This window comes from Henckelia pumila, chromosome 1 (genome assembly GCF_033568475.1).
Source record: "Henckelia pumila isolate YLH828 chromosome 1, ASM3356847v2, whole genome shotgun sequence".
Lineage (NCBI taxonomy): Eukaryota > Viridiplantae > Streptophyta > Magnoliopsida > Lamiales > Gesneriaceae > Henckelia > Henckelia pumila.
In genome coordinates, this window is record NC_133120.1 from 154824432 (window position 1) to 154895994 (window position 71563).

Below are 71563 nucleotides of genomic sequence, written 5' to 3' on the forward strand. Positions count from 1 at the left end.
GGTTCCACCGCACTTTTCATTGTCTAGCTTCCTTTTTTTTTTTGGAAGCATATGCGAGCAGATGTATGCTCTTTTGTGGCTCAATTCCTTATTTGCCAACAAGTTAAGACAGGTAATCTGGCTCCGGCTGGTCTCTTACAACCATTGCCCATTCCAGATCGAATCTGGGAAGATATTTATTTGGATTTCATTGTGGGGATTCCAATATCAGGCGGTAAATCCGTCATTCTGGTGTTTGTTGATAAGCTGTCCAAGTATGCACACTTCCTTCCTCTAGTCACGCATTTTACTAGTTGGATGGTGGCTAGGTTTTTGTGAATGAAATTATTAGACTTCATGGACTTCTGCGTTCGATAGTTAGTGATAGAGATTGCACTTTTATCAGTTCCTTTTGGAAGGAAATATTTTGGTTGCAGGACACTAAATTATCTATGAGCACAACTTAGCACCTAAAACCGATGAACAAACTAAGGTAGTGAATCGGAGACTAGAAATGTATTTAAAAAGTTTTACTATGGAGCAACCTCAAACTTGGACTCGATTTTTGGCATGGGCCGAGTTTTGGTATAATTCAGCCTTTCACACTTCTACCGGGATGACACCCTTTGAAATAGTGTATGGTCAACCTCCACCAACTATATCACGTTATATTTCTGACTCCACTTCCAATGTTGCGGTAGATCAAAAACTTCATCGGCGGGATAAGATTTTACAGCTGCTACGTTTAAATTTGGAAAGAACTTGTAATCAAATGAAGAATCTAGCTAACAAACATCGCACTGATGTGGTGTTTAAAGTTGGAGATTTGGTTTGGGTGTGTTTGAAACCTCACAAGAAAGTATCTTCCCAAGCTTCTCTATCACATAAGCTAAGAAAAAGATTTTATGGGCCTTTCCCGATAGTTGAGCGAATTGGTTCAATAGCCTACAAGTTGCGGCTCCTTTAAAATGCCAAAATCCATCTGGTGTTCCATGTTTCTTTACTCAAGAGATTTGTAGGGGATTCCAATATCCCTTCACAACCTCTGCCTACTCTTTTTGATGCTTCAAATCTAGTCCTCATTCCTCAACAAGTTTTGGGCTCACGTGAAATTGTGAAGAATGGTCACCCAACTACACAACTGTTAATCCAATGGGAAGGATTACCAAGGGAAGATGCTACTTGGGAGGACTTGGATTCACTACCAGCAGATATCATGAACCTTGAGGTCAAGGTTCCTATTGTAGGTGGGAGTAATGATAGGAATTTTCTAGAAGATGCACGTACAACAAACTCGCACACGCGCCTCATTCACATGCACAAGTAACCGTATTAAGGGACCACCCAAGTATCTAGATGATTTTGTGCGCTAAGCTAATGGGATTTGAGTGCATATAACCGTGAGAAAGGGACATGCTACACAGAGGAGAATTTGTTATTTTTTTCTTTGTTATTTTCTTTGTTCAATTTTTGATTTAACTACAAAAAAAACTCAAAACAACAACACTCAAAAGACAACAGTTTTTCATGAAACTGTTGTTTTTTCTCATTTAACAACAGTTTTTACTAAAACGGTTGTCTTTTTTGGCATTTTTTTTCTCATCAAAGACAATACTTTTTTAAAAAATGTTGTCTATGAGGTTTTTTTTTGGGAGCTACGACAACACTATTGTCTTTAATTTTTTTTAAAATAAATTATTCTGAAAATAAAAATATATACGCTTGTTTGCGCTAAAGAAATATCACTCTCCCTCTCTCTCGATCCGATCGATCCCCAATATCTTCCCAACCCTAACCGCCACTCCGTCTGTAAGGACCCAAAAATATTAAGTTATTAATTACGAAATTAGAGATTTAAATTCCGAATTTGGGGAATTATTAATTGAAGAAATTATGGAAATTAGAGATTTAATTTCCGAGATGAAAATATTTAATTTGATAATTTACGGAGTTTGAGAATTAAATTCCGGGATTCTTAAATTAAAATAGGAAAATATTTGATTGAATATTTTTGGAATTTAAGAATTAAATTCCGCGTTCTGAGAATGAAAGAATATTTAATTCAACGATGAAATACGAGCAGGGGTCAATTTGCAAATATAGAGAAGTTCACGGACTAGACTGCGATAATGTCTGAAATTATTTAATTTTGATCCAAGATTATTTAATTTGAGAATATTTAGAGTTTTGAATTAAATTCTTATATTCTTAAATTATTTAGGATTGAATTGAATTAAATCGCTTGTCCGGGGACTAGTTGCAAATAATGAAGAGTTGAGGGACTAAAGTGCAAATTGACTTGAATATATCTGATTTCCTTGCTTAGTCATCAACTTGGTGTAGTGGCAAATTTCATTCAAAAAGTTTAGAGGAAAAGCCGAGACCCTCCATTTTCTTCTTTGATATTGTTTTCAAACCTTAATATCTTGTGGCCCGGTTATCCGATTTCAATTTCGAAAATAGGTCTGCGATCCTTGAGACGAGAGTTTCGATTTGATGTAAGTTTTATATTCTTTCCAGAATGTTTTGAAAGTTGGAAGTTGGAGAAAATCAGAGTTGATTATGAATATGTATTCTAGAGTTATATTCCTTACGATATCGAAGCCGGAATGAAGAACGAATAACGTATGCAATTGTTATGATTTTCAGAATATATTTCGAACCCTTGAACCTTTTGATATGCTGGTTTAAGTTGATATTCTTGCTGTATGTGATGTATTTGAAGTAAACGTGGTGGTTAGAATTGATAGATTTTAGTTTCGGGTACCGAATTTGTACCGTTACGCCGTCATTTTACGTCTAATAAATTTTGGAGATATATGCTGATGGATTTCAAAATTTAGTGATGAAATGATATTGATATGAGTTATATATAAATGTTTAGATGATGTTTAAGTTGTTAGAATTATCGGTTTCGGATCGTTTTGTCGCCGGTTTGAATTACGGTCAAATTAGCAAGCCTTGAGTTGTTGAGCTTTGAAATGAGTTGAATGCAATATTGAATGATTTGATATGAATTTCGGATTGTTCAAGAGTATATCGAGTTCGAGTTCGCACCGATTCGAATCAATTGAAGATTGGTTAAGGTTTGAGTTCTAGCCTTGAGATTGCTACCATTCTAGCTAGTGAATGATACAAACTTTCTTGCTTGTAGCTTGAGGAGTTGAAGCTATTCAGAATCAAGAGGTGAAAGGTATGATTCGACGATGACCAAAGCAGGGAATGAGCATCGAGATTTGTTTGATCTCTCGATCCCTTAAATCACACAATAGTTTCTATTTTATGTGTTTTGCTATTCTTTATTGGAGTTATGAGCTTGTGGATTACTTGTTAGGCTATATTATGAGGTGATTGTGTATTGAGTCATCTCGTTGCGTTTCTTGCGCCTAACCTTTCTCTCCGATTTGTCCTGATATCGTTGATGAGTTTTAAACATCGATATCGTGTATCAGTGATGAGATTCGAGCATTGATACTTAAAGCCGGGTTTATAACATCAATGAGGAGTTTTAGCATTGATGATGAGTGATGTGTTCTAGCATCTAAACCGGTGTTGCCTTTGAGCCTTATTTCTTCTTATGGTTGAGGTCGTTGCCGCTGCAAAATCTAAAATTGACCACTGATTTGGGTAGTATTTGGTCTAATCTACCTATGGATATTAACATCTCGAAGAAATTTGGACCTAAGCCTGTTTCTTTCTCGGACGCTCATTGTGGCCATCATGGCTCTGTTGCTTTGGGAGAAGAATTCTACTTGGGAGGGGATTTCTTCTGTTCCTTGAGCATCGCATCACCGTACAGCGTTGGAAAGATGTTCGCCTCCCTTCATCTATCTAAGACCAAAAGCCCTAAATCCAATCTCTGAAATTGTAAGTCTTGAGCATGAAATCACAGGCGTACACATCTATGACACAGACAAAGCCGGGGCTGGATTATTTCTTGTCGTGTCCTACACATGTGAGAAACTGTAGCTACCTGAGGTTTTTTTGTGTGATTGAGTTGATTTCTTATTTTCTGGTTGGTTTGTGGCATGTGGGTGTGTGTGTGTGTGTGTTTCCATTTGGCTTTAGGATCTATTATGTTTTGGTGAGTCTTGAGACGTGGTCAGTTTTTATGAATGGTGTGTATTGCAGATCCCTTTGGCCTGCTCTTGGTTTGACCATAGAAAATAAACTTTGGTGGGTTCAGGAAAGTAGGATTTCGAGAAAGGAATCCTGGTAGTTTATGCAATTTTCTAAATCCTGACATGGTTTTTTTGGTTTTTTCATTTTGTTAATGTTTGAATCACTGAATGTTGATTACGATTGTTCTTGGTGTGGCTTCCTCTGCTTTAACAATGTTTTTTGGTAGAATATGAATTTATTAGTTTGTTGTTACTATTTCGATTCCTCTTCACCTAGATGTATATGCAGAATACTTACTCTTCTGCCCTTTTTTCTGATTGTCATGAATTATATACTTTATATTCATGAATAATTTTGGAATTAGGTAATTCTGATCAGAAGCCTAAATTATTAGTATAAATCAAAATTATTGTTATGATGGCCGGAGTATATGCTTAATGGAGTGTTTTCACTCGCATCATTGTTGTCAATCATGCTCTAACTCTGACGAAAACAAACCGGAGACCATATTGGAATGTAAGTTGTTGAATTAATTAAATGTGAATAAAAGAGGAGTTGTGAGATTTAGTTTGGAACGAAATGCTGGCTTTTTTAGTTTGTTTTCGCCCGAGATTTCAGCCGAGTTTCAGAGATACAAATAGAACGTTGCGACGGGACTCTCCGATTCTCGGTGGTTGGAGATTGGGGGAGAAATGGAAGTTTCAAACAATCTGAAGTTTCTTTCCAGGTCTAAGTTTCATGTCATTTTTTTAAATTTAATATGATCAAAATACAATTTCTTTTTCATATGTTTTTAAGAGACTTGGATCGATATATTTTTGGACGACCCATTTTGTATTTTTATTGGATGATTGTGCAGATGGGGAGAATTGGAGAAGAATTAGAAATAGATTTTGTGGTGTCAAAGGGCAACAATTTCTACAATGATAGGCTGAAAGGGGACGATGATCCAAAAATTTTAAATTCTTTTGCGAATATTTACACAACAATGAGCCTCCAAAAACAATGGTTTAGTGGTAAATGATTTATTATTTAGTTTAAAATATGAAAAGAATATTAATTCCTTGATAATCTTTACCTTAAGCATAAATATAATCTTATTTGAATTTTGCCTTCTAGAAAAAAAGATTTGATATGATAGGTTAAATATTTATTTTATTATCGAAAATCTTGAGATAGGTATTTACCTAGATTAATTATTATGTTGATAAGGAATTGTTGTGTATCATATATTATCAAGATATTATCAAGATTCTTATTCCTAACAAAGACTTATTTCCTTATTTGTGTAGGAATATACAAGGAAATCTTTTCCATGCTTGGACTTTCATCTATAAGTAAAGGATTTCTGCGCACAAACAAACGTGAACTTCATAGGATAATACAGAGAGCTTTCAGAGAAAATCACGCAGAAGAATTCTAAGATTCTGAAGAAGTTTTGCAGTCATCGTTGTTGTTGTCCCCATGTTGTCGTTGGTGTTAAAGACATCGGAGACAACACTTAGTGCATAGTGTTGTTTGACGATTTTTTATGTTCTTCAATTTAGGCTTACGGAGTTGCATCTGATTTTTTTTATACTCTGATTATTTAGGATGCAAGTTTGATTTCTCAACTTATTGAGAAATTTAGTATTTAATGTTTTTTCATACAATCACTAATATTACTTTGTAATACTGATCTACACTTTTCTAGTGATATTTAGCCCTAAGGCACCCGCACGAGTTTTTACTTGTGTTATTTATTTTGTTAATTATTCGTGTTTTATTAATTATGTTGCATGTTGTATCTGGTGTTGTAACATCGTGAACAACATGATCTCTACACAAATTTAAGATAAACTGCAACTATCAAGTGGCATCAAAGCCAACTCTTTACTCTTACTAAGAGATAATTTGGTTTTTTTTTTTTTTTTGCAGGTTTATCATGGACTTGACGGTTGCTGACGTCACATTCTGACCACCGGAAGTCAGAAAGTCAGATTTATGTGAAGATTCAATTTTCTTGATCACCCAGAATTTTGAAAATTATTTGAAGAGAAGAAACAAATAGAAAGTTAGACAACAATCTAAGCACCCTAATTTTTCTGCTCTTGAAAATCTGTTGAGGGTTTCACCTACTTGAGGACTGACTCAAACAAGGTATGTTGTTAATAATCAATTCAGTACCAAGAATTTTGATTATGTACAATACAGGGAATGCAATGGATATGGACTCCATGCAATTGAATGTGCAAATCGACTCCACAGAGGTATGCTTGTTTTCTTGAGTGATGATGACTCTGACAGAGATCAAGAACAGAATGATGAAGAAGATCATACCTCCTTTACTGCATTATTGAAAGAAAAGAGGTGTTTTCAAGTAAACCCAATGGGTGTTGCCCCCGATATTGCAACACCAGGCCGCAACACCAGTGAAAAATCAGTTTTTTTGAATACATCTACTCTTGGTAATTCTGGTTATCAGAAATCTATCAATGATGATATAACTATGGAGTGTGTGCAGAAACTTTATGAGGATTTTATGCTGATTGTATCAAATGGAAAAGGTTGAACACAACTCTCTCTAAAGAAAATTCTAATTTGAAGTCGGCCATGGCCAAGTTTGAAGTGATTCTAGGTAAGAAAAATCTTGAATTCTGCAATGATAAGGGGGAGCTTGAAAAAGCAACTCTAACACTTGTTGAATTTAATTCAAGTACATCCAAGCTTGATTTTATAATGGGTAAAGATGGTAAGGCTGGTCTAGAGTTAGAAAAAAAAGTGTTTGAAGTTGGAGAATCATCAAAACCCACTGTAGATCCAAGGATCAAGAATTCTCTATCAAAAGAGCGGGTTCTTACTCAAAAGCCAAAGCAATGGAAGCGCTCATTTGTGTGTCATTACTGTTTCAAACCTGGTCACATCAGGTCTCGGGGCAATAGGCTAACAGATCGAAGAACTTTTGCTGATACTCCTCGATATTCATCGATCTCTGTCGCAAACTCAGAAGCTCGCCCGCCTTCGTCTGACGGAGTGCATGAGGAAAATACAGCTTCTGAAAAGCTGTGCGGAACTCGGCCCAGGTGGCCACTCCTCTCGCCGCAACAAAAGGTATAGAAGTAAACCTCCACCACCTACGGGCTCTCCCATCCAGAAGATAACCAAGGGTCTCCATCTTCTGCTCCTCAGTACAGTGGAATGTCTGAAAATTCGTCTCCATGCAATCAAGCCAGTTCTCCACATCCTCTGGAGACTCGCCTCCAATCAAGGGCTTAGGACCCATAGATAAGAATCGGCGCACACTGAAACGCTGGTCATCATTGTTGGAAAACTGTGTTCAGATCAATTAAGAATTGATACACGGTGCAGCGAAAGTTTAAAAATTTTATTTTATTATATGGAACGATTCCATATATGGGTATCAAAACTTTTACGATTAAATTTGTTCAAGTAAAAATAAAATCACAATTAAATTTTTACCTCGTCAAGCAAAGGCTTGATCGTGGACTCCAACAGAATTTAATCTGCTCTTCTTGTAAATCCCGGGAACCGATGACAGTCACGATCTAACTCCGGAATTAGGTCCATGAATGAAAAATAGAAACCCTCTGATTGACTGCACTAGAAATCAATCAGAAGTTTTACGTAGAGAATAAACAGATATGATCTGTTAATTCGATTTATAATTTTTCACAAAAATCACAAGCCGAATTTTCTCCAAAGGGACAGAGGAATTTTCAAAAAATCCTCTTGAATAGTATAGAGTGAATTTCAAAAATTGCAATATTCAATGTCTCTAATTTTCGAACCCAACACCTTTATTTATAGATAATTTCTCGTTATAATTGTATCAGGACTCTAACTTCTTAAAGCCCACAATCCATAACTTAAGCCCAACAAGCCAAGTCTGTTGTTATAAAAATTAATATAAAATTCATCGTGACTCCGATTGATAAACTGATTTTACCAATGTGTACAGAAACCATTTCTGCATCTTTTAAAGTCAAGATAATTTTTCTGAATTCGAATTCAGTGATTTCCAAAAATGCTCATCCCTATGTCATTTTAGAAAATCCCACTCCCTTTTAATTAAGAAGTCCAACTTCTCTTTCATTAAATTTAACTCTTTAAATTTAACTATCTCTACGGGGTTTTAGTAATCCATTACTTGTGTAACCCTCAATGGTTCAGGAATACAGCTAGCCGTGGGCTCAAAACTCCTTGTGACTCGGAACAACAATTTCCGACTTACCCATCGAATCATGGTAAGAGCGCCTAGCAACATCGCCCCATGATTCCCTAGGTATTACTGATAGTGCCTTCAAGAACCAGTAGATTTTGGTTAGCGTACAGTACGGTCCCTTCATCCATATATCCCGATCAAATCAACAACCATTGGTATATCGAGAGTCGTTCGAGATTCGATAACTATGCATTACATCTTGGAGATCAAATAGTGACATCGCATGTGTTACTAGGAAAACCCATTAACCTAAAACACATCATGTACTCTGGCCAGAGATTCGTCACACTAATATCTCCTCAGATCGCATAGGATATCCACACTCGCAAGTATGTGGTGAATCCTTGACAACAAAGCATCGACTCCTATATGTGTCGTAACTGTACCCAATCCCGACACCTGATGACCCCAATAGAGTCGGTAAACGAGTCAAAGTACAGTACTAGCATATAGAGTCTCAATGATGTTTCAAGTAATAAGGACTAATGGTGTACAACCAAAACCGCGGACTTTATCCACTCGATAAGTGATAACCACTTGAAAAGTCCGAATAGGGTAGTTCGATCATTCATCATATGAATATCCATTTGCATGCTTTGAACATCTCTATGTTCCATACCAATGAAACGTGGTACTCGGCATCGCAAATGCTAGTCTCAATATCGAGCGATCCTTATCCTTATTTGCGGACGGCTCAATTGACTAGGAACATTTTAGAATATACAGTGACTATAAGATGTGTTTCATGATAGCCATCCCCATGTGCTACCACATCTTACATACACTATAGTATATTCAAGGTCTTTATCAAAACAACAATAGTATATCATAATATAACAATATGAAGAAAGATAAAGTCAATGTCATTATAAAAGTGTAAATTATATTAAACAAAAGATTGTTTTACATAGAGTCATAAAAGCCCTTAGCCACAAGTTGGCTAACCGGGCACCCATGTGCTGCTCATCGCGATCCGCCATCTACAAAATTACCTCACAGTTATCTTATGCAGAATCTAAAATCCCAAGAATACTTTGCATGCTCTGATACCATAAATGTAGTGACCCTTACCCGGATCACCTACTAAACAAAAACTTAGGCATGCAATTAACTTAAACAAACAGTAAATCAGAAAAATTGCGGAAACCATAAATATACAATCCCAAAGCAAGGAATCTGCAATATTCAAATTGTTATACAACCAAATTGAATAGTGTATAAACCCAATACAATATAAATAAACCCTAGACGAAGCTCCAGCTGGCCATACACTGCTTATCCCCTCCTGGATCCACTCGCCTCGTCCAATCGCAAACCTGTCCCATGGAATAGGGTGTCCAGAAATACAAAGTACGAGACGTGAGCATAAGACGCGCAACATGAAAGTATGAGTATACATGAATGCAAGTGAACCGCCTACTGACTAGAGGTCAAGAAATGAATAATAAATACAGACCGGGCTCTGGTATGTAGCACGCTGTATCGTCTCTTCAGGAGGTGGCTCCCATACCGAAATACCAGTGGATATGTCGGACGCAATTCGATGGAAGTCCAACCACTAACAGGATAGGGCAAAACCCTACTAACAGACATCTCAAAAGAGATAGCTCAAGATGCAAATGTATGCAGTATAAAATCATGACATATATATCATGTAGTCACATAATACATGAATACTCAGTCAGGATATCTCTAACAGTACTATCGTACCTCAAATACTAGGCAGACTCTACCAGCTCTAAGTCCACGCCTATAATCCGCACTACACTATCAAATGATACTAATATCATTATAGTGCTCTAAAAGTCTTAACTAAGTTATTGCATACTCCTAAATAGTTTTAGGAAGCAAGAGCTATACCTGCGTCCGTCGTCAGCCCTTTGCTGTCGATAGCCTCAAAACTAGGCTCCGCTACGACGCCTAGACCGCTACGCCACTTTTGGATTCCCAAAAGGACGCCTAGAATGCCCTAGATCTAAGCTGGAAGGCTGAGGAATCGAGAGAAAAGAGGTGAATGGTGTGCTTTGAAATGAATCTAGGCACCTCTATTTATATACTACGAACGGAACGTCCGTTCCTCATCGTTGCATGCGTTCCGCCTGACGAACGTTGCTTCCGTTCACCATCGTTGCTTCCGAAGCTACCGATGTCCCATCAAGTGCATAAGCAGTGATGCATGCGAACGTTGTGTCCGATCCATGAACGTTGCGTCAGATCCTCCTAACCCACCGGACCATTTTTGATCATTCTGGGTCTATTTTTGGACTCCGTTAACCCATTAAGAGTTTCCTTAATCACGTTTAACTGAATTGATTAACTTTAATCACTAATTTCGGGTACGGGCTACTACAGAAACGAACCGAACCGAACCGAAAATTTGGTTAACTGACCCGGATTTCACCGAAAATTTGGTTCGTTTTTTGTTTTTTATATTTATTTTATTTTATTAATTTACATTTATTTATTAATAAAAACAAATTAAAAATGAATTAAAATATTTAAAAACAATTTAAAAAATAAAAATAAATTGGTTTTCGGCTCGGTTCGGTGAACCGAAGTAAAAAAAACCGAACTGAAAACCGAAAATCCAAAAATCCAAAAATTGAAAACCGAACTGAATGTTCGATTTGGTTTTCAGTTCAAACCAAATTTTCGGTTTTGGCTCGATTCGAGCGGTTAACCAAACCGTGAACACTCCTACTTGGAACCTAGGTCCTACTGGACTCGAACTAGCTTAGAGGTATGCACACATTAATTAAGATTGCCATTGAGTATATATGTTTATAAGTTGCATTATGTGGCATTATTATGTGGCATGATGTATGGTTTACCGCTTTTCATATTCATATGTCATGTGCACATACACGTTGAGCATATTCTTTTGTTATACATGTATTTAGTCTAGAGTCGTATGCACCTCTATAGCGGGGGGTTATAGGAGATATTCTAGAACAGGATGTACCGTTATAGTGGGGGGGTTCTAGGGGAGTGTGGTTGTACCAAGAGGTTTGATCCGAGCGATCACAGTACTCATTGACACCGATTATTAGCATGACTTTTAGATGACCTATTGGCAGTCATCACGATTGCATGCATCATATTTATATGTCTACTCATGTTTATGTACTGGGTGTTAGGCACTCACGTTCTAGTTATTATCATGGATACCTCATTCTACGGGGCAGGTCGCAGTATGAACGGAGTAGGGAGTTCGAGGCAGGACTAGGGAGAAGGAGTTATCAGTAAACATTTTATACAACATGATTCGATATAGCTGTATAATTTCATATGACAGTTTATTTCAGTTATTTCTATATTATTGTATCACTACTAAATTAAGGCTTTGAACAGTTGTATTAAGTTGTTATGTAAATTATGGGTTATGTTTTCGCATGTGTTACTCTGTTAAGTGCTTATATTTTAATTAAGATTAATTCATGCAATAGTTGTCAGTTACTAGGTGATTCAATGCTGGGTCACTACATGTATTTTCCTCCAGCCCTTCACCAAATGAAGGCCATTGAGCTGCTTAATCTGAAGCAGGGATCTTTGTCTGTGGATGAGTATCAGCAGAAGTTTATTTATCTCCTTCCGTATTGTACCCATATTGATGCTAGTTTTGAGGCGAAGTACGATAACTTTCTATAGGGACTGAACCAGGAGATTTTTGGCCGAGTCACGGTGTGTGATGATCCCACTTCCTATGAAAGTTTGGTGAACCGGTGTCGGCAAGCAGAGATCAGTGTGAATCGTGCTAGAGCGCTTCAGTCTTCTCGACCCGCGAGTTTGGGTCCCCGTGCTCAGTCTTTTAAGAAGTATGCTTCTTCTACTTCGTCCTCTGGATATGGTGGTGTGATGTGTTTTGGGAAGAAAAGCAAGTGTGACTACTGTGGTAAGAATCATCCGACGGACAGATGCCGCAAAGCCTCGAGAGCTTTTTTTCGTTGCAAAAATATTGGTCATCTTTAAAAAATATTGTCCACGGGCGGGGAGAGCGGGAAGCTCAGGCTCCTGTTCACAGACTACCGTCAGCAGAGGCCATCAGGGCAATCATCGGGAGGATCTAATCTATGATCGTGTGCTGCTAGTCAGGTGTTTGCATTGAGTCATGACCAGGCAGTGGAGGAGATTGAGAGGATTATTGCGGGTACGTTTATTTTATGTGGTATACCTGCTTTTGTATTTATTGATACTGGTGCATCTCATTCCTTCATATCCGCACATTTTGTCAAGCGTCACAAGTTACCTTATATTGCCCTAAACTTAGTGCTTTTTGTTTCTACCCCGATTGGTCAGTCAGCATTGGCTAAACGCCTAGTTCTTGGTTTTCCCTTATAGTTTGAGGGTAATGTTCTGAAAGCGAATCTCATGATATTAGAGATGGGGGATTTCGATTGCATTTTGGGCATTGATATATTGACCACGTACCGAGCTTCAGTGGATTGTTACCAGAGACTTGTACAGTTTCACCCGGTCAGTGGTGATATTTGGTTTTTTTATGGTGAGAGAGTGCAACCTCAGATGTCTTTGGTATCCGCTTTGAGAGCCTGTAGAGCTCTGGAATCTGGCGGAGAAAGCTACCTCATCTATGCAATTGATTTGTCCATTAAGAGCGTTGGTATATGGAGTTTGCATATTTCACGGGCACCATATCGTCTGGCTCCGTCAAAGATGCATGATTTGGATAATCAGTTGCAGGATCTCTTGGATAAGGGATACATTCGGCCTAGTGTATCTCCATGGGGAGCTCCTGTTCTCTTTTTGAAGAAAAAGAACGAGTCTATGCGATTGTGTATCGATTATCGTTATTTGAACCGCGTGACCATCAAAAATAGAATTCATTTACCATGACAGCTAGGACTCTTGAGTCGACTTAATAATCTAACTGAATCTCATATTTGTTGGAACTTATCTTTATCCGTTAGAGATTCTCAAAATGTTCCAGATGTACAAGATTTTATATATTGGGCCCGGGTCTGGCATTTATACTACCCCGATTGGTCAGTCAGCATTGGCTAAACGCCTAGTTCTTGGTTTTCCCTTAGAGTTTGAGGGTAATGTTCTAAAAGCGAATCTCATGATATTAGCGATGGAGGATTTCGATTACATTTTGGGCATTGATATATTGACCACGTACCGAGCTTCAGTGGATTGTTACCAGAGACTTGTACAGTTTCACCCGGTCAGTGGTGATAGTTGGTTTATTTATGGTGAGAGAGTGGGACCTCAGATGTCTTTGGTATCCGCTTTGAGAGCTTGTCGAGCTCTGGAATCTGGCGGAGAAAGCTACCTCATCTATGCAATTGATTTGTCCACTGAGAGCGTTGGTATATGGAGTTTTCCTGTTGTTAATGAATTCCCTGATATTTTTTCTGACGAGATTCCGGGTTTCTCTCATGTTCAGGAAGTTGAGTTTGGCATTGAGTTAATGCCCGGGACGTCGCCTATTTCACGGGCACCATATCGTCTGGCTCCGTCAAAGATGCGTGAGTTGAATAATCAGTTGCAGGATCTCTTGGATAAGAGATACATTCGACCTAGTGTATCTCCGTGGGGAGCTCCTGTTCTCTTTGTGAATAAAAAGGATGAGTCTATGCGATTGTGTATCGATTATCGTCAGTTGAACCGCGTGACCATCAAAAATAAGAATTCATTTAACATGACAGCTAGGACTCTTGAGCCGACTTAATAATCTAACTGAATCTCGGATTTGTTGGAACTTATCTTTATCCGTTAGAGATCCTCAAAATATTCCTGATGTCCAAGCTTCTATATATTGGGCCCGGGTCTGGTATTTATACTACCCAATCATAGCTCAGCCTAATGAGCTCGGCAGTTAGTGCTTGGACCATGAATATTATTTTTTTGTATTGGTTGGGCTTTTATCCAGCTTGGGCCTTGACATATGATGAAATTTGTTGAACTTTGGATTATCTTTCTCAGACATGGGTGATTGGGTTCGGGTCGGACCAAACCCAAATGTTTTTGGAGGCATCAAAAACATTTTTGAAATATATTTTTACAAAAATGTTATCCAAGAATAGTTTTTAAATAACAATTGAACGATGTTTATATATATATATATATATATATATATATATATATATTCAGAATAAAAAAAACGCCGATTAAGTGATAATTAAAATATTTTTATATAACAGATGTCCAAAAAGCTTCTTAATTATTTTTAACTATAAAATCGTATTTTTCAATAGTTGTTCAAATATATTTTCAATTTAAAAAATGTTATATAGAATAGTTGTCCATATACATATTTATTTTTAAAACAAATTTTAAAAGATTTTATAAAATTTTTCCATAGTCGGATTTCCATGCTCTAGTGCAATGCCCAATGGCTCGAGGTGTTTGGCAGCTCACTACCATCGGTAGCTTTGTGGGTTCAGCTTATTCGTTCATAGATTGGTGGAATACTATGGTTAAGTGCCGAGACCATGAAGATATTGAGATTGTGGCAGTGGTCCTTTGGAGTATTTGGAAGAATCAAAACGAAGTGGTCTGGAATGGGAGTCCGAAGACACCGATTCTTATATTCCAATCAGCTATGGACCTTCGCTCTCAATGGCTTAATTCTCACCCAAGCTCTGCCCATCATCCTGCTTTGGTGCAGAAACAAGCTATCGTCCCTTGGATTAATCCACCGCGCGCGCCTAGTTGTTTTAAATGTAATGTTGATGCAGCGATTTTCAAGGATCCTCCTCGTGTAGGGTTTGGCTACTTAGTCCGGAATGAATCTGGCTCGGTTCTAGCGGCTGTTCATGGATGCTTTCCAGGTGGTTTCAACTCGATTTCTGCAGAAGCTTTGTCCATAAGAGAAGCACTAAGCTGGCTTAAAGAGCTTCATCTTCCAAATATTATTTTTGAGTCGGATTCAAAGGTGGTTGTCGATGCTTTGAAGAAACCAAAATTTGATGTCTCGAGTTTGGGTTTGATCGTGAATGATTGTTTATCTTTTGTAGCAGAACTTTCCTTTTGTTCCTTTGCTTTTGTTCGTAGATCAGCGAATTATGCGGCTCATAGTCTCGCTAAGGCAGCTGGTTCTATGACTGGTCAGAAAGGTCGAGTTATTCCCTCACCTTCGTTAATTTCTGTTGTAAACGTGATGATTAATTTTGAATATTTTGCTTCGAAAAAAAATTAAAATTAAATTTAAGAAGTTAGGTTTTAGTTTCATGGGGCATGTTCACGCTTAACATTAATACATAAAGTCATCTCCAAAGGTTCATTTTAAGCTCCATAATGGAGATTGAAATTAATCCAATTGAAAAAAAAAATGTATATGCATGTACACCGATTAAAATTAAGGTCAAGCTGAACGTCAATGCATAAAATAAAAATAAAAATAAAAATAAAGTTTTAGTCACCTCAACAAAAACTAATTTGAGATAGATAATTAGCCATTGAAATTGGTCCAAATGGAAAAGACTGTAGATGGGTCAGTTAACCAACCAAACCCAACAAACACAAATTTAAAAACAAACTTGAAAATAAGGGGTGTAAGAATCAAAACAAGCACCTCTAAAAGTCTAGCATAAAATTTAACCTTACTAATTAAGCTACATACTTATTTATTAAATTTCTTTGAGTACCAGTTTATTAATATATACATCGTGATCAACAAAAAATTGATATATAATACTAAGATTTTCTAAAAACTTTTATGAGTAACTGGAGATTGAACAACATATATTCATTGTGTTATGTAACAATCGAATATTGTATATTTGTGTAAGCATCAAGTGTTCCACGAACAATCAAAACATATCGAAATAAAGATGCATTGTGTAAGAGAAGTGATTAAAAAAGGTGTACTTGTAAGAAAAACAAGCACATACTAGTACTTCGGTGTATTCTTTGTGTGGTTGTACAATTCGTTTTTTAGTGAAAAAAATGGTAAAAAAATTTTAAAAATGCTAAAAATGTATCATTTTTATAAACGAATAGTTATCAAAGTTTAATAAATACATCAATTTTACAGAAGTGAGTGTCATTTCCCTTAAGAAAAAAATACTAATGACCCCAAAGTAAATGTTATTTTGGTAAAAAAAAATATTTAACGGCTTAAAAAATGTCGCATAAAATGACTAATTTGCCAAATAATTTTGGTTGATTGGAAATTAAGTTAGAATATATAATCATAATTTCATCTCAAACTTCACAAATTAATTCAAAAACAGTTAATTAAAAGACATCTACTGCAATAAGATAATAAGATTACAACGTAACTGATATTGTCTTGGAGTTATAATTAATATGTAAGAATGACAACGGGTGGGCTTATCCAAACCATAGACTTGCCCCGCCTCCTTTTAGACTCGTCCGCCCGATGAACTTGATGTGTCCAATTTGGTTTGGACCGTTGGACCGCATAAATATATATAATATTAGATTTATTCAAATAAAAAAAATTAAAGATTAAATTTTAAAAATCATTAATTTTTCCACCTCTATTTTAATAATATTTAGGACAAATAAAATATATGACAAGTTAAAATCCATCAAATATTTAGGACAAATAAAATATATGACAAGTTAAAATCCATCAACTTATACTTAATTAATAATTAATAACAAAAAATGTAATAATATAATTTCACATTGAACATATAATAATAAAATAAAATTATTTTAAATCCATAAATATTATATAAACTAAAATTGTGAATAAGATATTAATTTTTAATATAAAATATAATCATATCATTAATAATATATATACATTTATAGAATATTTTTTTATATATATAGACATATTTTTTGGGGTGGGTTGGTCAAACTCGAGACCTGTCCCGGATTCGTTTGTGGATGTGTTTGATGTAATATAGATATATAGATATATATATATGTGTCTATATACTCAATGATTATATAAATTTTAATTGAATATATTTAAATTTAAATTTAAAAAATTAAAATCTTCGAATAAAGTTTATTTTATTTTATTGGTGTGCGTCTTGAAACTTGATAATCATACATTATACAACTTTATGAGGATAATTTGGTAAAAATGAAAACGAATTAAAAGCACGATTTCAATTCAAACCCAACTAACACATTACCTGCAAAATGAAATCAATATCGTGGCAAGCCAGAGGCCAAGGCCGCAAGAAATTATGAGTCGGTGGCGCCAAACCCAGATCTATCAACTATAATTTCTCAGAAAATTCGAGGTGGAAGAAGCAAATATGGCGGAGGAAGAACAATCCCACGTCGTACAAGTCGAGGGGATGCAGTTTTCATACGACACTCAACACCCCTTGTTCTTCGAATTCAGCCTCAAAATATCCCCAGGAGCCAGATGCCTTCTCGTCGGTGCCAATGGATCTGGTACACTTTATTTTATTCGATCTTCATTTTCGGTATTTTTACGTGTTCGTGATGCTGGAGAAGATTGTTCTACATAGGGAAGACGACCCTGCTGAGGATATTGGCTGGGAAGCATATGGTGGGCGGCAGAGATGTGGTGAGGGTGCTGGATTGTTCGGCTTTTCATGATACTAATCTTGTCTGCAGTGGTGATTTGGCTTATTTGGGGGAATCTTGGAATAAAACAGTCGGCTGTGTTGTGAGTTTTTTCCCTCATTTAATCTTCTCCCGATTTCTATGAGTTTACCTTGCATGCTAATGGATTTGTTGCTTTGGTTGTAATTGTAATCTGTGAATTTAATGGGGTTGATCGCTCTTGATGGCTCGCACCTGATTATATCTTATCTGGGATCAAAGAATTTCGTGGAATGAAGTTAGCTGATGATTTTTTATTTTATTTTTTTGTTCTTTTTGCGTTAGCTCTTGAATGTCAGATATTTTTATGTCAAAGTTTTGAAGCTAATACGCCATCACTTTAAAGTCATTTCAGTTGCTTTTGAACTGCGTCATTGGCTAAATCTAGAACTGGTATGTCTGTCACTTGTCTAACTAGTAAAGAGTGCTTGGGCATGAAATTTTGAAATCTTATGATTAAGGGATGAAAGAAAATAGTTATCCACTCTATTGTTCTCTCCTTTCCCCAGCTCCCCAAGATTGTCAAGCCTACAACTGCCTTGGATCATATGGTTTATTTACTACTGATGCTCATTGTGAGAAATGTAAGGGAAGGCTTAAAATTTCTCCCTTGGGCGTTTTAGAGGCTATAAGACGGTGTCTAGTGTCTACATTATCCAGGGAATTAAGATGCCTGCGCACCTAATGGGTTAAAACCCTCAGAGTGAAACTTGAGCTTTAGATCATTCTGGGGGCGAGCAAAGTACAAGATCCAAATCTGTGTCACCAGAAATTGTGGAGTCATATTTCATCCAGTTACCAGACTATCATTTTTGTTGGATTTGAATCATAACTTTTTTCCATTATTATGAGATGTTGTATGCTACTTTTCAATTCTGGATGTTTTGAAATTTATTGTATATGAATCTTCTCTTTTTTGTTGACCAAATTTTAGGGAGAATTGCCTCTCCAAGGAGATTTTTCTGCTGAACATATGATATTTGGAGGTATGCGAACCCTTTACTTTTATGGCTTGGAGATCATGGATGTTACTTATTGATTTAGGATCATCTGCAATCAGTTTCCATGATCAATGGTCGAAACATCTATTTTATTCTGTTTTTGTTGGAATTTCACTATTATTGGGAGGTTTTGGCTAACGTTCTTCATGTCGAAATGATGATAGTTATGTTGCAATGTTCCTGTGTTACAAATGTACTCACATATTTAGCTGAATTTTGAATCTGTTGCGGATTAAGTTATAACTGGTTTTATTTTGTTTTCCCATTTTTATGGTCCAGTTGAAGGGGTTGACCCCATTAGGCGAGAGAAGCTGATTGAACTACTTGATATTGATCTTCGTTGGAGGATGCACAAAGTTTCTGATGGCCAACGTCGAAGAGTCCAAATTTGCATGGGTCTCCTTCATCCTTTCAAGGTAAATTCGTTGTCTGCCTAGCTTTTATGGTTCAAAAGAGAATTGTGCGTTTATGATGCCTCAAATTTGCTTACTGTCATATGTAAGTGGCCCTTCCTTTTTCAACATTTTGAACCATTAGTTGAAAGTGTCTGGTCTTCCTTTTAAGATAAATTGGGATGAGATAAGATATTGTTAACATTTGTTCAGAATTGTCGCCTTCATTGTGGCTAATCAAAGCTTGAATTATCCAGGTTCTTTTGTTAGATGAAGTCACTGTTGATTTAGATGTTGTGGCCAGGATGGATTTACTGGATTTTTTTAAGGAAGAATGTGAGCAGGTGATATTAATCATCATTCGATCTTTTCTATATTCATGCCTATGAAACACAGCAACCCCAGAGATGATTTTCTTATTCCTTTTATTTACGAGTTCTTGATTTCTAAAGAACGTATATATATGCAATGCCAGATTCATAAACCCTTTTGTCATATTTTCAGAGAGGAGCTACAATTGTTTACGCGACACACATATTTGATGGGCTGGAAACTTGGGCCACCGATCTTGTTTATGTTCAAGATGGTGTGTTGAAGAGATCAGAGAAGGTACCTGGTCTTAAAGAGTTCGATTATTGTCCTAATTTGCTATCTGTGATCGAGTCTTGGCTTCGATCTGAAACTAAGATAGAGAAGAAACCCATTACCCCAACGCCCCAGCATCAAACATCTTCTCCTTTCAATAATTCCCCTTTTAGATCATCGAGGCATATGGCATACTATCGTTGATCTGGACAGTTTGCTACCTCCCGGCTGGAATTCGACCCAGGAAATACTCGGAGAGACCGAACCTCATGTCTTATAGAGCAATATACTTTCATATTATAAATCTACGAAATGCCGGTTGTTCGAATCTTCTGTTTTTAGCAGCCTCTTGTATCAAAAATGTGTTATTTACTCCCTAACAAAACAGAAATGAACACACTTATATGCATGCTAAACCATTGTCAAAAGAACAGCCTCCTTTGTCACCAACATCGACTCCTTGCAACGGGGTTCGTATTCTTTTATCATGACCTTTTTTTTTATGTATATTTTAATTGAGTTTCGTGGCGATTTTGGAGTGGAAAAATCCATTTTAGAGGTGTTTAAACCTCAAATCAAAGCACGAAAGACGGTTTGAATTTGATAACTTGTGGATAAGGTTTGGTCAACTAATTAACCTGTAAAACCATGGTAGACTCTCGAATATTAGTGGACACTTTAGTCTTCGGTCATCAATTTGATTTTTTTTTTTTATTAACTAATGATTATAATTCAAGATAATCTTTGACAAAATAAACTGCCAGCTAGTAAAGTAGAAACGAATTCAAAGTCTAATACGGCCATTTTTTAAACCAGAAAATTGTTGGGGTCAGTTTTATGTTTTCCTATAAAAATCGTCGTCTTTGAAAAGCTTTTTTTTTTTTTTTGACAAGTGAAAAGCTATTTTTTTAAATAATTAAATAAATAAATAATTCAGAAGTGCTTTTATAATTGGAAATATATATATTTCAGAAAAAAATTGAGAAGACACTGAATCAGAAGTTTTAAAATCATATTAATTTGTTTTTTTATTTATATATTTTTTAAAAAATATAGGACACGTAGTGACTAAATCTTAGTTACCACGAGAACCCCAATAAAGAGTATCCTGCAAAAAAAAAAAAAAAAAAAAAAGAGTATCCTGAAAACTTATGTCTAAATTCTAATTAGTTTGGTCCCTATGTTGAAACTTAATATTATTATTAGTTTGGTCTCCTTATTATTATTATTATTATTATTATTATTATTATCATTTGTACTATTAATAAAGCAAGAGAGGTGAATAGTAACTACTTTTTTGGTGAAACCTTTTTTCCTTAATTTCAAGTCTACCCTTTCATACATTAACTCCTAAACATATTTAATTTTGTAGAGATGCTTAATTTCTCATATTTTATATAAAGAATTATCTTAATAAATTTTATATCATATTTATTTTTGTACAATATGGTAATTAAATTGAAATTTTTAAAAAATAAATATGTAAACATATTATGTTTCACACACAAAGTGTGTGCCCAGTTGCTAGTTATTATTAAGAATCAATCATCCTTCTTTTTTGGGTTGGTTTTAACAACATGATCGTACTTTATATCGAAATTAAATGAATTTTATACGAACCCAATATTATATCATTATTAATGCATCATTAACCTAATTTTTTATATCAAGATTTTTCTCATAATAACAAACTTTTATCTTAGCTACTTATTTCCATTTTGGGCAATCATCTTTGAATTAATCGTATATATACAATTATCTTAGATTCGACGTTATATTAAATTCATTGAATCATTTAAAAAATTCAATAAGAAGTTGAGGCACACATCATTGTGTGTTCCATTTATAAATGAGACCGTTATCTGCATTTTTTTTTTTTTTATTTACAAATTAAAATCTATTTTATGGATAATTTATAATTTATTTATCCCAAAAAAAAAAATCTCAAATGTGAGACAAAATCTTAGTTTGAAACTCAATTTAAACAAGAATATGTTTTTAATAAGATTAATCAATTCTACGTACATTTACGTAAAAAATAATATTTTTCATGAATTATTATTTATCTCACAAAATTATACGTAAAACCATTTTATGAGTTTTTATATTTGAACAAATCTTTCCACCAACTCAAAAAAAAAAAAATAAAATAAAATAAAGCACAAAATAAGAATAAAAAATATTTAGTTTCAATTGTTTTTTAAAAAAATGTTAAAAATATTGGAAAATGGAATATTCCATAAAATAAAATAGATATAAGTGTACTTTCCTTATTGTAATCGGAAATTGCATCCACTTTGCCCTCCCAAAATCCGCACCACTCAAACCCTAAATTCTCTCCCTGTCTCCCCGATTTCTTTTTTCCTCCCTGATTCATCTTCCCCTCTCTCTTCTCATCGTTGCGAACCCCTCAATTTTCGCTAATCCCCTCACCCCCGTGTTGTTCTGTATGATCATTTGTTGATTCATCATTTTTTTTGATTGAGATTGGGCGAAATGCAGCCTACTTCTCATATATCAATGCACCTTTTAGCTGTTGATATCATCGGGAACTAGGGTTCCGTATAGGGTGTTTCATATTTCCGAGGCTTTTTGACCGGTACCTTTTGTGGATATATTGGATCTGCAGCTAGGAGCTTAAATTTTTATTTTTTATTTTATTTATGTCTTGTTCGGAATCCTCCAATGACAATCGATGACGGGTTCGTATATTGGGGTTTCGATTTAGGGTCTGTCTTCTTTCCTGGGGCGTGATTCAGTAAAATAGCGAGTTCCCTTGTATCGGTGTTTTTTTGGTCGATATTTTGGATCTGCAGCTGGGAGCGGAAATTTTTGGTTTCGTTTTTTTAAACAAAAAATCCTATGAGGTTTGACTGCATTTATCGGGCAGACTTTCATTTGTAATTCGGGTCTTTTGGAATTCCGGATCAAGGTTGGATTTTTGGATTTATTGAGTTGAATTGGTTGCCATGGATCATGTCGTGGGTGGAAAATTTAAGCTCGGGAGAAAAATTGGTAGTGGTTCTTTTGGCGAGCTCTACCTAGGTATTTTATTATTTTTTTAATCATAGGAGACTTATATTGATGATCTTTTTTTTTTTTTTTATTGCGTTCTGTTGAGGTTTTCGGTTCATTTAATTCTAATACAGACTGTCGAATCCGTTTGATTCCTTGATGCAGGTGTGAACATACAAAATGGCGAAGAAGTTGCCATTAAGCTGGTATTCTTGTTTGTTTCAATTTTCGTTTGCTAGTTCTTTTTGACATCTGTAGTAATTTTATTTCAAAGCGCAACCTTTACATTGCAGTAGAGTAAGCTTAGTTATTTTTACTAAAATAAGCAAGTCTTACCTTTTTAATATTACTTAAAACTTCCACTGGAAGTTAATGTTTTCTATTTTTTTATATCTTCGTACCATATCTTTCTATATGACTACTTAGGCCGTGAATGCTTGTGTCAGGAAGCTGAAAGTTAGTTGTAAGTCAGGAGGTGATAATATTTGTTTTTGATATTATTTTATCAGCTAACGAATCTATTTGGTTCTGCCATGATTATTAGGAATCTGTGAAGACCAAGCACCCTCAACTACACTATGAGTCAAAAATTTATATGCTTCTGCAAGGAGGAAGTAAGTTGCTCTCTCTCAAACACCACTATATTTCTCACACATAGACACAATCATTCTCTTTCTCTCACACACAATCCCTCTATATCAATGAGACATCAAACAAGTAAAGCAAACTGAGATTCAACCTAGTATTTGGTCTTAGATTTTGCTTATCGATAGAGTGGTGTGCAGTCGTTTTTTTCATTCCTTTGTCTGAATACCTGACCGTAGGAATGTTAACTGTCCTTTGATCAATGTTAATTTGTGTTTGAGTTGATGCATCTTAGCTGCACTCAAATGTGAAAATAGGTTAGATTATAACTCATAAAAACTGTTTCATGAATGCATCTAATTATATTATGTTATATTATGATGCAGCGGGCATTCCTAACCTGAAATGGTTTGGAGTTGAGGCTGAGTATAATGTCATGGTGATAGACCTTCTGGGGCCTAGTTTGGAAGATCTATTCAATTATTGCAATAGGAAGTTGTCCTTGAAAACAGTTTTAATGCTTGCAGATCAATTAGTAAGTTGTCGGAATTTTCATTATTTGTTGTAGATTATGTTTTTAGTTAATCACTTAATCTGGAAGTATGCAATAAGATAATATATGCACTATTTTCAGATCAATAGGGTTGAATATATGCATTCAAGAGGATTTCTTCACCGGGATATAAAGCCTGACAATTTTTTGATGGGCCTGGGACGCAAAGCAAATCAGGTACGCCTTTTATCTTCTTAGGTAATATCCTGATGTTTGTATGGTATGAATATTATGTTTGTGATTATTTAGTTTTATTTTCTTCTAACAATTATTGTCGACACTGCCAATAGGATTTCTCAACGTTGTTTTGCTTTTTATGTAATTGGTTTAGGATGGGTAGAGAGTACCGAGCGTACTGGTCATGAATATAAATTTGCAAATGGTTGCATAAACGTTTCTTATGGTTAAGTTCTATTTGCAAGATGGTGATATCTGTTTTAAATTTTTAATACACTAATGGTACTTATTACAGGTATATGCTATCGATTTTGGTCTTGCCAAAAAATATAGGGATCTGCAGACTCATAAGCACATACCATACAGGTACCTCCCCTTTGCATTTGATTTGGCATAAGTTAGTATCTCTCATTTATCCCCAACTTTGGTCCAGGATTTAGTTGATCTTTCTGGTCTCTACTAAGTGCAGTTAATTGAAAGCTTAGCTAATGGTTTATTTTGGCCTGTGATGTGTAAATAGAGTAGGCATGGAAGAAAAGTGAGATGATAGTCAAATAAATTTAGCGTTATGCATAGAGTGTTAGCTTTCATCTTGATTTTGTTTGCTTCCTGATTTGATTTATGTAAACACAAAAAAACAAGTGAGAGAGGATTCTCATGTTTGTATGTAGTTTCTGACCTGGAGTGAGCAGGAGATTTCTTAAACATGGGGTTTGGCTTAAAAAGCATGCTTGACTTGTACAGAGTGGTTGAGAGTTCATGATAACAGTAGAGTTGAGCTACTAGCCAAAAACCTGAAGTGCGCTTATTTTTTCTTTCAAACATTCTATACTTTCAATCAAGAACTCCTTGTGACTTGCAACTTATGGTGCATCAGAGTTTTAATCTACCTGTTTTAGAATGACTGATAAATATTTTTTGGTGCAAGTTTTACTGAACTGCGACTTTTGATGTTCGATTTGTTTATTGAACTCTTTTTGGCAGAGCGGACGTGCAATTCTCGAATTTAATAACTACTACTTTCATGATCACAGTGGTTTTGAACTACTTCTTGGTCTTCCTAAAACCTATTGCATGCACTGTTTATGCCGTAGTTTCCTGGTCCAACAGTTATATGGTGAGACAAATAGACGGAGCGCACATTTATTGATATTGAGTATCGTGGACTTATGGTTAACTAAAATGGGGGATTACATGAACAACTGGCGAAGGGCAGAAACTGGAATATGGCTTTTGTTTTCTTTTCTCTTGGAAATTTATTTATTTTCTGAGTCTGGATATGATTTAGGATATGGGGCTTTTTACTTCGAATATTTCTGACAATTTTTTACAGTCCTGTTTTTGTCTTCTATGCACTGATTGAGTACACTATGCATTTCATTCAAGGGAAAACAAGAATCTTACAGGGACTGCTCGCTATGCCAGTGTTAATACACACCTTGGAGTTGGTGAGTGATATGCATCATCATAAGTTGTTTCTTATCTGGTAATTTTAAGTTCAGTTTCATTTAATCATTTTATGGTTTCCTGCTGCTGGCAGAGCAAAGCAGAAGGGACGATTTGGAATCTCTTGGTTATGTCCTTATGTATTTTCTGAGAGGAAGGTTGGTTGATATTTGAACTCCCCACCCTTTATACTAGTTAATCTTTTTTGGTACCTTGTTTGTGATCTTTGTTATGTCCTTATGTATTTTCTGAGAGGAAGGTTGGTTGATATCTGAACTCCCCACCCTTTATACTAGTTAATCTTTTTTGGTACCTTGTTTGTGATCTTTGTTAACATTTGTTTTCATAATTTTGTATTTCCTAACTTATTTAACGTGTTTTATATACCAGCCTTCCCTGGCAAGGACTTAAAGCTGGTACCAAAAAGCAGAAATATGACAAGATCAGCGAGAAGAAGATGTTAACACCAATAGAGGTTTGTGTCCTGTTCCTCATCCATGCTTACATTTTTCACATGGGCAGATGATTGTTTTGCAACCTGTTTGAAAGTAGGGGTGTCAAAACTCAACTCAACCCGTCAACCCGAGTACCCGACACGACCCAACCCGAAAAATATCAGGTTAGGGTTGGGGGTTTGTGGGTTTGGGTTGAATCGGGTTGACCCGAAAGCTAACCCGAAAAAATTAATCGGGTTTGGGTTGGGTTAGGGTCAACCCGGGTTGACCCGAAATGACCCAAAACTTTTAATTATTATTATTTATATAAAATTAAGATAGATTTACTACATTTTTATACGTTGTATGTTTGAAAAAAATTATTATATATTGATATAATAGATTTTCTTCATTTAATGTTTATTTTGTACAATTTTTTATTTTTTAAAATATTTTTTTTTTATTTTTCTAATAAGTATATTTTAAATTTTCTATAACTAAAAGTTCAAATTTCAATTATATATAAGCTTAGATTTTGTTATTATGTGATTAAATTAAATATTATTATTATTATTGTGTGTTTTGAATTTTTATTTAATAATTTTTTAAAAATAAAAAAATAAAATCGGATTGGTTCGGGTTGATTGGGTTAGCCGGGTTCGGGTTCGAGTTGAGCATTTTCGGGTTGATTCGGGTTCGGGTTGGAAAAAAATTTATACTTATTTTCGTCAACCCAACCAGAACCCACCCGACCACCCGAATTGACACCCCTATTTGAAAGAATAGGTTTTTGTTCAATCAAATATTATTTCTCTGTATTTGATCATTTACTTTGTTAGTTGTCATACTGGTGGTCAGAGAATGTTACATGATTTAGAATATTTGCAGGTTCTGTGCAAATCATATCCGTCAGAATTCATATCTTATTTTCACTACTGTCGATCTTTGAGATTTGAAGACAAACCAGACTATTCTTACTTGAAGAGGCTTTTTCGGGACTTGTTTATTCGAGAAGGTATAAATTTTTTTTTTTTTTTACTTCAGGCACATGCTTTTACTTCAACTCTCTCTGTGCTTCATGGATTTTCTTCCCTGGTTTTGTGGTTGTCTTTGCCAAGTACCTTCTTGCATGTCTTGTATTTAATCATGCCTATGTTGCAATATGACGCAGGTTACCAATTTGACTACGTGTTTGATTGGACTATATTAAAGTATCCTCAGATAGGTGCCAGTTCCAAAGCAAGAGTAAGTGCTGACTAATTCCTTTTTCCCTTGGATCTTCTTTCAATGCAAGTTTATTAATTGATGTACTTGCTTTTAGAATCCCACTGGCAATGCAGTGGCTGGAACTTCTGGTGAAAGAACTGGAAGAACATCAGGTAGCCTCTCTCACCTCTAAATATGAGTGGCAAACTACTTGGAGTTTGCATTCATCCGATTTGTTAATTGATTATTGATTAGCTCATTAGCTGAATATTATGCAAATGCATGGGTGACTTTCAATCTTATGATTTTTATGTGATGATGATCAAATTAACCATAAAAAGCATAGTTATGAACTGCAAAGAATACTAAAGAAAATCTCTAAAACAGATTATCTGTGCTTAAATGTCTGCCTTGCATAAGAAAATGTTAAGGGCCTTTGGTTTTTGGTTTGTTTTCTTGACATTTTCAAATTTAAAACATAATATTGAAAATTATGAAAATTTCTATGTGTGGAAGAAGAAATTTTATCTGGGCTGTGCACATTGAAATGATATGACAATGTAGAAAATAAACCACCTTTGGATCTACTTGTTTTAATCTTGAGTTTCTGAAATGAAGTCAAGACTGTGAATGTGTGCTGGCTGTGTTTTATATTAAATAAAGCCTCAAGTTCCCTTGAACAATTTTGATTGGGTGCATCAGATCAATCATATTTCTCGTATGGATTTTTCTGTCCAGTGGGACGAGATATTCGAGACAAATTTTCAGGTGCAGTTGAAGCTTTCTCTAGGAGGAATGCTTCTGGTCCTGCTCGGCAAGGTGAGCATTCAAGACAACGGACATCATCAGAAGATGTACCTTCATCCAAGGATGTGGTAATATTCCTTTTTTTCACTTCCCATTTGGAATTAGGTCGCTCAGATTGTATTTATTTGGCTTTCTTTCTTTCAATTGAAGCCTGAAAACTCTCTCGCCCTCTAGCACCAAGGCCATAAATTGACCCTGGCTTTGGTCCTACATGATGTGTATTACACAATCTGACCTGATATTTTCGGTTTCCTTGTGTCGGGTCCTGCATGGGGGGAGGGGTAGGAGGCTAGATGTTATTATTGTAACATAAAATAAGCACTCCATTTACATCTTCACGTTAGCATGCTCTTTGATAAAGCTATTGCAGCTTAGTTACATTTATACATGCTAAGTTTATGTTTAGTACTTAAAATGATAATCGTTATGGTTTACACCAAGATCTGTGATGTTGAGATTCTATGGTTTGCTTGTATGCAGCAACCTGATTCAGAAAGAGGCCGTACGTCTCGAAATGGCAGCTCCTCAAAGAGAGCAGCAGCTGTTTCGAATAGCCGGCCAAGCTCCTCTGGTGAGGTTACTGATGGTCGTTCTAGCAGATTGGTCTCAAGCACTGGTCGTATATCCACCGCACACAGAATTCAACCTGGCCTCGAGCCCAAGCCGTCATCTTTCTCTCGTGCTCCAATTACTAAAGGTTCTCGAGACGACCCTCTTCGCAGCTTCGACTTTCTCTCTATCAGGAAGTAACTGGGTATAGCCTCCACAGATTTAAAAAATGATTTGTACATGAGAAATGTGGCTGCACCATACACTATTGTATCAGTCGTTAAAGGAATCCATGAATTTTGTGTCCTGCAATTTTTCTATTTTTCGAGATGACAGTAGTAGTTGTATTAATAATTGTTGTTTTATGTATCCACGCATCTTTTGTATGACTTTTCATGGACAAATGATCATACAAATGACACTAAAAATTGTGTATTCGTCATCATTCTCTCAAGCTAAGGGAGTTCGATAGTCAAAATTATTTTAACTCCGTGTTGATTTATTTATTTGTCTCCGGATTTTAATCATGCGTCCAAAATCTTGCCGTTTCATTAAAAATCTACCTCTTTGATTTCAAATTAATTTGATGAATCTTTATAAATTTTAAATAATTGCTTTCAAACCTTCTTTTTCTTTGAATCTGTCATTAATATTATTGTTTATAATACTTTATCTACTATTTAGAATTTTTAAATTACTAAATTTGTGTTTTAATGAGTCATGTCGATCCTAAAATAATATGAAAATTAACATAAATTTCTATGTATTCAAAATTATTTGATGTAGTATTAGTTGAAATGCAGTTATACATGTTTGCTTTTTGTTGCAGAATACATTCTCGTAGTCTAGGGACTGGATGTCAACTCACATTTTTTTGTTAGGGACTTATCATCAATTTCCCAAATAAATGTTTTACACTATCGCATGATGGATTGATTATGAAACATTATAATAAAATATTTTTTAAAAGTTTTTAATGATGGATTGATTATGAAACATTATAATAAAATGACACACCTGTTAATAATATGACAGGCCAAACCAACTAGGTCTGACTGATCCATTTTACTGGTTCAAAAGATATCAACGCAGCCCAATTATTTTAATTGGACGGTCTAGCTCGATTTGAAAGATGGGCCTAAACGAGAACCTCTTCAGCCCATATTTTAGCGCCTAAAAGCCCAAAGGAGGTCCACTAAGTTAGGTTTAACTCCACCGAATGGATGTATTATCAGGCATGGTAGCTGCTGCAAATGGCTATGTACAATCCTTTGTTGAACTTGTTAATTTTTGAAATGGTTCGATTCTCTCTGTTGATTTTTGTTTGCGGGCTTGTATTAGTTATGTCTTCTCTGTAAGGTACTCCTATTTCCTAGTTGATGAAAGCTGTTTTTGGGTTCCCATTTTAAAATTTAATTACGAATGAAGTTTCAACATCAGAAGACAGCATTTATTACGCATCTGTTTTGTATGATTCAAGAGACTGTGGAACGAGGCAGTGATTAGAATGCTGTAAGTTTTTTTTTTTAAAACATTTTAGTGTCTTGTTTTGTTGTGGTATTGTGAATTAAATTATGTAGATGAGCTCTTCCTTGTTAATCATTTTGATTGATTGTATCTTTGGATTCATTTACTTCTAATAGCTTGAAACCTTGTTTTGTATGATGAAGCATTATTGCCAAATGATGTTTGGGACATTGCGCAAGGGCTTTGAGCTCCCTACGGTTATTTTGCGTTGGGATAATGAAATAATCAGCATACATTTTATCCCTTCTGATGGCATTGGAATCAACTGTTGAAGCAAAGTTATCATTTTTCGACATGCTAGTGCATTTGAGCTCGTAGCCACCCTTTTGTGGTGGATTGAATCATGTATTGATTCCCTGAATATTGATTTTGTTTGTGTTGTGAAGGGCATGTGTTCTGTAAATCCATGGAGGATCACTAAAGCTGAGTGCATTTGATCTTAATTTGACAAGTATCTGATTGTGATTGTCCCACATGGGAGATATGTACTGTGATGGAATTTTCTTCATGGAGCAGTCATTTGGTTTAACTTGATTATCCTGTCATTTTTTCTGAGACAACTTTTCTTAGTTTTTCAAATCATGTTTGGGCATTTTTAGATGACATAATTATCGTGAACACAACGCGTCATTCACCATGGGTTTCTACCCTTGCTAGATGAATGTTAGAAGTTGGAACGATGTGTGTCTGAGTTGCTTTCTCTAAACTTATAATATTCCAGGGTATTCCCATCTATGGCAAAGTGAACTATGATTTAGTGTGCAAATTAGTAAAATTATCTTCTTAAATCAAATTAATTCAAAAATATTTATATTTAGGCTATAAACCCCCTGAAATTGGATTAATAACCTGTTCTAAAAGGAGGTTTTTAACAACTTAAATGTGCTAATCAAGAAGAAAACCACAAATATCATATAATCAACTAGATAGATTTCTGTATGCGATGCAGGTGAGCAATCTGGGTCCTAGGAAGACTGAGGAAGAAAACAAATAAAAAGGGAAGGCCTACATAGAGATGGGCGGCAGGTCAATAATGAGGTGGCCACAGCAAGTCACAACATCTCTAGTTGAGCAGTTAATTCGTTCTGAAAAGGACTTGGAGAAAGCGATTTCAATATTTGATGCTGCTACAGCAGAGTATTCTAATGGTTTCCATCACGACCAAAACACTTTTGGTTTAATGATCAAGCGATTACTCTCTGCCAACAAATTCATGACAGCTGAGGATATGCTTGATAGAATGAGAAGAGAGAAGTGCGAGATCACTGAAAATATAGTACTCTCTTTTTTGAGGGCCTATGCTAGGGTCCACAAGCCGCATGAAGTGGTGAGAGTTTTCAGGAAGATGAAGGAGTATGCGTGTGAACCCACGGTGAAATCTTATGTAACAGTGTCTTCAGTTCTTGTCGATGAAAGTCAGCTAAAAATGGCATTTAACTTTTATCGGTACATGAGGCAGATGGGAATACCAACTAGTGTTGCTTCTCTTAATGTTTTGATAAAAGCACTATGCAAGAGCAGGGGATCTTTGGATTCCGCTTTTAAGATATTTCGAGAGATGCCCAAACGTGGGCATACGCCGGATTCTTACACATATGGAACTTTGATCTGTGGGCTGTGTAAAGCTGGAAGAAATCTTGAAGCCAGGGAACTTTTGCTTGAGATGGAGGCTAATGGTTGCTCACCCTCTGTTGTTACCTATAGTTTGCTGGTACATGGGCTTTGCCAGACAAATAAATTAGATGAAGCTCTGGAATTGCTCAAGGAGATGAAAAGCAAAGGCCTCGAGCCCAATGTATATACTTATAGTTCTCTTATTGATGGTCTTTGCAAAAATGGACATTCTTCTCAGGCCATGAAACTCTTGGAGAGAATGATTCGGAAACATCAAGTTCCAAATTTGATAACTTACAGTTCTTTAATACATGGTTTCTGCAGCGAAGGTAAAGTTCAAGATGCGGTTCAGATTCTTGATAGAATAAAGCTACAAGAATTGAAACCTGATGCAGGGCTGTATTCGAAAGTAATCAACGGCTTCTGTGATATTAGCAAGTTCCAGGAAGCAGCAAACTTTCTTGATGAAATGGTCCTTTCAGGTATAGCACCAAACCGTGTAACTTGGGGGCTTCATGTTAGGATACATAATCGAGTAGTTCAAGGTCTTTGCTCCGAGGGTAATCTTAATCAAGCTTTCCATCAGTACCTAAGCTTTCGTAGTAGGGGCATATCTATTGAGGCAACAACCTTCAAATCACTGGTAGAATGTTCTTGCAGTAAAGGAGATTTGCACAAAGCTGCTCGAATTATGGATGAAATGGTGGTTGATGGATGCATTCCTGAGTCAAAAACCTGGAATAGAATATTAGATGGTTTTTTGGACCAAAGAAAAGTTTGCGAAGCTGCTGAACTGATGCAGTCCAAACTGATAGAAGAATTTCATTCAGAAATATGAGATGTCAGCAATTTCTTCAGTGAGTATAAATTATATTATGTTAGTTCAGATATGACTCTTGGTGTTTGTGCTTGCTCATTGAATTTTTCATACGGATGAGAGACCCAACAAATTAGTAAAAGGGGACCAATGATAAAGATACTTCGTGAAAATGAGAGCACAGTGGATGGGGAAGTAAGTAGATTTACACATAAAAATATCCTAAAATTTCTAGGTGACTATAGACTGGATACATAACAATAATTTCCTTGTATTCAGGGGTGATGTTGGCTTAGGCAAAAGTGCTAATGATGAAATTTGCTTTATAAAGTAAGCAGCATGGCTTCTACATGAGATTTATCCAAATGACAAATCTATGTTGTCCGTTGAGGTCAATGTTTTGCATATTGAAACAGTGATATGACAATGCAAAAGGAAAAACTGCCTTTGGATCAACTGGTTTTTCATTTAAAGTTTTTGAATTGAAAGAAAACTGTGTGGACTTTGTAATGGTTGCATTTCATATACCTATAACATTTTTGTTTCTCTTGGAAATTTTTTATGGAGTGCATCAAGATCAATCGTTCTCTTAATAGATTTTCTATTTTTCTGTCCAGTGTGAGCATTCAAGGCACAGGACATCATCGGCAGATGCACCTTCATCCATAGATGTGGTATTTATTCCTTTTTTCCCTTCCCATTAGCAGTTAGGTCATGCAAAACTGGTTATTATTTGGGTTTATACTCTTTCATTCGAAGCCTGAAAGCTCTCTCGGTGCATTACAATCCAACCTAATATTTCGGTTTGATTATATTTTTTTTGGCTTTATATTCTTTCATTAAAATTATATTGATAACCATCATCTGTCTTCATATGAAGTTTGTAATATGAAGATTTCACGGTTTCTTGTCTTCATTATGAAGTTTGTAATATGAAGATTTCACGGTTTCTTGTATGCAGCAACTTGATTCAGAAAGGGGCTGTACATTTCGAAATGGCTGGCCAAGCAGGTCACTAATGGCCGTTCTTGCAAGATCAGATTCGAGTACTTGTCGTATATCCACCACACAGAATTCAATCCGGCATCGAGCCGCCCAAGCCATCATCTTTCACTCGCGTGGCTATTGCCAAAGGTTCTCGAGACACCCTCTTCGCGGCTCTGACACACTCCCTCGGGAAGTTTATGGCTCTTGACAGATTTGAGAAACGTTTGTGTACATAGGATAAATTATATATTTCATGTATCCACATATTTTTCCAAACTTTTTTCGTTGACAAATGATAATAAAATTGGCAATAAAAATTGTGTTCATATATCTACAAACTATTCGGTATTGAGATCAATTCAAATCAAACACGAGATGACTTATTTAAGTCGAGACGAGATTGAATGTTGAAATCGACACAAAAAATGAAAAGATTTTAGGAACATTTATAAAATGCAAATGCAAATAAATACACTGAAATTCTTATGGATTCAGCTCGATTTGAATTGAAATATAGTACATGTTTGATCAATTTAGTACTTTCGACTGCAAATTTCGTAATTAGGGATATTGTATCAAAAATTACAGTATAAGAAAATATATATCGAACTTATACCAAAAATTTTATTGATGCACCGAAATTATTAGCAAGTAAAATTAGCATACCGATACTATCGAAATTGAAATTTCGATATGATATCGATATACCATTGTCCATTTATACCAAAGAAAAAATTATATATTTTTTAGTTTATAAATTTTTTATTTAATATTATATATATTTTATTTATATATACTAACTATCGTGTTGCGTGTTTATGTACTTCGATCTTAATATATTTAAGGTTTTTTTTTTGCCATTTTCGCACAGATTGTTAACGACAGAAAGGGGAGCAACAAAAAAAAAAATGGAAAAAAACAAAACAACAAAAAAACTAACAATTTTTTTTTTTTTTTAGAAAAAACGTTGAGGTGATCATAAAATATGAGGGCAGATTCTTAAGCAATTTAGAGTGGAAAACGGAGATCATAAAAGAAATAGTAAAAGAATAAGGTAGGGATACTTTGGAATTCAATAGTGACAACAAGACACCAAAAAACATTTCTAAAGGTGCAGATTCATTGTTCATTAAATGGTATAGATATTGTTTTCCTAAATTTTTATACCGTGCCGAAATATCCGGTATACCAAAAATTTCAACAAATTCGTTATTTCTCGATATGGGAAACTCGATATGCCGAACATTTCGATATTTAATCCCTCCCCTAGTCATAATAACATGAAAAGAGATTTGAAAAGTTTGCAACTTGATTATATTCCGATGAAAGCTATTTATCATCGTCACAAATGAGCCTTGAAAAATTGTGGCCTAAAAAAAGAGAGATTATTTACACAAGTACCACGGTACAGGAAAAGAAAATACGCACTTAGGCTGGTCAAGAAGCAATACAACAAATAAGGATCCAGGCTGCTGCAGCTCTCAGGGATTTCTGAGGGCTGCCAATCTCTTCTCCAGATCATCAATGTTTGAACTGCAGTAAAATAGAAATGCGACAAATATTTTACCGAACAAGACCCATAAATTTTAAAGATGACTGATTATTGTCCCCACACAAAATTAAGCTACAAATATACTTATATTATCATGTTACCTGCCAGCGGCCTCGGTGATCTTCCCAGAAATTTTACCTTTTGGAGCAGCTGACAACTGTTGATAGTTTGGAAAGTAGATTAGCTTCATTGTTAGATGCAAATACTTGAAATTACAGAAAAATGTTTCTCGAAGAAACAAACCTGTGAGGCGACATCCACACCGATTTCATCCAGCACCTGGAAAAGTTTTTGCAAATTAAGTGAAGATGCATTAAAACGATGAAAAATTTTGATTTTTGATCTCAAAAACTCTAGGCCAATAAGGGTTAGTAAGTAATAGTATAACTTCCAAGGGCGGGCGTTTTTAGAAATTAGTGCAATGAATTAAGGATGGCAAAACAGTAGAATGAGACGGTAGTTGATGGATAGGAAACTCCAGAACCATCATCGGCATTTCATGCCAAGGCTATTCTTATGAAATGGATAACATCTGGTTGTTATTTCAGCCAACATAATCACAAAAATATAAGCTTTACTCAAAGAAAACAAATATTACTTGATTTGTCAACTCGTCTGTTTCGTCTTCAGCCTCATCATCATCTAAAGCATCATCTATGGCATCTGACATCATTTCAGTCTGCAAGTGCAAAAAATAGCAGAGGAAAGTTGATATCAGTTTTAGATTAATTTATGTATACATGTAAGTAACACAGTTTGGTAAAATGAATTGATTCAAACTTACAGTCATATCCATTTGTGCCGACTGTTTTTGAAATTCTTGAATCACTTTCATTTGCTTGGCAGGGGCCATTTGCTGCCAATATATGCAGTTAAGATTAAAACAAGAGAAATCATAGATCATATTAAGTAATAGCACAATTTCATGAAACTACACAAAGACACACATACAGAGATGTGTATTTGTTTTCTAAAAAGGAATAGTGAGTGGTAAATATCAGAAATATTTGATAATGGTGAATTGCCAAAAAAATTAAAAAGAAAGGATTTAACTAAATGTTGAGGGTCTTGCCTTATTCATGGCTGCCATTGCTTTACTGGCACCTTTCATGCCAACAGCAACAGAAGATTGAGCAGACATTGCCTGCGAATGGACAGATAAACTATTTATGCTCCTAACTGAAACAAAAGAAGACTATCATCATGATTATCTAACTTCTTACCTGGGTATGAGTAGCTATGCCCCGCATTTGAGCTCGACTACCTTGTAAATTGGCTATTTGTTGACGAAGCCGGACCAGTTGGCGAGCAAGAACTTTTGTTGCTGCCTGCCGGGCGAAAAAAAGGGCAGGGGCAGTGAAAGATAGGAAAAGCATTCCAAGTAATCTCATCAACGTGATATTTATCAAAGATGCAATCCAAGTGTTTTACAGACCTCATTCCCCGTTTTAGCAGTTCTCTTTATCTCAGCAACAAGTTTCTTCTCCTGAAACATCAACCATGAATTTAATCAATTCAATTCTTACCAGAATGAAGAGACTGTAATGCGAAAAACTCCAAGAATCTTGGATTACCTCCAACTGCAATGTATGGATTTCCCTCTCGATACCTGAATCAAAATCACAGATCCAAAATAGCATATGTCAGCTGACTCAGCCCAATAGTTAACACATAGTTTTGAAGTGAAAATTTACAGTGCAAAGAGAAACTTCTGTTAATAATATAAGAAATCAAAACAAAATGTTTGTTCCAACTCCTCCATAAACCAAAGCAACAATCAAGAATTTCATACATGTCAATTCAGTCAACAATTGGCACCAGGAAAATTACATGCAACCATTAATTTTTTTGATTTACATATAAACAATAGGCATCACTTGTTTGAAATGCATAGGAAACACGGATTCCGATTTCCATTAAGGGTTGATTGAGTAATTCATGTCTTTAGCATATTAAGGGGGACTACCTCATGCTTCTTTAAATCGAGCTTTTACCTTTACATAAAGCCAAAATAACCAATTTTAGAACTTACATTTCATCTATTTTTTTTTCGAAGATAGAAAATAACTTACTTTTACTAACATTTCCAAAATAGGGGTATAATCGAGTTGAGTTGAGCTCGAGTAGCACCCTACTCGATCTCGCCTTAAGGAGAAAAGGTACTGGAGCTTGAAGTTAATCGGTTAGTGTTTTTCAAGCTTGTACTCAACTTTATTAAGCTCTTTAAAATTTTAAAATGGAACATTAAAGAATGCAATTGCAATAAAATGAAGAGCAAAATGGTAATTTCATTATTAGTAGAAAAAAGTAAAAATAACTTCTTCAGCTATTGTACTCAGAATAATGCTCAATCCTGAAATAAAAACTTGGCTAGAGAGAGTATTCGATATTTCAAGCCACTCGAATTCAACTTGAATTCCTGGGCACAAGTTGAGCTTTGGCCAAGCTGCTAGAGCAATGTTGCAGTCCTAATCCAAACATTAAACTATGTGTTTGGTTCTAAAATCACTTAAAAAACACAACTTGGTGCAATTTGGATAAAGAAGCTGGCTTTGCAAAGCAGATTAAGTGTTTCTATCACAAAATGCAGAATCAGTCTAGTGAGTAGAGACCCGCTACTGCCGAAAAAGAGAATCTTACTATCTGGCCTACGGGCTACGACCTACATCGAAACAACCTCTTTGATTTTATTAAAGAGAATATGAATTGGAGTTCCAAAAAAACAACAATTTCTGGCATCTTTAACTTTTTAAATGTTATTTCAAGAAAATCTTCCATATCCTAAAACTACTATTTTCATGATTTGCCTTCCTCATCCAATGGCATTTCTTTTTTATTTGGTTAACAATTTACCTACCGGAGTTAGCAGTGATCAATTTGCTTCACAACAGAAACAACAGAACAACGCGCTATCAAAAATATGATCAAATTTTTATTTCAGAAACTAAATTTTAGAGGAAAATTACGAGCAAAGAGATTACAAAATTCGGAAAACAAATACCTCTAGTGGCATTGGCCATTTCCCGTTTACTCTCCCGTAGCGCCTCTGAAATCAAAGCCCACAAACAGATCATAAGCAAAATCGAGATTCAATCACTCCAGAAGTCAACGCATCAACAATTGACCATGAATTTAAGGCATCAAACATAACAATTTCTTGCAGGGAAAAATCAGAACAGAAACCTTTGGCCGTGGGTTTCTTGGAGAAGATGTTCATGTTTCGATTGCCACTGAGGTTGTAGGGTTCGAAGAAATTCTACAGTATCGACGCGCTGCCTCTGTATATGTATTTATTGGCGCTGAAATGGGATTATGGTTAATAGGGGTAGTAATCACTAATCATATGTTTTTACGAATTTTATGATATTGTAGCTTTCAAATTCAATTAAATTAATGAAATACAATGGACTTGTATGATTTTTGGTTATTTTAATATCAACTTCCATTGGTTTTATCACAATAATTATCACAATAATTTTTACGTTGACTAAAATGATGGGTGTGTTGTATATATATATATTTTTTTCGATTCATAAACAAATATTAATTTTCATATCAGATTATATTTACAAATTTACTTGATGTAGCCAAAAGCAAAATTTGGAATATTGTAAGCATATAATCCGCACGCTGAATCTAGCAAACGTAGGGGTTACTTGTGTTACGAATACTCGTCAGAGAACGTTTAAGTCAGAAAAAACACAATGATAAATTCCAAGTATAATAAAGCTCAAATCACATATTAAAAATGAGAATTGCCTTAAATGAGAGACAAATCTATTTATAGATATTTATGAGTGTTTGACGGGCTTGATCCCTTGTATCCTAAGCTTATTTTGTTAATTAACATCTAGGCTTCTATAATCCATCCCACCACTACTCTCATTTTATTTATTTATTTTTTGAGTGAAGAAATTTTTAGAAAATCCAATCATCGTTTCAATTCTGGATAAAAATCCATCCCGTTATTTGTCTATTTATTTCGACTAAAACAAAAACACACAAGTATGAGATTATAATTCAAATATAAATTTTGATTGGAAATATTTGGTCCATTATATTTAATTTTAAAGCTTGTATACGGGAGGTGTTACATTTCAATTAAACTAGTCTATCAGATGTTACGAGTGAAATGCTTAATGTTATGTTTTCATACAGATAAAAATGATTGGGTTCTCTTATATTAATATTAATTTTAGAAGTATACTTCATCTTATTCTTAGATCTGTAACCCCCACATAATCAGAGTATTATATAGTTCAGCTTTTTATAGAAAGAATATTTACTTTATTAATCTAATTTCTGAATCAAAAACTTATTGACTTTTAAATTCCCATAACTATGTTATTGCTCTTTAAAATGAAAAAAAGATGGGCCCAATGTTAAAATCCAAACCCTAACAGCCAGATAAAATTGAAACTTAAGTGGCAGGGGCCGCGCGAACGCAGGCCCCCTCTAACACAAATTATGACGTAGGCTCGACCACTTGGGCCGACCTTAGGCGGGCGCCCTTTCAGAGTGCAATGAAAGTCGCCAACCTAGACCATGGGCCTTCCAGATCGCTCATTGATCCCGTCCAGGTAAGTATGTTTTACGTTGCATTCCCCTCTATATTTATATTGCTAACCAGTTATCGCATTCTCTCTCTTCCGATGTGGGAACGGCAACTGCTGAAATGAATTGATTTTTTTTTAAGAGAAGAAATGAATTGATTTGATGATCGCTGGAAATTGGAACTTATTATAATAATTATTATTATAATAATAAATATATAGTAATAATATATATATATATAATATAATATAATATAATAAAAAGATAAATAGTAGGAAATTTTTATTTTCTAAAACTTAGTGAGTACACACCAGAATATTTTTTCATTAAAATACAATTATATACTAACTTTTAAGAATAATAATGGTTCGACAAAAATTATAGCTCAGTAATTCTTGAGCAATCGTGAAACGTCCTAGAACTTTTACTGGAATTTTTTTTTTTAAAAAAAAAAACTCTCTGATAATAAAATAATGAATATAAATATATATATATATATATATATGCCCATACATATATATATATATATCATACTTAAAAATAACTTTACTTAATTTAAAATAAAAATATACAAAAGATACTATAAAAGTACACGCATGCAATTAAATACTTAAAAGTAATTACTAAATAATAATTTATAAGAATGACATAATAAAATTCCTAAATAATATTTATTTCACAAAAATTCATGAAAACTTAAAAAATAAATACTTAAATCTAAAATTCATGCATATACTAAAAATCTATAATAATAAAACCTATGCGGAAATAAATGTTCTAGTCTCAACAATAAATTCATAATAGAGCGATGGTCACGGGTACTAGTTGCCTGGATACCCATACGTCCTCGCCGCCAGTCGGAAACACATTATCCTCATTAACATTCTGCTCACCTGCACCAATTAAATCTAGTGAGCCTCGAGGCTCAGCACGTTATCCTTACATAACAAAATGAAACCACACACAAGCACACATCATATAAAATACGTGAATATAAATATACGTGCATGATATTAAAATTATATGCATATAAACATTAAATAAAATAATTATACTGATTTATCATCATTCTAAACATATATCATCATACTTAATAAATTTCATAAAATAATTTATCATCATTCCTTAGTTCTCAACAGGTCGTATCCATGTCGGTGGCATCATACTAAGCGATTGATCAATCTAAAACCAACGTACGCGGCGGTGGGGTTTCCACCTCTGTGTTGCCACTTCACCAGCCCTCTCAGCTGGATCCATAAGCTCATCATACTTATACATCATTAGGAAGGTCACCGGGCCCAGGTATCCCGGCCTCCAACCACATCACTTTCCACCTTCACTTCAACTTCCATAAAATTATATTTTTCTTAACATACATTTAAACTTATAAAAATTCTTACATGATGCATGAACTTAAAAAAAATTCATTTATTTCTTTATTTCATGAAAAATTGTCCGTAAATATATATTTAATTTATTTTCTTTAAAAATCATACTTATATATTTAATAAAAATGTGTGCATGAACTAAATATACATTTACGAACATTTATTTTTCCAAGGACTTGTTCGAGCTGCTGACCACTAGACTTAAACTCAAAAATTCCTAAACTGACCCAAAAACCCAAAAGTCTAACCTGACCTAGCCCATTAAACTTCATGGGCCCCCAGGCCCATGACAAAATAATAGGTTCACTTAAAATATAATTTAGGTCCATTATCTAATTAACTTAAAATTAAATTAATAAAATTTATTATTTAACCATTAATTATAAACTAGACCGATAAAATTATTAAACCCGACTCAACTTGGCCCAATAATTCTCATGGATCACACGACCCATGACAAATTAGTGGGCTCACTTTCATAATTATTAAAGCCCATTAAATTAGTCTAATTAATTAATTTAATCAAGCCCAACCCTTTAATTTACTAACTTAAACTCTTAATTAATTAAAATAAAATATCCAAGCCTAATTAATAAAAATCTAGACCCGGACTAAAATTAATTTGACTCATCAAGACGTGACCAGACCCGAACCCGGACTCAAGACCCATGCCCGGCCCGCCTAAAAAAACCATAACCCAAATTTAAAAAAAAAAAAAGAAACCCAATTACCCAAACCCATCAAACGTACAGACTCCCCCCATGTAATTCTTTACTCTCGGTCATGTAGCAGCAGGCTTTATGGCCTGCTGCCGGCCAGCTCCGGCCATGACCGGCCAGAGCTCCACCGCCCAAACGTAGCCCACGTCTGGGCGGTTCCAACGAGCCAGGCCTCTCTTTGAACCGATACCTATACAGCCCTAGCGAACCATGTTTCCGGGAATCCCAAAACTGCCGCGCAGCCTGTGCAGTCCACAATCCGTGGACTTTTTGACCAGCTCCGGCCACTATCGGTCGGAGCTCCTATACCTGGACCACCCCAGGGTCTAGGTGCAACCCATTGACCAGGCCTGGCTCAAGCCATGCCTTGCATGGCTTGGCCACAGCCCTGAAATTTCTTTGCAACCTCACGCAGCACCCCCCCCCCCCCCCGGGCACACCCTGATCCAGCCTCTCCCGTGGCCAAACCCCCAACCAAATCTGTCCCTAAGGGACCGTAACTCGACCCTTTAGCCCTTGGTCGAACAGCCATGCAAGAAAAATCGAGCCAAACCATGCCATGAAGCAATAAAAACGTGAGTTATGCGTGACCTTTGAAGAAATCCCTCGCAAATCCATAAAACTCATGCATTAACCAATCTTTCATGTAAAAATCAATGTATATGATTTAAATGGTGTTCAATAAGGGAATCGAAACGTGCCTCGATGATTGCTTGATCCAAAAATTGATAATAGCACGTTTCGGCGCACCGGGACGATCGAGACGTCGAATCTATGAACATTTCTTCAAACTTACGTGAAAGTGTGTGGTGAGTGAGAATGGAGGCTGAAGTTTCTGTTGGAGGCGGCTTAGGGGTGAATTTACGTAGGGTAATGTTTAGGAGGATTAAGGTAGAAGATCTTAGGATAATATTTTGGGTAGTCTAGGTTATATTTAAATAAATACTTTGGATAGATAATTAATATAATTTAAACTTTTAAAAAAAACATACATGCTAATTTGCTAAACTTAATAAATCCCGAAATAATAAAATAGGGGATTTTTAAAACTTAATAAAAGTCATTAAGATGACTTATTTTGGGTAAAAACGGACCTATAAATATACATATACATATATATAAATACCATAATTTTCTTCAAATTATACCTTAAAATAATATTTTAAGGCTCCTAAAAATCTCATAAAATATTTTGGGTAAAAACAAACATCTCGTCCGTCCACGGTCCCTCCTACGCGATCATAAAATAATTTTTCTCAAATAAATTCGTAAATCACATCATACCGATTTAAATGCCGAAACAATATTTAAAACATGCCAATAAATCACATAATTCACATAATAACAAATAAAATTAATTTAACAAATTTTCACATTATTTTAAAATTATAAAATCTCCTAGTTATGCATGCGGATTTACGTGGCAAATTTCTAGGCGTTACAAATCGGTTCTCTTAGCAAAAATACTTTGAAAATGTTTCATTCGATTAAAAATAATGCTAAAAGCATAATCAATATATCGTACAACGATATTTAAAATAATTAAATCATGATATTTTGTTATTATATCGTGAGGTTTTGATATTATATCATATTTAATGTATAATGAGATTTGATAAAAAAATTTTTTGTATATAATGTAAGAATTGTTGTACAAATATCGTTGTACTTGTAGCATTACTCTTCGATTAGTGTGATTAGATAATTTATTTAGATAGGCCTAGATGTGAGACGGGTCAACCCTACCCAATAAAATATCATTCTCATAAAATTGATCCGTCAAACAATTTCACATTATTTTTTGTGATTTCTTTATCACACGATTAATAAGATTGCAAAAAATATGTGTTTTTTTGGATTGATGTCCAAAAGTTTAAGATGAATGGATAACATACTGCTCAAATAATTTTAATTTCAGGAAAATATCTACATACGTGTATAGTAAAGTCATAGTCTAGTTGAAAAATCTAAAAAATCGCATAACATTCACCGCATGTGCACGATATGCTAGTAAATAAGAAATTATCATAAAGTATATATATATTTTTATTTTTATTTTTATTTTTTTTTTGAAAATATAATTTTAAATAAATTCAAGTCGATCAAATGGAGTTTTGTTGGGTCAAACCCATATTTTCTGCTACTGCCTATGTAGGCCCAAAGATTGAGCCCCAACTTCTTCTCATCCCTGATAACTCAACAATGGCAACTGAGAATCTGAGATTATACAAGAACCCATTTCAATTTCAAGTTCCCGTTTCAGCGATTCTTGATTTGGTAGAGGAATTCAGAAATATGCTTTATTTGTATTCTGGGAGAACCAATTCACTGACCTGTTGCTTTTGAACCGGCATATCCATTATTCAGCTGTTCTTGAACTGGTATTTGCATTACGCAAGAAGCGATGGCTTCTTTTGCCTGTAATTCGCTTCCTTTTCTCAGCCCCATTTGCATGCGCAACCAAAATTTCATGGGTATTCATCTGTTTCCTTCATTGGAAGCTTCATTGATTCATTACCCTTCAACATTTACGAGGAAAAAATGCAGTCTTTATCAACCTTTAGCTTTTAGTTGCATTGATGGAGGAATGGATGGTGTTGGGAAATCTCAGGAAGAAGTGGGGAAGACGAAATTTAAGTGGGTTGGAAGAGGTTTCGATTCTACGGAGGAGCAAAGACGGGCTATTTCTCTACTTCCATCGAAGATGAGCAATCGGTGCAAGGCGTTGATGAAACAAATCATTTGCTTTTCAGAGGAAAATGGGAGTGTTCCTGCTATGTTGGATGCTTGGGTTAAGAGCACGAAGCCGCGAAGAACTGATTGGCTTTCGATTTTCAGAGAACTGGAGAGGCTTAATCATCCATTGTTTTTGAAGGTATGGATAGATATATATCCATTCTTGGATGCTTAGATGGAATTTTTCGGGTTTTTTTCGCTGGAGAATGGTGTTTGATATGCTAGGTACCCAACACTTGGTGAGTGTTCATATGATCAGATTAGACTCTGCTTATTTGCTTCTCTGTGCCATTTTTGTTGAATCATTTTTGGATGCTATGCCTTGTTCAAGTATCAGCAAACCATAATAAGTGCTTGAATTCAAATCATTTCGATATGCATAATACAATGCTGCACTTTAAGGTTTGGTTACACAAGGTATGCATCAGTATGTTGACTGGCATGTTTTTGTTTTTCAATTTTAAGATACTGGAACATGTGCTCGCAGAAGAATCGTTTGAAGCTAATATCCGTGATTATACGATGGCAATCCATTTTTGTGCGAAGGAAAACCGGTTGTTAGATGCCGAAAGATTATTGTTAGCGATGAAAGCCGATGGCTTCATCTGTGATCAAGTCATCCTAACTGCGCTAGTTCACATGTATAGCAAGGCTGGTAATCTCAAGCTAGCTCAAGATTCGTTTGAGGAGATGAAATTACTCGGTGTTCCATTGGACAAAAGGTCGTATGGTTCAATGATCATGGCCTACATCAGAGCCGGAATGTTCCAAGACGGGGAGTGTTTACTAAGAGAAACAGAAGCTAAAGAAATTTTCGCTGGAAGAGAAGTTTATAAAGCATTGCTGAGATCATATTCCATGTCTGGTGATAATGATGGCGCTCAGAGAGTTTTCGATGCTATCCAATGGGCTGGTATCACTCCTGATGACAAGGTCTGTGCGCTTCTGATAAACGCTTATGTCGTCTCTGGAAAGACACGTGAAGCTCGTATTGCATTTGATAATATGCGGAGTGCTGGTCTTGTACCTAATGACAAATGTGTGGCATTGGTGTTGGCTGCTTATGAGAAGGAAAACAGAGTGAGTGAAGCACTGGATTTTTTGAGTGAACTGGAAAGGGCGTGCCTTGTACTCGGAAAAGAAGCTTCACAGTTGCTGGCAAAGTGGTTTCGAGGGTTGGGAGTCGTGGAAGAAGTCGAGCTTGTGTTGAGGGACTTTGTTTGAGGGAGGTTGTGGAAGAAAGGTTTTTTTTTTTTGGAGATGTTTTGTTCCTCAAACCGCATCCGTGAAACCACGGGCGGACCCTGACCGGGGAAGTCATCGCCCGAGTTCCTGATGCATCCTGCACTAAACAATATGATGATGAGACCATGTTCTGCTAATCTTTCTGCTTTTGTATGTCCATCAAAATGGCTAAAACTGTCGAGACATCAGACAAGATACATCCCTGTGTATGGAAGGCAACAGTATTTAGATTTTAGATGATTCGAGTGATGTGTGATATAACATGTAATTCTTATATTTTTAAGCACCTTTCTGTTCACGGTATTACTAATATATGTATAACTCATCCGATCACATCCCACGTTCTTCTCATCATATTATTTATCTATATATTAACTATTTATTTTAAATCAATCAAATCATTAATTATTTATCTCATATCAATCAAATCATTGAATTCAAATTACTATATTATCCCTTATAAATAATATAATTTTTATTTTATTTATTGTTTAAAGGACAAAATAGTCATTTAACATTTTTATATAAAATTTAATCAATCAAATCAAATAAACTATAATCTATCAATCAAATCCAAAACAATTTAAACTATCATTTTTTATTTATTTTTTATTACATTATACTACTTATCTATAGATTACTTATACCATACATCAAACCAAACGGTGCCTTAGAGTTTTATTTTATAAACAAAACATGTGTTGATTAACTTTCGCAGCAAAGGATATAAACCAACTTTATATCTTTAAATTGAGTCTACAAATTTATGAGATAATTTTATTACAAAATGTATTAAGCAAAATATATTGTATATATTTAAATTATAATTAATTTTTTAAAATGTAAGTGTTGATTATTTTTGCGCAAAAAAAAAATTCAAAATTGTGATATTGGTATCCGATCACGACCCAAATAGATCGGATCCAAGAGACCCGACCCATGAGACTGGAGAGCATATGATTAAACAAGGGGACGAAAGCCACAACAAAAATTGAGAAATATATTTAAATTTAGGTACCAAAAACAATGAGCGATAGTGGCGGTAGCTCGGGGTACTCGGCTACCGGAGATGAACATCCACCGCCGGCGGCTGGGGCTGCGGAGAGGGAGAAGAAGAAGGATAAGGCGCGGTTGAGTCGGACGTCTCTGATTCTATGGCACACGCACCAAAACGATGCGGTGGCGGTGAGAAAGCATCTGAATGAGGATCCATATCTGGTGCACGCAAGAGACTATGACAATCGGACTCCGCTCCATGTGGCGGCTATCCATGGTTGGATCGATATTGCCAAGTGTCTTTTGGAGTACGAAGCTGACGTTAATGCCGAAGATCGATGGAAAAATACTGTGAGATTTAGTGTCACATTCAAGCATTTATACGCTTGTATGCATGTGCGAGTGAGTTACTTGTTGTGTTCATGGGTTAGCGAACGCGATTATATCTGTTGATTTGTTTTTAACCGTGATTATCTTATTCCATTGGTTTCATAATGAGACTGCTGAGTTGATGCACACGTTATCTCTGCAAGAATTTGAGAAATCAGTCTTTTTGTTTGGTGCAATTTTATGTTGGAATCGCGCGTATTCAGCTCTTCGTCCATGGAAATGGGTGTAGTTTTCTGAGATTTCCTTTTTCTTTGCTACTTTTAGCTAAAAAAGTTTGATTTTGATGAAACACAAACTTTTGAAGACTTATTCTTAAATTGAATTTCAGCTCAACTTAGCAAGAAAATTCTCATTCTACTAACTGTTGGTAGCCGGCATAGTGGTTGTGTGAGTAAGATTTGTTTTTTTGTCAATAATGGCTGACAAGGTTGGAGAAGCATAAGTTGATTTAAGTTAGAATTGGAGTTTATGGATATCTTTGAAGTCACATGGAGCATTCCTGGTCTTTTGACATGCTATAATCATGAAATAAAATCACGAATTCATATGCATGAACGGCCCTGTAAAGTTGTAATGGACATTAGCTATTTTTGTGCTACCTAGTGGGTCAGAAGAATCCATCTGGGTCTCAAAGTTCTTATCCAGGTCTTGAATTGCAAGGCAATCATGCTAAATTTGTGTGACAAGAGTTGTAGCATTTGACTGTCATCAATATTTGATAGCGGATGCATGTATTATGATGGCACAAAATACAGAATCTCTAGACGAAAAGTACATTTGCAACATTAATTTTCATGTGGAGGCTAGAATTATTGTATGTTTTTATACCTATAATTTACATACACTAGTATAGTTTTGACAGGTATATCAAAAAGCTTGTGTCTAACACACACTGTTTTCTTTAAGATCGAGATATTTTATGAGAATACTTCTTCAGTATAAGTCAGATGATTCTGCACAACTATGAGTTTTAACTTTATGACTTTTAGTTTTACTTAAGTTTAACATTGACATTTATTGCGGTATCTGAACGATGTAGATACATGAATCAAATATGAAGATTTCCACTGTAAAAGTAACTTATTTCCAGTTTTGCACAAAATATTGCCCACTCATTATCTAGTGAACAATTTACTGAATCTTCAAGCAGAAAATGTTTTTTTAAGTGTGGAGTTGAACCCAATGGTGGAGTTCTTTTGTGATGATTTTAATCAAGTATAAACTTTGTTTATATTATTTGCAATTAATATTGGTTCCATAACTACTGCTGACTTAGAAACTAAAGCATGCCATTAATTGGATAAATTTACGTACAACGAGTTGTTGTACTGAACTGGTATATGGTTTAAAAATATGTGCAGTGGTAGTTAAGTTCAGCATGGAGACTTCTGTTCTCGCTTATGGAACTGCATCTTGCTATCACGTGCATATTGGTGCACAAATAAAAACTTCAAATTTCTGCACTCTTTTAATCATTGCTGTGGAATTGAATATAGCCTGTGATGGAGAATGCATCTATTTTCTGTTCTAAATTAGCATCATTTCCTCTTATGTTCTTTTTGTATTTGTCAAACAGCCTTTAGCTGATGCTGAAGGAGCTAAAAGATCTGGCGTGATTGAATTATTGAAGTCTCATGGAGGTGTATCTCATGTAAGCTCCTCTCATCTCATTTTAATTCTGATGGAGACTGGACTAGTACTAGAATTCTTTGCCGTTATACTATCTTGGATTTCCTTTTCATTTAGAGAAGTTTTTTGGGCACATTACAGGGTCCGAATGGGAGTCATTTTGAATCAAGGCCTGTACAACCTCCACTACCGAATAAGTGTGACTGGGAGATTGACCCTGATGAGCTGGACTTTTCAAACTCAATTCTTGTTGGGAAGGTCTGAATTTATTTGCAAAAACAACTTATCCTCGTCGCTAGTCAATAACGTCGTTGATCATTCTTCTTCTACCTCATGTAAAAATCACTAATAAGATAGCATGGCTCTCTTCATCTGAAAGAACTCAAAATCTTGACATTTGCTACTTGTTCAACTATAAAATATATAGGTTTTTTGTTTGCAATCTTCATACTGGTGTGTCAGGTTTTAATTTTCGGCAAGCAGAAAATTCTATGAGGCATTATGACACCTGTTTAAATTCACATCAACCCTACTTGAATCTGAGGCTTTTGTTAGTTCATTTTTTTGTTTTGTAAATTTATATGATTTTTATTGCCTATCTTGCAGTATGGTTCAAGTGTTTTGCTGCATTGTTTCTAGGAAGCGCGAGCTTTTGATAATGTTTCCAACTTTTTTAATTCATCATTGGCTGTTTGTTGTTGCTTGTTACTTCAACTGCATGTAATGTTCTGCATTTATTTGCAAAGCTCATTGTTGCCGATGGCAGCTAATATTTGTAGGGCTCTTTTGGTGAGATACGTAAAGCTTGTTGGCGGGGAACACCAGTAGCTGTCAAACGCATTCTTCCAAAGCTTTCTGATGATAGATTGGTGATGTATGCTTGTCACTTCAATCTTACTTCCAGTTATTTATCTTGGCTACTGTATATTAGAGATTTGAATGCTACTTCCCACTTACTTGCCTGAGTGGGTCTAGCTGTAGAACTCAATTATAAGAGCTTGTGATGTGAGGTACAGCCACTTTAGTATTTGTTTGGCTTTGGGACATTGGTAGCCGAAAGATTCCATATCACTACCACATAATCTGTTAAAGCTGTTTACTTCTGCATTATCCTGCTGACTCTAAATAAATTACCTTCTCTCTTGCTTGCAATTCAGTCAGGACTTCAGGCATGAGGTCAATTTGCTAGTGAAGCTTCGTCATCCAAATATTGTCCAATTTCTAGGGGCAGTTACTGACAAGAAGCCTTTAATGTTAATCACAGAGTACTTGAGGGGGGTGGGTGAATGCATTTTAAATCTCTTTAAAGGATGATCTGTTGACTTTGATAATTGTTCTAACTCTGGTTTCCTCGTATATTATATTCTTTTGTAGGGTGATCTTCATCAGCATCTGAAGGAAAAAGGGGCGCTAAGCCCGTCTACTGCAATCAATTTTTCATTAGACATTGCGAGGTAAAATGGAATTAATATGTTGTTTTTCCTGTTGAATGAATAACTCCAGCCTTAAGGTTCCGCAGTTGGTGATTACCCTTCCCAATCTTTTGCACACTATCACCAATATAAATCCTATGCCTGATACTGATGCTTCAAGTTGCTGAATAAGAAAAAGAGAGATTTATTATAAATTCTCAACTTTAGAGGGATTGCATTCGTACTTTCTTATTCTTTTCATGTTTTATTAATTGGGTGGGTGGGAGGTTGGGTTGTGCATAGTGTGTGTGGCATTTGGATTTTAAATATCTGATTTCATGCAAATTTATCAGCAGTAATTACTAGATTGGCATGCCTACAGAAGGCATGGATATGTGATGATCTAATATACATTGTTACATTTAGCACCACAAATGTGTTGTGTGGTAGTCTTATTTGTTTCTCTTGTTGGACAGAAGGATTGCTTATCTCCATAGTGAGCCAAATGTTATAATTCACCGTGACCTGAAACCAAGGTTAGTTGTTACGCGTCTTATAATTGTTAAATATGTTCCATGAAAACCATAAAATCTACTGTTGGTCATCTTTCTCAGCAAAGACTATGTGGTCAATTCTTCAAGATCTCTCTCTCTCTCTCTCTCTCTCACCCATCCTTCCCTCCTCTCTATGGGTGTTTCTGTGTGTGTGATGAACTTTTGTGCAAATCCTTCTTTCATAGAGTTTCCTGGCTAAATATGGTAATTTTCCAGGAACATTCTTCTTGTCAACACAAATGCGGAACATTTAAAAGTAGGTGACTTTGGGTTAAGCAAGCTCATCAGGGTACAACATTCTCATGATGTGTACAAGATGACTGGCGAGACCGGAAGCTGTAAGTAACTTAAGAACAATTATTATATCCAGCTGGGTTTTGCAATGATGATCAGTGGCTTAGACTAGTTTTGGTTTTTAATTTCAAAAGACCGGTACATGGCACCTGAAGTCTTCAAGCATTGGAAATATGATAAGAAGGTGGACGTTTTCTCATTTGCTATGATATTATACCAGGTAATTTTTAAATTTGTCGTTATTTGTATCGAATTGCACTTGACTAGCATAATTTGAAGTGAACGCGAAAGGTTGCAGATGCTTGAAGGTGATCCTCCGATGTCAAATTATGAACCTTATGAAGCAGCCAGTAATGTTGCAGAAGGACACAGGCCAATCTTTAGGGCAAAAGATTTCATTCCTGAATTGAGAGAGTAGGTATCTGTGAAATTTTTTATCATGTGAAATAAAGATAAAGATAATATAGCTGGTCCACACAAGAAAACATATACCAGGAATACTATCGAGCACCTTTACTTGGTTACACAACTACGTATTAAGTTCCATCATCGTCCAATCGTCCTTAACACGCAAGGTTGTAGAATCTAATGTAGATGAGGATGTAAGATACTGACCATCTGAGTTCCAGAAAAAAGAAAGCTACTGTAACAAATTTAGCGGACTTTTTATGAACCCGTTGCCTGGTACGTTGTTCTTGAGTTTTCATATTCTAATCTCCGCACAACTGAAAATTGATTAGGTTAATCGAGCAATGCTGGGCAGGAGACATGGACAAGAGACCTTCGTTCTTGGAAATTCTGAAAAGGCTCGAAAAAATCCAAGGAAAATCCACCTTTTGAGCAATGCATCACTGGCACATCTTTGCTACGTGACCCGAAGAAGCACGAGATATCTGTACGACGAAGTTTGTCTCTATCAACCTCTCATTTCACCTCTTAAACTTCTGCACAAAACGGAATCATGAATAAAATTCGTCGGTCTGAATCTTGTCAATTTCCGATTGTGGTTCAAATACTGAATGTGAATGTATTATTAATGCCAAGAGGAATCTACAGTACCAAATATGAAATATTTCTCCTCGGTTGTATCAATTTAAGACTCTATCAATCGTGGTCTTAAATATGCTCAAATGTCTTGTTTTTTCAACATTCCATAATATCTAATGCAATGCGTCAATATTGCGTAACCCTCCACCACAACAAACGATTTTTTTTTTAAAAAAAATGCAATGCGTCAATATCCATTTCTTCCGTAGTTTTTAGATCCATTAACCATTGACCCAGTTAAAGTACTTGGTACTAGGTCATCTATGGAGTGTTTGCAAAAGATAATAGTTTTGTAGAAGTGATTAAATTTATAGCTTACAAAAAGTTTAAAAAAATCAAAAATTGGTAGTGTTTGTAAATAAATGTGAAAATCTAAAAATTAAAGTTGGATAGTTAAATAAGTGATTAGAGTGATTTTAACATTAAATTTTTTTTATTATAATTATTTTTGGAGAATTATAATCATTATATGACTAGTTTTGATATTTCAATTAAGTTAACACATAATCTAGGTTTAAGAAAGCATAAGCAAACACATAATCTAGGTTTAAGAAATATACAAAAGTGATTTTTTTAAGTCAAAATCTAACAATCAATTTTTTTTAGTGATTGTAAGCACTCCTTAGTTACGGAACCACCCTGATTGATTCTTGTTAAATGTAAATTGATAATATAATATGCAAGAAAAAATCATAAATATGAGAAAAATATTCATGATTAAAAACATTTATTAGGTTATACTCATGCTCTAAAAATAAATACAAAAACTTTTAGAGATCATCAGTTAATTTTGTGAGACATATCTCTTATTCAACTTAATTTATGAAAAAATATTAATTTTTAAATCAAAAATATTATTTTTCATTACATATATAGATTGCGTCGATCTGTCTCTCAGAACACCTACGCAAAAAGAAAATATCACTTTATAAAAAATTAAATATTTAGAATATTTTCAATTATAAATATTTATTAATAAAATATGTATTCAACAAAGAAATAAAATAAAGTAATTGTTATAAATCATAATAGAAATAGAGAGATGAGTAGAGAGAATTCATGAGAGAAGAAAGAATCATATGAGTCAATAGTCAGGTCCAATTTTCATTGAATTCAACCACCCCTATTTATAGTGAAAGATTACAAGATACAAATCTTTACAAATATCTTTACATATTTATCTTGATCACATATCTTTAATAAGATAATCATCTATAATAATAATATATTTATAACACTCCCCCTTAGATGATTATTTGCGCAAGCAATCGATTCTTCAAAATCTCCATTTGGCAAGATGTATGTCTGGGAACTTCATCGGGACTCAAGTGTTGCCTCATTAAAACCTTGACAGTAAAACCCCGTGGGAAAAATCTGAACGAAGGAAAAAGAGTACATCAACATATACTTTCTTTTGATGTCTTCCCGATGATAGATGTGCCTCGTTAAAACCTTATTAGAAAAAACCCAGTGGGACAAAATCCTAATGAAGGAAAAAGAGTACGACATCTCTGGATACTTGTTAATTGCCTCATTAAAAACCTTGTTATGAAAAATCACGTGGGAAAAATCATAGACAAGGAAAAAAGAGTACAACTTTAATTGATCCCCCTCTTGCAAACATTACTTGAAATTATTAACTCTGAATATTTCAATCTTATGCATTGATTTGCCAAAAATTGATTCAGATGCTGATTTTGCCATATATATGGTACTTCAAGACCAAATATCTTTTCTTCTTCTTCAAGTTGGCAAAAAAAATATTTTGAGAATCGAATCCTTCGAGGATGTTTCTATATGTATCACCATCAAATCAGTGCATCCACGATAAGTGCAAATATTTTCTCATAATCCGCTTGAAATACTTTGAGAAACTTTGCTAATATTTGCTCATATTGCCACATATTATTGTTATTGAAAGTTCAACAAGTTATAGTTCAAAATAATCATCATTTTGCGTAATAGCAAAACAAACGAATGATTATATCATTTCGATCCCAAATAATTTGTGAAATCTCATATTTTAATACACTTGTTATTCTTCATGAATAACATAATCCAAATTGGATTCATTGAAATAATTGGTCGTTCACGCTTCTAGCGTCCTTTTTCATTTACTTGCAAGTAATGTAAGATATGGTCCTGCAGGACATTAATTTCTTTTCACAACGACCGACCTCCATTATTCTTTTCACATTGAGATATTCACTCATTTTTTTTAAAGGGGTTCTTCGCCACTAAAGAAGATTTAAATTGTTTAACTTGAACATAAATGAAGCTAAACGATCTTATACACAAGATCAAATAATTTATTTGAGATTTAAACTTTGAACATCATGTTCACTTTATATTTCATTGGGATCGATCTCAAAAATATTCTTGTGGCTTCTAATTTCTCCCCCTCAATGTTGGAAACATTGTTTTATAAGAATAACAAATGAGAATTTGCGTCATTAAAATCTCATTGTTTAATATAATTGATCATATATTATTTCCAACATATTTTCAATCACTTCAAGAGATTATTGTGTGCATTTCTCACACAACTAATAACTTTCATTTACATAATCATTTGACATAATATATATTTCGGATATCCCCAAATATGACGCATTTATTCTCATGATTTTGTAGTTGATTGGAGGCAAAATAAATCAACTAAACCAACATATTTATAATCATAAAATTGATATGCATATCCTCTTTTGATCAAGCTTGTCTTGATTATATATTCTGGAAGTTTTTCTCAATACGTATTTTCGCAAATATCATGTTGCGCTTCGTGAGCCCACGTTATTTATTCATTTCAGATAATATGGGGATTATCTAATAATTTGAGCTAATGATAGTGATATCAAATTTGATAAGCCAATAAAAATTTATAAAATCTTTTGGATCTTTGATTCAAAAAACTTCATGTTTATCGATCCAAAAACTTTTGGCTTATTTATCAACATCTTTGTGCACTATCAATAGTTTTTCAACTATTATATAATTTGAATGCTTAATTCAATTCATTATGTCAAACTCTGAAAGTATTTGTATCAATAATACTTCTGAAGCTCTTTAGCTCTTCTAGAAATATTGATTTGTAATATACTATTTAAACCAAATCAATATCTACTATATTCAAAAATACATATACTTCATTATTGTGTATCACTATTTTATAATATCAAGCACATCATCTTTTTTCATCGTCAATCAAAAGATCTTCAAGATCTTTCATAAATTTATATCATCATACGATGAATAATTTTGGATAGACATCAACGGTCTCCAAAAACTTTTATATCTTACTTGATAGATATCAATAAATTCCATTTACGTACTTCAAGTACGACATCATAGTGATATGAGATAACAATGTACATTTAGTACAATACTTGATAATGACGTATATCTCAATATTTTGTGCCGAATTTATAATTCATATCTCGCTTTATACGAGATGACATATTCTTCCTTGAAGAATTAAACTACATTGTATTAACTGTGTTCATTGGCACTGTCACATTCACTTAAAAGAATGGACCACATTAATCAGACAACTTTCATAATTGTCTTTACTTGAAAAAAATACTATAAATAAGATATTATACTAAAATAATTAAAATTAAAAAATCGGACGTACCTTTTCAAATCCTTGTGTGCTCCAAGTAGATCTTTTACCTTCAACAATGACATTCAATCTATAACAAATGTCATCTCACATTAAATTTATGTTTCTACATGTAAAATAATAACATGTGATAAAAATATTTTATCATTCATTTTAAAAAAATGATAATTAATCAAATGATTTTGAAAAAATCCAAAATTTATATCCACAATCAAAATTGAGGAATTTAAAATCCATAATCAATATTTATGGAATAAATATTTAACAACCCAATATATCGTTAACCTATAAAATTTTTAAATCAAAAAAAAAATCATCAAATTGCATATTCAATTAACGTGACATCTCATGCACTTTATTAACCAATAGAATAGATTCAAAAATTTAGATCTTATTTTATATCATCAAAATAATTTATGTGAATCAAAACAAAACTCATGCTAGAGTTTTCCACAATTTAGTTTAAACAAATACAAACTTAATTTACCAAAAATAAATTAGTTCAATAAATAAATAAAATGACTTGAAGTTAGTCATAAATCAACCCATTGACATCATCATGCATAGACTACCATCAATTCATCATCGTCGTTGCCCAATATAGATGATGGTCCAATTCATTGGGTTTAACATTTATTTTTATTTTTTTCGGTTGATAATGTTGCGATCTTACTACCGCACATTCGAAATTGTCAATCAATAACCTATGCAAGTAATCATTGAACATCAAGTCGTTATTCATAAAAATAGTGGCAAATAATAAATCATGCTTCTTCTAGAGCATTAAGAACAAATATATGATTTGAATCGATATCAAGTCAATATCTTTTGTTAATAATCTTTTCTTATGGATATTGACAATTTTAGGTCATATATCTATATTCTTTGAGAAATTATATTAAATTTCTCAATTCATAAGATCCTCAACAACCAAAAGGACATTAAATTATATTCTTCGAGAATATTTCCAAATCTTGGATTTTATATTAATATTCTTCATGAATATTATCAAATCTTGCATCCTTTTATCAATATTGATACAATCTTGCATCCTTTTATCAATATATGTCAATATTGATATATTTTGACATGAGATCAATTTCTTCAATGATATTTATAGTTATTTGATATCATATCAGATATCAATCATGATTTCTTTACTTTCTCAATATACGAAATCATATATCACATTTTTATCATGAATCTATTCAGATTCTCAATATATTATATTATAACTAAGAATCTCTTTAGATTCTCGATATATTTAATCTTATAAGATCTTAATCTTGAATATCTCAATATTCAATATATTATATCATGAATTCATGAATATCTTTCGATATATCAAAATTGTAATCATGAATCTCTCAAAATTCTCAGTATATTATATCATGATCATGAATTTCTTCAAATTATCAATATAAAATCATGTTGTGCTACTTTATAGCCATCAACGCATTCATGATATTTCATGGGCACCAATATCAATTATTTTCATTGTGCTACTTCTAGAGCACCAATGAATATCTCTCATAAATTTGAGTATTGACAACACGTTGTGCTATTCCAATAGCATTAATAAAACGAGAATTATTTTCATTCTCAGTTGGTTACAACATCGTGCTGATAATGTGTTATAAATCATAATAGAAATAGAGAGATGAGTAGAGAGAATTCATGAGAGAAGAAAGAATCATATGAGTCAATACTCAGGTGCAATTTTCATTGAATTCAACCACCCCTATTTATAGGGAAAGATTACAAGATACAAATCTTTACAAATATCTTTACATATTTATCTTGATCACATATCTTTAATAAGATAATCATCTATAATAATAATATATTTATAACAGTAATAACATTAGTTTACGTGATCGATATTAGTTCGTGCAAAAACTAGGATATATATATATATATATATATATATATATATATATATATATATATATATATATATATGGTTTATATTTATTTTTGCAAGCTGTATAGACAAATTAAAGTTTATGATGACGATGATGTTATAATTATGCAATGAAAAATATTTTGATGTTGTATGTGACTTTGTGGTGGCAATACAAGACGGAAATCACGAGAATGTAGAACTGGCATTCTGGGATGAGCTCCGGGGATTACCTTTCCAAATACGAGCTCAAGACATAGAAGAATTGGCTCCCTGGGATGAGCTCCGGGGATGACCGTTCCAAAATATGTGTTCATAACGACGGTTACCACAAATACATGTATCTCATCACCCTTAAATGACAAGTTTTATGTTATGTTTATGTTATGTCATTGCATTAAGTTTTATGTTTCACATATGATATCTGTATGTATACACTTGTTGAGTCTTTAAACTCACTATATTTGATTGATGCAGTTAGAATTGATATGTAAATGAATTAAAAGCTTATGGAAAGGCTGAAGAGTCCAAGAGGCGAATGCATTGCATGACACGACATTTTTCGAAGCTCTGATTTTTTAAAGCAAGAAGTTTTTCATATGTTTATTGTTCTTACATTATTAAATTATTTGATGTACGACAGTTAAGAGTCAGTGTTAAAGAAAAGTTTAGATTTTAGTATTTTCAATGACGGTTTCGTGATGACGAGTTTTAATTTATTGATTTTAAGTTTTTATTTTTTATGTTGTTTATTTCTTCATGATAGTTTATGCATGATTTTATGAATGTTTTAAAATATATTTTCCACACTAAGTTTAATTTATCGAAACTCACGTTTCGTTTACTTTCCTACGATTTTAATTGTCAGTTCATGTTTTTTTTGTAAGTAGTAGTTTTGGTGCCCGTATAGGAATCATTGTTGATTGTAGGGTTGCATCATTTGTTCAAATATTTTTATGCACGATAGAATCATTAGATTTTAAGTGTTATTTATAGAATTTAATTTCAAGCACAGTTTATGAAACTTGCAAACGCGATGCATGTCTTGCACCTTTATATTTGAAAAATTTCCCCACACTTTTCCACATCCTATTTCTTGAAAATGTTTAAAATATGGGACGTCACATAAACTGTTCCTATTGATGTAACTATTAGGAGCACTCTGAACACTGATCATATGAAATATTTTTTTAACAATGTTTTTAACGAAATTGTTTTTATTGCTATATTATAAAATGAAAATATAAATATTTTAAAAGTTTATAATAAATTACTGAATCAGGGTGAATCACTCACTTAGTTAATAACCAAAGTGCGTGCTGTTACGCGTATGATTTATTTAAATCATTCAATTCAATTTGATAAAATCAATTAAAGAGGCTTTTTATCTATGTAATTATCTATCTATTTAATTAAAAATATTTCAATGAATAATGATTGACTGAGTGTAAGGACCGGTGCTAATTTATCTTGTTTTCTCAATTTAAAATAATTCAGCCAAATAATTTAAATCGTATGTTTAAAATATATATATATATATATATATATGTAGTAAAATTATTGGATTTATAAAGTATATATTAAATTACATATTTGAATTTTGAAAGAAATATTTTATTCCTTAAATTTCTCAAGTTTTGGAAAGATTTTATTTAATATCTTTTGTCTTTCTTGAACATGAAGTAACTTTTATATAAGTTATTTTTTTCCTTAGGTAAGCTGATTTGAGATATTGATAAACTTATTATACTATTTATTATATCTAAAGTATATCTTTCTTTCTTTCTGTAGATTTGATATGATTAAATCAAAAGAATCCTACGCCTACAAGAAAACATGTTGTAGAAGGATTCTTGTGCTATTTAAGGAGATGGATGTGCAACAAGGGAAGTACCTAGAAAAATAGAGAGACCAATTGAGATTTACTTGACAGCTTCACATACGTACGTTGAGAGATAACTGAAGATCTTCTGAATCTTGTATCGGTCGTGATTGCTTAAAGTCGAGAATAACACTTGAAGATCATTGATCGGAGAAGCGTGTTGCATTTATCGGTCATGATTGCATGTTTATGTTATGCTACACGTGCATACATCTTGATTAGCTGGTATTTTTGGCTTACCCAGTATAGGGGTTGCTCAACCCCATTGCATGAGTGGATGAATACCATGGTTTTGGTTCCGGATATGTCCACGGGTTATATGGTATGGGAGCCACCTCCTGATGCGACGGCCCAGCGTGCTACATACCATGATGCCTAGACTGAGCAGGATATTATTCCCAGTATGACACCCAGATATACATATGCATGCATCATGTTTGTATGTTACCCGTACTAGCGTATTGATCTTAGAGCTCACGTCCAATGTTTTGTTGTTGTCTGGACACCTCATTCGACGGGGCAGTTGCATGTGCAGGTAGTGCGCCCAGAGACTCGGAGTAGTCGGTGACCATTAAGAGACAACATGACTTAGCTGTAGGAATTATTGTTAAGATTTAATTTGATATAATTGTATATCAAATTGTTTTATTAGTCGGTTGTATTCTACCGACCAGCATTTATTTAAGCTTCCACTTATATTTTCTAATTAGCGTTAATCGTATGCTTAGTTAGGTACTAATCTCTGATTAGTAGTGGATCCGGGTTGGGTCACTATAGTAGACGCAGTAGCTTGATCAGTAGGCTTGGAACCTAGACATGATTGCTAGGACTGCCTTAGTAAGGTACGTAAGTACTGACTGAGATTGCAAGCGGCTATGCATGCTTATATGTTGCATTTATATGCCATGTTTTGCATCTTAATACATGGATTATTATGCGACATTTGTATATCATATTGTAGTTGTACATCTTTTGAGATAAGCCAGTAGGGTCGCTCAGCCATGTTTAGACGTTTGATATCGAAGGCCTCGTAGACCGACGAGTCTAGCCGTCAATGACATCGAGGGATTCCAGGTCCACGCCCATGTTGGAGTGATTGGTTGCGCATAGTGGTTTGACTCCCCGTTGTGACGAGCTCATATCCTAGGCGCCAGTCTGAGCACTTTGGATACAGTTATCCCAAATATGGATACCTGGACATTACATCATGCATGCATCATGTTTGTATGTTTACCCGTACTAGCGTATTGAGTTTTAGCGCTCACGTCCAGTGTTTTTCTGTTTTCTGTACACCCCATTCGACGGGGTAATTGCAGGTAGTTCTTCCAGGGATTTGGGAGCGGTGACCAAAACGTGATTGCAGGATTAACTTTTAGGTTATAATTCATTAAGTCTTATTCGATTGGGTTGTATTTAACAAATTCAACATGGATAAAGCTAAACCGGTGAGTACTCCTTTGGCTAATCATTTCAAACTAACCAAAGTCCAATAACCATTGACGGAGTAGGAGCAGACTTATATGAACAAGGTTCCTTATGCCTCTGCTGTTGGAAGCCTCATGTATGCAATGGTGTGCACCAGACCAGACATGACACATGCAGTGGGAGTTGTGAGCAGGTTTATGAGCAATCCAGGGAAACAACACTGGGAAGCAGTGAAGTGGATTCTCAGATATTTGAAAGGCACTATTAGTTCATCTCTGTGCTTCAGAAAGTCAAATTCAGGCTTACAAGGTTTCGTAGATGCCGACATGGGTGGTGATCTAGACGGCAGGAAGAGTACTACTGGATATGTATTCACATTGGGTGGTACGACAGTAAGCTGGGTGTCCAAGTTGCAAAAAATTGTTTCACTTTTGACTACTGAAGCTAAGTACGTTGCAGTGACAGAAGCTAGCAAAGAGATGATATGGTTGCGATCATTTCTGGAAGAATTGGGTCAGAGCTTCAGGATAGTATGTTATACTCTGACAGTCATAGTGTTATTCATTTGGCAAAAATTCCTGTTTATCATGCTAGGACGAAGCATATACATGTTCGGTACCATTTTATCAGATCAGTTTTGGAAGATGGAATCTTGATGCTTTAGAAGATTCATGAAACCAGAAATCCAGCTGATATGCTCACGAAACGGTAACCATTGACAAACTGAAGTTGTTCAGTTGGACTGCATGTATAAGAAAGGAAGCCCGAGCTTAGGGATGACAATTTTCCCCGTGGGTTTGGGCCGAAACGGGGCGTGCTTGGGGGAGTATTTTCGGGTATGGGTTCGGGGATTTTTAAAAATCCCTGAATATATTGGGGCGGGTATGGGGATGGTATCCCCATCCTGAACCCGCCCCGATAATAATAATAATAATATAATATTTTAATTATCAAATTTTATTAAATCTAAAATATTATTAAAAAATTAAAATTAAAAGTATTATTATTATTTCGCTTATATATATTTTAATACATTATGTATAATACATCTGTTTATGATAGCGTATTTTTTATAACATAAAAATATTATTTAAATTTCATTCATGTTACATACACATATAAATTATTTATATTAGTCTATATATATATATATTATTTATTTTGATAAATTTAGAAACAATATATAATTTTAATAAATTTTTGATGCATAGTATTTTCTTTAAAATAATAATTTTGATTTATAGAAATATTTTATTAATTTTAAAATTTAATATTATAATAAAAAATTTGACCCAAACTATTTTAGGTATTATATTATAAAATTGAATAATAATTTTTATATTCTTATATAATAAACTTTATTAATTCATATATATATATATATTATAATAAAATTTATATATATATATATATAAATATATATATATTTATATTTTGGGTATGGCCCGTATGGGTATGGGGATAAGGACTTGGTCCTCGTGGGGGTGGGTACGGGGAGTCCCCGATAAGAATTAATGGAGATCGGGGCGGGTATGGGGATCGAGTTTGAATTCGGGAACGGGAATGGGAAAGACATCCCCGTACCCGACCCGCCCCATTGTCATCCCTACCCGAGCTGCTGTATTGATTGTGTGAAGTCATGATTGAAATCAAGTATTCAAGTGGAAGATTTGTTTGGTGACAGATGGTAGGTATTGGTTGGGGAAGTGAATTAAATGCATGTCATTTAATTTACGTGTACAAGGAGCTCTATAAATAAAGCTCATCTTCATTCAATATATGCATCCCAAATCGAGAGGAAAAAAGAGAGATAAGAAAAAAAAGTTTCTTGGTTTTTTTTCTTGAGTGTTTCTCTTGTGTGAGTTAGAGAATTATTTCTCGGTAATACTCGGGGTTTGTGTTGGTGAGAGAAAGTGTTTTGTATACACTTGTAATATTTTTCTCGATAATAAATATTTGCAGCAGCTCCGTGAACGTACCTTAAATTGGGTGAACCACGTAAAAATATTGTGTTCTTGTTGATTATTTTATTCCGTATTTTTTTGGGCATTTACTATTCGTCTGTCATCGGTTATTATGGCTTAATTCCATAACTGTAGGCACATTAGATGGATACAGTAGGTGGGCAGACAACTGGATATCCTATAAAATTCTATATGATTTTGAAGGGAGGGGTACTAATTAAAATCATATACATTTATTGCAGAGCTCGTTTTAAGGGAAAATCACGGTTCAGTCCTAAATGTTTGGACGTTTCAGGTTTCATCCCAAATGTTTCCCAAAAATTCTCGGTTCAGTTCTAAATGTTTTTATGTTCCCGGTTTGGTCTCAAATGTTTTCAAAAAGTTCCCAGTTCAGTCCTAAATATTTTACGTTCCAGATTTCGTCCCAAATGTTTTCCAAAAGTTCTCGGTTTGGTCCTTCCATCTACAAACAAAGCGTGATAAAAAAAACTTACAAACAAAAGACAACGTTAAATAAAATAGAAGCTGATAATAATAATAATAATAATAATAATAATAATAATAATAATAATAATAATAATAATAATAATAATAATAATAATAATAATAATAATAAATAATGAACAAGAATGTCTTTCAAATGAAAATAAAATCTAAATTATGCAAAATAAAATTATAGAATAAAACAATAATTGAACCGTGCAATCTTATAGTTAAAAACATTATCAATCACAAAGAAAGAAACAAATGTTTTAGCAAATAACTAGTATTACTTATTTAACAAAATATTTGAAATTTTCAACAAACTTTTCAAGAGAAGAAATACTTATGGTTAACAATTGGTAAAATATAATGAAATATTTGACCACCGTTAAAGTAGTGAGATGAAATTAAGTTTTATTTAATAGTAAATTTTTCTCATATACATTTTTTAATTTATAAAAAGAGTTTTAAAAAGATATTTTTTTCCAACCTCCAAATTTTTTTTTAAATGTGCAAGCATCATGAATGAGAATATAACAAAATTAATAGAAATGTGAAATAACATCAATAAAGTTTAATTCCTCAAGTTCCGTTTATTTTATTTAATTTTTTATTTTGTAGCATCATGAATTTAATATTATCATTTTGAACATTGTTTAAAATTGATTTAAATTTGGATAAAAAGTCTAATAAAATTTTGTTTTATTTACAAGTTGTCTAATGTTAAATATATAATAAATAATATAAAAATCAATCATAAATGATAAAACACTACGCGATATTAGTTTTAACACACGATGTAGATGGAAGGATCAAACCGAGAACTTTTGGGAAATATTTGGGACGAAATCGACAATGTAAAAATATTTAGGACTGAACCGAGAACTTTTGAAAAACATTTGGGACCAAATCGGGAACGTAAAAACATTTAAAACTGAACCGAAAATTTTTGGAAACTATTTGGGATGAAACCGGGAATGTCCAAACATTTAGGACTGAACCGGAAATGTGTTCAAACATTAAGGACTAAACCGGAAATGTGTCCAAACATTTAGGACTGAATCGAGATTTTGCCCGCTCGTTTTATATAGAAGAATGAATTGCTGGTGAAATATTGGATTTAAATGACAAAAATATCCTTGAATCCAAATAGATAAGCATAGAATGATTTTTTTTTTAAAAAAACCAATTAGGTGATTAAAAAAAAAAAACAGGACTTCTTTGTCCCCTTAAAATTCACGGGCCACTTTTATCAAAGGCTGCAAGCCTTAGAGTTCGCAAATCGAGAGCGCAATGCGACATGTACAACGAAATTTGTATAATAATTTTTATACTACACAAAATTTAATATAAAATTTTAATTTATCAAATCTCATGTACATTGAATGCAAAATCTTTCGATATAATATCAAAATCTCACGAGATAATAACAAAATATCACGATATAATTGTTGCAAATATCGTTGTACGATATATTGCCTCTAGCATATTCTTTATGAAAATAAAAGGAAAACATATTATTTAACCAGTCAAAGTGATGCAAATGGGAATTTATGGAACCGAAAAATTTGGGTACCTGCCTAAGTTTTCGTTATTTCTTTTAATTTTTCCTACTTATTCAGCAATTTAATAAAATTTTTTAGTGGTTGATTATTTTCTTCCTACAACAGATGCATTTTTTCTTATATTGTTGATCGTGTGATCTTTTTTAATTAAATTTTTTTTATTGAAGATTTATATTTTAAAGGAAAGAAACTAACGAAAACTAGGCACAAGTAGTACTACATCTACATGCATGCCCGTAAAAAAGCAGGGTGTCCTCTTGAAGAAACATCCAAAAACACATAATTCAGTCACCACCATTAGGTCTGATAAAAAATACCGAAATGTCGTCATACCGCTTTTATCGTATCGAAAAAAATCGAAAATATCGAAAATTTTGGTATACCTTAAATTTCGGTACGATATTCGGTACGGTATGATACCGTACCGAAATTTTCGGTATCGGTATCGGTATAAGATTTTCGAATTTTCGGTATACCGTAAAAAATTTGGTATACACGGTATCAGTATACCGATATTTTTTTTAAAAAAATAATATAAAAAATTGGTATACACGGTATCATACCGATACCGTACCGAATTTCGATATTCGGTACGGTATCGGTATGGATTTATGTCATACCGAAATTTCGATATACCGGCATGTCGGTCTACCGAAATTTTCGGTAAGGTATCAGTATCGGAAATTTCGGTATCGAAATTTCCGGTACGGTATGCGGTATACCGTACCGAACCACCCCTAACCACCATAGCAAAAAATCTTTTGTACCCGATCAATTATTGCTCGGATTATTTATTTTAATCTTATTAAAAACCTGGGATTATATATTTGGATTTTGGTTTTAATTTTTTTAAAACTCTTGAGAAATCGCATTTATTACCTCTGTAATATCTTAGGTTTACTAATAACTATTTGTGAAAATTTTTTGAGCTAATAATCTCAAGGAGCGATATAGTATACACACTAATTCAAAATGTAGTCAAATAAAAAATAAATATGACAAAATTGCATGCCTATATTTATATAAATAATTAAATTAATTTTATTTTATAATATTATATTTAATTTAATAAAATAATCAAATTTTAATTTTTAAACTATGAAAATTATATATATCACTGGATATTTATAAGGTTATAAGATATATACAAATAATTTCTCCAATTTTTTTTTTGTACCCGAGCAATCTTTTGTAATTGTACCTGCTCGAAGATCAAATGCTTGTAAGGAATCAGATTCCCAAATTATTATTTTATTTTAGAGAAAAACTCATATGAGACAGTTTTAAAGGCTTTTTTTTTGAAACAATTCTTTTATATAGATTATCAATTAAAATCTGTCTCATATGAGTTTTTTTTTATAGATTATCAATTAAAAAGTATTACATTTTATGTCAAAAATATTACTTTTTATTTATTACTTTATAAATCAAGAACTATGATGCCACTGTTGGAAATATTAAATCCATAAAATTACAGCCAGAATCTTCATGCAAATCATTAAGATTAATCTGAAAAACTTAAAGCGAAAGCATACCTGAAGCCATGGTCTTAAATCTATAGAAATCTGTAGAGAACGACTGGTTGATCTTCCAGATCTACGCGTTCTTCCTGAGAGCCCCTTGTTTTCTCTCTGGTTCTATTCTAATAATGAGGATTAGAGATAGTGGAACGTGGTACGCGTAATCTGGGGACCATAACCATGTTATATAGATAATTCTGTTAATTATCTCTATTATTTCTGTTTCAGCCCATCACAAAAACAGAAATTATATTTTTAGTCTCTGCACATCAAAGGCCCACGTCGTATTAGATACATTAAAGTCCAATAACTTAAAACTTTAATTGATCACTTTATTTTGGACTTAACTTAATTGACAGCTCACAATGCATAATTATTCACATATAGGCCCATATAATGTAATTGATCTAACAATCTCCCACTTGGGCTATATGTGTAACCTTATAATTATGTTTTGTAAAAATAACCTTATGAGCTCAAAACCGCTGTCATTCCTGAATGTATCTACGCTAAATCCGGTCCATCAATCGTGTCAACATAGGATCAAAGCAGCCTTCGTTACATTTATGGTAACTCGACCCATCAATGGTCACATATGCCAAAACAATTGAATGACATGGATTATGACATGGATGTGCAACATAGAAATTTCATGCAATGTGATCATAACATGTCTATTTCCAACTGGTCCTCCCTAAAACGTATTGAGATCAAACTTTAACCATAATCAGAGTGTGAATAAATTGAAACTTTATTTCTGCAGAAAATAACCAAAAAAAACTGAAAAATGTCTATGACAGAAAAGCATTAAAAATTACAAACTCCCACTAAAACTCAATATCCTCAATAGACACAACACCCATACGAGCTGTATGCTCATGAAACAGTTTGGGTGTTAGTCCCTTTGTAAGCGGATCCGCAACCATGGAGTTTGTACCGATATGCTCAATAGACAACTGTCCACTCTGAATTCTTTCTTTAACAACCAGGAACTTGATGTCAATATGCTTCGACTTCGTCGAGCTCCTGTTGTTATTGGAATATAAAACTGCTGACTTATTGTCACAATGTAACTTCAGTGGTCCGTCAATACCATCAACAATGCGCAGTCCCGTGACAAAAGTTCGCAGCCATATTTTATGACTGGATGCCTCGTAACATGCTACAAGCTCTGCTGCCATAGTGGAAGAGGCTATAAGAGACTGTTTAGCACTCTTCCAAGAAATGACACCTCCAGCAAGGAGATAGATGTAACCCGAAGTAGATTTCATACTATCTTGACATCCAGCAAAATCGGAGTCAGTATATCCAATGATCTCAAGCTGATCCAACCTCCAATACATGAGCATGTAATCTTTTGTTCTCTGTAAGTACCTTAAAACTCTTTTGACTGCTTTCCAATGATCCATTCCTGGATTACTTAGATATCGACCCAACATCCCTGTCACGTATGCAATATCTGGACGTGTACAGACCTGAGCATACATTAGACTCCCCACTGCTGATGCATAGGGAATCTTCTGCATTTCCTTTTCCTCAAAATCATTCTTGGGACACTGATTGAGACTGAATTTGTCTCCTTTAGCCACAGGGGTATCACCTGGTTTACAATCTTGCATCCCATATCGCTTGAGAACCTTCTCGATATAGCCTTTCTGTGATAATCCAAGCATACCTCGAGAACGATCCCGATGTATCTGGATACCCAGTACAAATGGTGCATCACCAAGATCTTTCATCTCAAAATTCTTAGCTAGAAATCTCTTGGTATCATGCAACATATCTATATCGTTGCTAGCGAGTAGGATGTCATCAACGTATAAAACCAGAAAAATATTCTTGCTCCCACTGAACTTATGGTATACACAATCATCAACCAAATTCATCTCAAAACCGAACGAGATGATCACTTGATGAAACTTAAAATACCACTGTCGAGATGCCTGCTTGAGTCCATAGATGGATTTTTTGAGTTTGCAAACCATATTATTTGTATCTTCAGACACAAAATTTTTTGGTTGCACCATATAAATTGTTTCATCAATGTCACCATTCAGAAACGCTGTCTTAACATCCATCTGATGTAACTCAAGGTCGAAATGTGCCACTAATGCCATTATAATCCTGAAAGAGTCTTACGAAGAAACTGGAGAGAAAGTCTATTTATAATCAATGCATTCTATTTGTGTAAAGCCTTTTGCAACAAGACGTGCCTTGTATCTTTCCACATTACCTTTCGAATCCCTCTTGGTTTTAAATATCCATTTGCAACCAATGGGCCTCACACCTTTAGGTAATGGGACAAGATCCCAAACGTCATTGTCTTTCATAGACTTTATCTCCTCATCCATGACATTAATCCACTTTTGAGAGTTAGAACTTTCCATGGCTTGACGGAAGTTGATAGGATCATCCTCCATCATTCCAATGTCTACATCATGTTCTTGAAGAAATACAATGTATTCATCTGGCACCGCATTTCTTCTCTATCTAGTGGATCTCCTTAATGGCATATGTTCTGGAGGTGCTTGAGTTTGTTCATCCTGAATATTGTCTTGAATGAGAGGATCTCCAATATTGTCTTGTATTGTGTCTTGGGCAAAGTCAGAAATGATATCCTGATCAATTCCAAAAACACCTATGGGAATATTCACATATTCCTCTTCAAAGACAATATCTCTAACTTTATCTCCCCCCGCAAACTTGGCATCCTCAAAGAACCGGGCATTTCCCGACTCAAAAATCGACTTAGTTGTGGGATCATAAAACTTGTACCCCCTAGATCTTTCAGAGTATCCAATAAAATAACAACTAACCGTCCTTAAGTCCAATTTCTTTTCATTAGGCTTGTAAGGCCTTGCCTCAGCTGGACATCCCCAAACGTGCAAATGCTTAAGACTAGGCTTTTTGCCTGTCCAAAGTTCATAAGGGGTTTTGGTAGTTGCTTTTGTCGAAACCCTGTTAAGGATATATGCTGCAGACTTTAGCGCTTCTCCCCAGAGTGATTCTGGTAAGGTAGAATGACTAATCATACTCCTCACCATGTCCTTAAGCGTTCTGTTTCGTCTTTCAGCAACACCATTCATAGTGGGCGAACCCGGCATAGTGTATTGTGGGACGATACCGCATTCCTCTAGGAATTTAGCAAAAGGTACTGGACGTTGTTCACCTGAACCGTCATATCTACCATAGTATTCACCACCACGGTCAGATCTAACGGTTTTAATCTTTAAGCCAAGTTGATTTTCAACTTCAGCTTTATAATTTTTGAACACATCCAATGATTGTGCCTTTTCATGAATGAGATAAATGTAGCCATATTTTGAAAAATCATCTGTGAACGTTATAAAATACTGTTGACCATTCCAATAAGCCGAAGGGAATGACCCACAAATATCAGTATGTATAAGTTCTAAGACGCCTGAAGTCCGGTTGGCTTCAAATCTCCTCTTATTGGTTTGTTTTCCTTTTATACAATTAACACAAATATTAAAATCTTTGAAATCTAAAGGCTCGAGAATTTCGTCTGACACAAGTCTCTGTATTCTCCTTTCGGAGATATGTCCTAATCTCTTGTGCCATAACGCAGCTGAATTCTCACTGATTAATTTTCTTTTAGTGCCTTTACTGGTTTGCAGGGATTCGTTAAATGAAGCAATAGTATCCAAAGAATAAAGATTATCATAGCCTGATAAAGAACCGGAACCAACTAAATTTGAATCATGAAACAAACTGAATATTCCATTTCCAAAAGAACAAGAAAAACCAGATTTGTCCAATACAGAAATAGAAACCAAATTCTGCCTAAAAGACGGTACAATAAATGTTTCAAAAAGATCCAAATAAATTCCAGTCTTTAACAATAATCTAAATTTCCCAATTGCTTCAACTTGAACTTTGTTGCCATCACCAACATAAATGAATCTTTCAGCATCATTTGGTTTTCGGCAATCCACGCAGCCCTGCATAGACACACTGATGTGAGTTGTTGCACCAGAATCTATCCACCACATGTGTCTAGGCATTGAAATTAAATTAATTTCAGAACAAACTATATTAAGAAGCATACCTTTATTAGCACGCCAAGCGTGATAATTACTGCAATGCCTCTTCATATGCCCTTCACCACCACAAAAGAAACATGCAGTACTTTGAGAATCACTAGGATCCTTCTTTTGTTTCTTTAGAGGTTGTGTAACTGCAGCTTTCTTACCCTTATTTTTATTTCGTTTGTCCTTGGTTTTTGAGGTAGAGGCGAAATGAGCACTTTCTGTCTTATCTTGCTTCAACCTTTCCTCTTCCTGAACACAGTGTGAGATGAGCTCATTCAGAGACCAAGTCTCTTTTTGACAGTTATAGCTCACCTTAAACTGGTTAAACTGTTGAGGAAGAGATAACAAAACCAAATGCACTTGCAAGTCCTCAGAGAGTTCAAGCTTAAGTGCTTTTAATTTTGAAGCAAGATGAGACATTTCCATAATGCACTCCCGGATATTGCCTTTACCCTTATACCTCATTGAAATGAGATTTGCCAAGAGTGTACCAATTTCAGCCTTTTCATTCTTGACAAACCTCTTTTCAATATCTGTAAGGAAATCTTTTGCTGTAGTGATGTCGCTAGACATCGTGCCCCTGAATGTTTCCGGAATAGCTTTCTTCATAATCATCAGACACATGCGATTCGACCTCTTCCACTTTTCAAACTCCTTCTTATCATCAGAGGTACTCTTATCAGTAAGAGCAGGAGGACGGTCAACCCTTATCGCAAGATCTAGATCCATGACTCCGAGAACTATAAGCAAATTCTCTTGCCATGATTTGAAGTTTGAGCCATTTAACATAGAAAATGAATTGATGTTGGAACTGATATTCGCAGGAATTAAATCTGAAGCCATAGAACAAAAAATATTACATGCTCAACAAATATCCATATAAAATAATCAATAAATTCAAATAATGTAAATCCTATTACAGAATACCGATAACTCCATTAACATTTTATCTTTGGACAAAATATTAACTTGTAAGTGATATCCTGACATAGTAGTCAAACACTGACAATAAATATTATGTAAAATAAAAATCTTCCTTTGGGCCGATTTATTATTTACATAAAATCGAATAACTGTCACATGTTTACCACCAC

At 34.3% G+C, this 71563-nt stretch overlaps 6 protein-coding genes and 1 non-coding gene across 14 annotated transcripts; 5 read left to right on the forward strand and 2 right to left on the reverse strand.

Moving 5' to 3' along the window:
* Positions 1-17407: 17407 nt before the first annotated feature.
* LOC140890555 (ABC transporter I family member 21-like) lies at positions 17408-20296 on the forward strand. The gene is made up of 6 exons (XM_073298432.1): positions 17408-17668; positions 17746-17906; positions 18777-18828; positions 19123-19259; positions 19493-19579; positions 19740-20296. The coding sequence occupies exons 1-6, from the start codon at positions 17527-17529 to the stop codon at positions 20022-20024; spliced, it is 864 nt and encodes a 287-aa protein (XP_073154533.1). The 5' UTR covers positions 17408-17526; the 3' UTR covers positions 20025-20296.
* Positions 20297-22111: 1815 nt separating this feature from the next.
* Positions 22112-29082, forward strand: LOC140875696 (casein kinase 1-like protein 10). Its single transcript, XM_073279467.1, has 14 exons — positions 22112-22865; positions 23001-23041; positions 23380-23449; positions 23807-23955; positions 24055-24150; positions 24446-24516; positions 25537-25598; positions 25691-25754; positions 25987-26071; positions 26919-27045; positions 27202-27275; positions 27352-27409; positions 27975-28111; positions 28524-29082. The coding sequence occupies exons 1-14, from the start codon at positions 22790-22792 to the stop codon at positions 28791-28793; spliced, it is 1380 nt and encodes a 459-aa protein (XP_073135568.1). The 5' UTR covers positions 22112-22789; the 3' UTR covers positions 28794-29082.
* Positions 29083-29840: 758 nt separating this feature from the next.
* LOC140886322 (pentatricopeptide repeat-containing protein At5g46100) lies at positions 29841-33867 on the forward strand. Of its 7 annotated transcripts, none has more exons than XM_073292874.1 (5): positions 29846-30104; positions 31069-32745; positions 32830-32880; positions 33168-33224; positions 33512-33867. In XM_073292874.1, the coding sequence occupies exon 2, from the start codon at positions 31135-31137 to the stop codon at positions 32569-32571; it is 1437 nt and encodes a 478-aa protein (XP_073148975.1). In that variant the 5' UTR covers positions 29846-30104; positions 31069-31134; the 3' UTR covers positions 32572-32745; positions 32830-32880; positions 33168-33224; positions 33512-33867. The 7 variants fall into 7 exon arrangements, with proteins under 7 accessions (XP_073148988.1, XP_073148975.1, XP_073148994.1 ...); XM_073292893.1 differs by having other exon boundaries at positions 31069-32215; positions 32394-32880; XM_073292901.1 differs by lacking the exon at positions 32830-32880 and having other exon boundaries at positions 31069-32215; positions 32394-32590.
* A 959-nt stretch (positions 33868-34826) lies between these two features.
* LOC140874890 (vacuolar protein sorting-associated protein 2 homolog 3-like) lies at positions 34827-38447 on the reverse strand. Its single transcript, XM_073278366.1, has 11 exons — positions 38273-38447; positions 38091-38135; positions 36664-36698; positions 36525-36575; positions 36313-36417; positions 36162-36233; positions 35874-35945; positions 35688-35768; positions 35333-35368; positions 35191-35246; positions 34827-35070 (listed from the first exon to the last, which is right to left on the reverse strand). Exons 1-11 carry the CDS (start codon positions 38304-38306, stop codon positions 35019-35021), a joined length of 639 nt encoding a protein of 212 aa, XP_073134467.1. The 5' UTR covers positions 38307-38447; the 3' UTR covers positions 34827-35018.
* A 1009-nt stretch (positions 38448-39456) lies between these two features.
* Positions 39457-46047, forward strand: LOC140874882 (uncharacterized). The gene is made up of 3 exons (XM_073278351.1): positions 39457-39669; positions 43906-44625; positions 44952-46047. Exons 2-3 carry the CDS (start codon positions 44155-44157, stop codon positions 45708-45710), a joined length of 1230 nt encoding a protein of 409 aa, XP_073134452.1. The 5' UTR covers positions 39457-39669; positions 43906-44154; the 3' UTR covers positions 45711-46047.
* LOC140876707 (U1 spliceosomal RNA) lies at positions 39517-39677 on the reverse strand. The gene has a single exon (XR_012148945.1). It is a non-coding gene; the product is annotated as a U1 spliceosomal RNA (small nuclear RNA).
* Positions 46048-46740: 693 nt separating the features above from the next.
* LOC140889228 (serine/threonine-protein kinase VIK-like) lies at positions 46741-52118 on the forward strand. 2 transcript variants are annotated; one of them, XM_073296942.1, is made up of 11 exons: positions 46741-47078; positions 48694-48768; positions 48888-49004; positions 49526-49620; positions 49904-50024; positions 50121-50200; positions 50635-50694; positions 50929-51050; positions 51141-51226; positions 51305-51420; positions 51747-52118. In XM_073296942.1, exons 1-11 carry the CDS (start codon positions 46758-46760, stop codon positions 51844-51846), a joined length of 1293 nt encoding a protein of 430 aa, XP_073153043.1. In that variant the 5' UTR covers positions 46741-46757; the 3' UTR covers positions 51847-52118. The 2 variants fall into 2 exon arrangements, with proteins under 2 accessions (XP_073153043.1, XP_073153049.1); XM_073296948.1 differs by lacking the exon at positions 51747-52118 and having other exon boundaries at positions 51298-51420.
* The last annotated feature ends 19445 nt before the right edge of the window (positions 52119-71563 follow it).

What these genes read in the sequence shown, in the direction of transcription:
- LOC140886322 (XM_073292887.1), top strand. Translation starts at nt 31,135, where the DNA reads ATGGGCGGCAGGTCAATAATGAGGTGGCCACAGCAAGTCACAACATCT.
- LOC140874882 (XM_073278351.1), top strand. Translation starts at nt 44,155, where the DNA reads ATGGCTTCTTTTGCCTGTAATTCGCTTCCTTTTCTCAGCCCCATTTGC. An exon ending in ATCATCCATTGTTTTTGAAG is followed by an intron (nt 44,626 to 44,951) that starts GTATGGATAGAT and finishes TTCAATTTTAAG; the next exon opens with ATACTGGAACATGTGCTCGC.
- LOC140890555 (XM_073298432.1), top strand. Translation starts at nt 17,527, where the DNA reads ATGGCGGAGGAAGAACAATCCCACGTCGTACAAGTCGAGGGGATGCAG. An exon ending in CGTCGGTGCCAATGGATCTG is followed by an intron (nt 17,669 to 17,745) that starts GTACACTTTATT and finishes TGTTCTACATAG; the next exon opens with GGAAGACGACCCTGCTGAGG. An exon ending in TGAACATATGATATTTGGAG is followed by an intron (nt 18,829 to 19,122) that starts GTATGCGAACCC and finishes TTTATGGTCCAG; the next exon opens with TTGAAGGGGTTGACCCCATT.
- LOC140889228 (XM_073296942.1), top strand. Translation starts at nt 46,758, where the DNA reads ATGAGCGATAGTGGCGGTAGCTCGGGGTACTCGGCTACCGGAGATGAA. An exon ending in TCACAGAGTACTTGAGGGGG is followed by an intron (nt 50,025 to 50,120) that starts GTGGGTGAATGC and finishes ATTCTTTTGTAG; the next exon opens with GGTGATCTTCATCAGCATCT. An exon ending in TTTTCATTAGACATTGCGAG is followed by an intron (nt 50,201 to 50,634) that starts GTAAAATGGAAT and finishes CTTGTTGGACAG; the next exon opens with AAGGATTGCTTATCTCCATA.
- LOC140874890 (XM_073278366.1), bottom strand. Translation starts at nt 38,306, where the DNA reads ATGAACATCTTCTCCAAGAAACCCACGGCCAAAG. An exon ending in CTGCTAAAACGGGGAATGAG is followed by an intron (nt 36,418 to 36,524) that starts GTCTGTAAAACA and finishes TTCGCCCGGCAG; the next exon opens with GCAGCAACAAAAGTTCTTGC. An exon ending in GTGTGGATGTCGCCTCACAG is followed by an intron (nt 35,247 to 35,332) that starts GTTTGTTTCTTC and finishes AACTATCAACAG; the next exon opens with TTGTCAGCTGCTCCAAAAGG.
- LOC140875696 (XM_073279467.1), top strand. Translation starts at nt 22,790, where the DNA reads ATGGATCATGTCGTGGGTGGAAAATTTAAGCTCGGGAGAAAAATTGGT. An exon ending in TATGCTTCTGCAAGGAGGAA is followed by an intron (nt 23,450 to 23,806) that starts GTAAGTTGCTCT and finishes ATTATGATGCAG; the next exon opens with CGGGCATTCCTAACCTGAAA. An exon ending in ATGTATTTTCTGAGAGGAAG is followed by an intron (nt 25,755 to 25,986) that starts GTTGGTTGATAT and finishes TTTATATACCAG; the next exon opens with CCTTCCCTGGCAAGGACTTA.